The sequence below is a fragment of the Glycine max genome, chromosome 11 (genome assembly GCF_000004515.6).
Source record: "Glycine max cultivar Williams 82 chromosome 11, Glycine_max_v4.0, whole genome shotgun sequence".
Lineage (NCBI taxonomy): Eukaryota > Viridiplantae > Streptophyta > Magnoliopsida > Fabales > Fabaceae > Glycine > Glycine max.
Window position 1 is genome coordinate 23,053,903 of NC_038247.2, and position 59,771 is coordinate 23,113,673.

Below are 59,771 nucleotides of genomic sequence, written 5' to 3' on the forward strand. Positions count from 1 at the left end.
CAAATGGTGAAACATTAAGCGAGCACTCACTGACATTTGAGTTTTAGAATTCAAATTCATGCGCTTAGCAGGAAAACTCGCTCAATCCAAGTGGCAGTCATCATCCAATATGAAAGTGACACGTGGCAACCAACATTGCTTTGTAACGATCAACGTCCAATTGTGGCCTGGGGACCAACATTGCATGATTTTACAAAATAGGAGGACCTAATTCATGAATTAAATTACTAGGGGACCAAATCCAAAACTGGAGAAAAACTGGGGGACCAGAAATGCAATTTTGTCTTTTATTTTCCTTCAAACCATTATTATTTTAGTAAAGTTATTTCTCCTTATTTATTTAATTATAAAAACCCCATCATTTTTCTAAAACTCTATTTATTTTTAACTAAAAAACCTTTTTTAATTTATTTTATGAAAAATGGGATGTTACAAATGAAGCTCATGTTTGTCTCAAATATAAGACATGCATGATGTCCTTCGACATTATATCCACTTAAATTCTCATATGCTAGAAAGTCATTAATGATACAAAACACCATTGAGCATAACCTGAAGGTCTGTTGGAGATTCCCATCCTACACATCAAGTCTTCAATCAACGAAGTGAGATACACATCAATATCATTCCTTGGCTGCCTTGGACCCGCTATGATCATACACAAGATAATGTATTTTCGCTTGATGCACAACCAAGGAGGGAGGTTGTAAATCATCAACAAAAATGGCCATGAATTGTGGTTTGTGCTTAAGTTACAAAAAGGATTCATTCCATCCGAAGCAAGACCAAGCCTTAGGTTTCTTGGCTCGTCCCCAAAATATGGATACAAATGATCAGTTGTATTCCATTGCGGAGAATTAGCTGAATGTCAGAGCAATCCATCATTTTTTCTGCCATCTACATGCCATGTAATGTTTTTTGCATCATGTCCATTAGCAAACAATTGTTGGATCGAGTGGCCTCAGAATAATTAAGAAGGGGGGGTTGAAATAATTATTCCTAAACCTTTACTAATTAAAAAATTACTCTTTTAAGGCTTTTACTAAATTGTTAAGAGAATGAGGAGTAGAAGAGAAACTTAACAGAAAGTAAAAGCGAAAATTAAATGCACAACGGAAAGAAAAAGAGTACGGAAGAAGGAAACAAACACACAAAAGTTTTTATACTGGTTCGGCAACAACCCGTGCCTACATCCAGTCTCCAAGCGATCTACGGTCCTTGAGATTTCTTTCAACCTTGTAAAAATCCTTTTACAAGCAAAGATCCACAAGGGATGTACCCTCCCTTGATCTCTTTGAACCTAGTGGATGTACCCTCCACTAGAACTGATCCACAAGAGATGTACCCTCTCTTGTTCTCAGTCAAATCCAAGTAGATGTACCCTCTACTTGTACCACAAAGGATGTGCCCTCCAATGTGTTGAGACAAAGATCTCAGGCTGTTAAACCTTTGATACTTTGTGAATGGGGATACAAAACAATTCTCAGGCGGTTAGTCCTTTGAACACTTTTGTATTAGGGAATGGGAAGAATCAAAAGAATTCTCAGACTGTGTCATTTTGAATTCTTTGACAAGGGAGAAGGGAGACACAAAAGAATTCAGGTGATTAGTCCTTTGTTCTTTTGGAAAAGGGAGAAGAGAGACACAAAAAGAATTCATGCGGTTAGTCCTTGGCGAATTCTTTTTGGCAAAGGGAGAAGAGAATGAAAAAATGAATAGCACAAGTTTTCAAGGATTGGAAAACCAAAAAACTTCAAAAAGCTTTTGGTACAAAGAAGAAGAAGAAGATCAAAGAGATTCAAGGCTTGTAAAGGATTGTAATGAAATGATTGGAAAAGTATTCAAGATTTTTGAAATGTAAAACAAAGCCTTGCTTTTATAGACTCTCCATGTCTGGTCAAGAAGACCATTCAGAAGAGTTATAACTTTTAGAAAAACTTAAAACCTATTTGAAAAAGTCAAAACCTTTTTGAAGAGTTACATCTTTTGATTTTTCAGAAACAGTCACTGGTAATCGATTACCAAATAAGTGTAATCGATTACACAAAGCTTTTGAGTGAAAGGATGTGACTCTTCACATTTAAATTTGAGTTTCAACGTTCAAGGGCACTGGTAATCGATTACCAAAACATTGTAATCAATTACAGCCTTTTGAAAATAATTGGAACGTTGTAAATTCAGTTTGAAAACTTTTTCAAACTCTTTTTTCTACTGGTAATTGATTACAACAATATGGTAATCGATTACCAAAGAGTAAAAACTCTTTGGTAAAGGTTTTGTCAAAAAACCATGTGCTATTCAAAGTTTTGAAAAAACTTTTTAATACTTATCTTGATTGAGTCTTTTCTTCATTCTTGAATCTTGAGTCTTGAATCTTGATCTTGATTCTTGAGATCTTGAATCTTGATTCTTGATTCTAGGCTTTCTTCTTGAGTCTTGAATTCTTCTTGATTCTTGAACTCTTGACTTGTTCTTGATTCTCTTGAGATGTTCTTTGATTCACTTGAGTTGTTCTTTTGTTCTTTGAGCTTTTTGTTCATCACCTTTGTCATCATCTTTTGATGTCATCATTGTTATCATCAAAAAACCTTTGAATCACATTCACCATGAAACCTTGCTTCTACAATCTCCTCCTTTTTGATGATGACAACTTCTGAAATCAAGAAACACACACACACTTTTTCCTAGTCGATTACTCTCATAAATTCTCCCCCTTTGTTTTTGAATTTATGCTTATCTTAAAAATAAGTTGATTACTCATGTGAATTCTTGATTTAATCCCACTTCTCTCCCCTTTTGCCATCAACAAAAAGCCAAAGTGCGTATCAAATAAATTTAATTTAAACATCCATACAATGTTCATAATAAATATTAACCAAATCATGAAGCAAGAAGCAAGAAGCAAGAACCATGAAACCATGAAGCAAACAACCATGCATAGATTAATTATAAACTCCACATAGTCAAATAACATACTTAATATTTGTTCAAACATACCATGCAAGATAGGGAAATAGTGAATTGTTCAAATACCATAGTAGTATAGAGATTTATTTTGATAAATCACTGACATCTATTAGTCCTGATTCTCTTCTAATGTTATAGAAAGTATCTTTACTTAGTGGTTTTGTAAAGATGTCTGCAAGTTGATTTTTAGTATCTACATACTCTAAAACAACATCACCTTTTAGAACATGATCTCTAATAAAATGATGCCTAATTTCTATATGCTTGGTTCTAGAATGAAGAACTGGATTCTTAGATATGTTTATGGCACTTGTGTTGTCACATTTTATGGGAATGTGATCTATTACTATTCCATAGTCAGATAGTTGTTGCTTCATCCACAAAATTTGTGCGCAAAAACTACCATAAAAAATATATTCTGCTTCTGTTGTGGATAATGCTACACTATTTTGTTTCTTGCTATTCCAAGAAACGAGTGCAGATCCTATGAATTGACATGTACCACTAGTGCTCTTCCTATCTGTTTTTGATCCAACAAAATCTGAATATGAGTATCCTACTAGGTTGCATAAAGAATTCTTAGGATACCATAATCCTAAACTAACTGTTCCTAATAAATATCTTATAATTCTTTTTACTGCCATTAAATGTGAAAACTTTGGATCTGATTGAAATCTTGCACACATGCATACACTAAACATAATGTCTGGCCTACTTGCAGATAAGTAAAGTAGAGATCCAATCATACCTCTATATTGCTTTGGATTAACAGGTTGACCAGATTCATCTTTGTCAAGATAACAACTTGTATTCATAGGGGTAGCCAAGTGTTTTGAGTTTTCCATTCCAAATCTCTTAATGAGTTCTTTGCAATATTTTGCTTGATTGACGAAGATCCCATCATTTGTTTGTTTGATTTGTAGTCCAAGAAAGTAATTTAACTCACCCATCATGGACATCTCAAACTCACTTTGCATATCAATAGAAAACTCCTTGCACAAAGATTCATTAGTAGATCCAAAAATTAATCATCAACATAAATTTGTACTAACAAGATATCATTATCCTTCTTTTTTATGAATAAGGTAGTATCTACTTTCCCTTTAGTAAAATTCTTTTCTAATAGGAATTTACTTAATCTTTCATACCTAGCCCTAGGTGCTTGTTTTAGGCCATAAAGTGTCTTCTTTAATCTATAGACATGGTCTAGTTTTTGTGAATCTTCAAACCCAGGAGGTTGTTCCACATATACCTCCTCCTGAATTAGACCATTTAAGAAAGCACTTTTGACATCCATTTGATATAGTTTAAAATTCATAATAGATGCATATGCTAATAACATCCTAATTGCTTCTAATCTAGCTACAGGTGCAAAAGTTTGTTCATAGTCTATACCTTCTTCTTGGTTATATCCATTTGCTACAAGTCTAGCTTTATTCCTAATTACTATAAGATGGAAGCTTGCTTGTGGAGCTTCTATGGAGGCTGGATCTTTGAACTTCAATGAGGTCCTTTAATGGTGATTTTCCACCATGGAGATGCAGCGGAAGACAAAGGAGAAGAGGTGAGAGGAGGCGTCATCCACTAAGGAATAAGCCATGGAAGAAGGAGCTTCACCACCAAGATGAGCCTTGGATAAGAAGCTTGGAGAGGATGCTTCAATGGAGGAAAAGAAAGAGGGAGAGAAAGAGAGAGGGGGGAGCACGAAATTGAAGGAAGAAAAAGGGAGAGAAGTTGAACTTTAAGTTGCGTCTCACAAGACTCTCATTCATCAAAGTTATAACAAGTGTTACACATGCTTCTATTTATAGACTAGGTAGCTTCCTTGAGAAACTTTCTTGAGAAAACTTCCTTGAGAAGCTTCTTTGAGAAAACTTCCTTGAGAAGCTAGAGCTTAGCTACACACACCCCTCTCATAACTAAGCTTACCTCCTTGAGAAGCTTCCTTAAGAAGATTCCTAAAGAAGATAGAGCTTAGCTACACATACCTCTCTAATAGCTAAGCTCACCTCCTTGAGATGAGAAGCTAGAGCTTAGCTACACACCCCCTATAATAGCCAAGCTCACCCCCATGACAAAAAACATGAAAATACAAAAAAAACGTCCTTACTACAAAGACTACTCAAAATGCCCCGAAATACAAGGCTAAAACCCTATACTACTAGAATGGCCAAAATACAAGGCTCAAACGAAGGAAAAACCTATTCTAATATTTACAAAGATAAGCGGGCTCATACTTAGCCCATGGGCTCGAAATCTACCCTAAGGCTCATGAGAACCCTAGGGCCTTCCCATGGATCTCTAGCTCAATCTACTTGGAGTCTTCTACCCAATGCCTTTGCGGGATAGGATTGCATCATTCCCTCCACCTTAGAAAGGATTTGACCTCAAATCCCGAGGTTCTTCATACTCTGGGCTCCTTCCCTCAACACCTGTAAAAAGAACAAAAACATATGTATTAGTGGTGTTTGGTATGTTGAAGTAAGGTAAGGTCTGAAAACCCATTTCCTGGGCATCTTCCCATGAAGGAACATGGTTTCTCACCAACTCAATGAGTGGTGCTACAAGTATAGAAAAATATGGGACAAACATTTCGTAAAAGTTTGTTAAGTCATGGAAGCCCCAAATTTTTCTTATACTTGGTGGAGTGGGCCACTCAGGAATGACCTTTATTCTCTTAGGGTTCATGGGAACCCTTTGATCACTATTTGAGAAATTAAGAAAAGTAACGCAATAAAACATACCTTTTTCTATATTTTCATATTGATTATTCCTACCAAAAAGTATGACAAACCTAAGGTGTCCCTTATGAGTACCTAAGTTTGTATTGAAACTAAAAATAAGAACAAACCTACCTAATGGGTCCCTATGTACACACACCATGAAGATGTTAGGTGTACGAGTGATTTTACAAAAGAGGGTTGCGCCACTCAAAACATTCATCATACCACCTATTTTAGGGACTTGGTGCCTAATAATACCTATTTTGGGCACCAACAAAGCACAAGTATTTAAGCTCTTGCGAACCAAACCCTCATCCAACAACTTCTTTACTTGAGGAATAAACTCAAGCCTAAGAGGTGTGGCAATGCTAGCAAGTGCCTTTTTACAAAAGAGAAAATGTGGAGGTTGTCTAAGAGGGAAAGTTTCTTTAATGTTTGTCTTTATTATAAAATGAGTTTCCTTCTTAGCTAAACTATTGGAGGAGACACTTACCTCCTTACACTTCTCTTTAACCACTAAGGGTTGTCCTTCTTCTTGGGGGTAGATTTCTTCACTAGATTCTTCCCCTTTTGCTTTTTCACTTTCACTAGAGGAAGGTGAAGTAGTAGCCTCATCTTGGCTACTATAAATGTCTTGGCCCCTCATAATCATGGTTTTTGTGGTGGGGCATTGAGAAGTAATGTGTCCTCTTCCAAGACATTTAAAGCACTTTATAGAGCTAGTTTTCTCTTGCATACTAGCCTTAGGGGCTTGCTTTTCGATTGTCTTCCCTTTATCATCTTTGGGCTTAGAAGGTGTCACCCCTAAGATGCCTTGACCTTGGTCTTTCTTTGGATAAGAGTGAGAGCCATAAGATTTTGAAGTAGACTTCTTTTTAAGTTGTTGCTCTACCCTTATTTCCCAATCTAAGTTAGCCTCTACATTGTCCTTCCCATGGAAGTATGAGAGTTTAATGTTAGCCTCTTGAGGCTTTCTTTCCTTTTCTCTTCTATGGGAGTGAGGTCTAAGATGTGACCTATGCCTTCCTTCGTAATAGTCACGAAGTTCTTCACTTAGGCTTTTGCAAGAGTTATGACTACTATAGGAGGCATGTTTTTCTCTTTTCATTTCTTTCATTATTTTTCTTCTTTCTTCCTCTCTTATTTTCTTTCTTACATCTTGACTTATTTCTTCCAATCTTTTTTTTCCTTTTTCTTTTCTCTCTTGTTTTTCTTTCCATAACTTGAGGGAACTCAACTCATCTAAGATTCTAGATAAAGGGTCTTTATGACTAGTACCCTCGCCATTAACACTAGATGAATGATGACTCATGTTGGTTCCTAAGTTGTGGTTCTTTCTTGTTGGAGGTTTGAAAACAAAAGGTAAAAGAAACTATGGTTGAAACTAGCCAAAATAAGCACTAAAAGAGGTGTGAAAGATAAGGTAAAAACTAATTGGTAAAATGCAAGCTATCTAGGCGGTTTGACAAAGGAAGGTAAAAGAAATAAGCTACTAAAGTAAGCAAGAAATGTAAACTAGGCGAATCCTAAGAGTGTTTGGATGACCACATTTAAGGTTCCCAACAAAACACTCACAATCCTAAGGGAAAATTGCCTAAAATTATTACACACAAAGGGAAGTAGGGTGACCTATTGGAGGCTCCCAACTTACTTCCAATGAAAGGCCTTTTTGTTACAAAATTTGAAAGCAATGAAAGTAAAGTAAATTGTCAATTACAAAATTGCAAAAAGGTCCTCAATTTTTGTGGTTTTTCTCTCTTTGGTGTTTCACTCAATTTGTAGTACTTCTTAGTCCAATAGCTCTTAAGGTGGTTGGCCCCTTGCTTCTTGACTCAAATTCTTCAAGGGATGGCACCAATCCTCCTTTCCAATTCCCTATATGGCAACTCACAAACAAGGAAACAAAGAGACAAGCAATAACCAAAGACCAAAAAATGAAATGAAAGTTAAACCAATGGAATTTTAACAAGACATTTTTTAAAGGATTATTCAACAATTAAAGCAATGAAAAGGACATAGAAGAAAGTTAGGACTCAAAGAGAAACTTAGAATGGCTCTAGAGTAGAGTAAAAAAACTATAAAAAAAAAAAGACTCAACAAACCTCTAGCTTTGGCACTTTTTTTCACAGTAATTTTCAATTGAAATTTTGGAACTAAGATTGGTATAACATAGGCACCAATTATAGAATAAATTTTGAGCCAAAACAATAAGCACACTTCCTTTCACCTTTTTTTTTCAGCATACTGATTTTCCTGCCAACTTGTGTGATTTGTAGTATTTTTTAATTTTATCCAAATCACTTGGTCCTTTTTTATAACTTTTTTCCAGATGTCTAGAAAATTCAGTAAAAATTTCAACTCAAAATTAGAAGTAACCAATTCTCAGTAATTTTTACAAGTTTGTATGTCCAAACTGCCAGCACCAGCGATTTTTTTTAAGCATGGTATATTGATTGCCTTGGGCTTACTTTCAACCTTCCTATGTATGTTGAACTCACTAGGATTGTTTACCACAGTTTTAGGAGTTCAATATTCACTTAGGATCAACATTTCAGCCAGCAATTCAATCACCAAAACTCAAATTCACAATAGACACAATCATAAGGAAACCTAAAAGTTCAAGAAAAGGTTCACAATCAAAGACTCTCTAAGAATTTTGCATGAACATGTTAAGGACTAATTAACATGAAAGATTTGACTCAAATCAAATAATAGGCCAAAAGACTTTCATACACTCATGAACAAATGAGTTAGACAAAGAAACAAGAAAATAAAATTCAGCACAACATAAGAAATCTTATGTGACAAGTTTCATGACTAGACAAGACTTCTATGACAAAACTACAATAGGTGAACAAGTCACTCTAGATTTTTGAGGTTTTCTTCTACTTTAATATTTTTGTAGGAATTTTATGGTTTAGGTTTCAGCCACAAAAAATAACAAGACAAAGCTCAAAGGAACCTAAACTCAACACAATTCATGCTTCAAGAACAAGAACAAAAAATTTGAACCATAGAAAATCAAATCTAGCTTCTATAGCAAGTTTAATCGGTGGAAACTCTAAAGAATCATGTTAACAAAATTTAGCTCAAGACATGTGAGGAGATACATGGAGAAAAAAATGAAGAAACAACAATGGAAGAGAAGGTAAAGCAAAAAATTAAGGGAGGTTTAAGGAGCACCTACTTAAAGCTCTTGTGCTCTGATTACCACTTGATGGAAGCTTGCTTGTGGAGCTTCTATGGAGGCTGGATCTTTGAGCTTCAATGAGGTCCTTTAATGGTGATTTTCCACCATGGAGATGCAGCGGAAGACAAAGGAGAAGAGGTGAGAGGAGGCGCCATCCACTAAGGAATAAGCCATGGAAGAAGGAGCTTCACCACCAAGATGAGCCTTGGATAAGAAGCTTGGAGAGGATGCTTCAATGGAGGAAAAGAAAGAGGGAGAGAAAGAGAGAGGGGGGAGCACGAAATTGAAGGAAGAAAAAGGGAGAGAAGTTGAACTTTGAGTTGCGTCTCACAAGACTCTCATTTATCAAAGTTACAACAAGTGTTACACATGTTTCTATTTATAGACTAGGTAGCTTCCTTGAGAAGCTTTCTTGAGAAAACTTCCTTGAGAAGCTTCTTTGAGAAAACTTCCTTGAGAAGCTAGAGCTTAGCTACACACACCCCTCTCATAACTAAGCTCACCTCCTTGAGAAGCTTCCTTAAGAAGATTCCTAAAGAAGCTAGAGCTTAGCTACACATACCTCTCTAATAGCTAAGCTCACCTCCTTGAGATGAGAAGCTAGAGCTTAGCTACACACCCCCTATAATATCCAAGCTCACCCCCATGACAAAAAACATGAAAATACAAAAAAAACATCCTTACTACAAAGACTACTCAAAATGCCCCAAAATACAAGGTTAAAACCCTATACTACTAGAATGGCCAAAATACAAGGCTCAAACGAAGGAAAAACCTATTCTAATATTTACAAAGATAAGCGGGCTCATACTTAGCCCATTGGCTCGAAATCTACCCTAAGGCTCATGAGAACCCTAGGGCCTTCCCTTGGATCTCTAGCCCAATCTAGTTGGAGTCTTCTACCCAATGCCTTTGCGGGATAGGATTGCATCACTATACCATTTTCATCCAATTTATTTCTAAATACCCATTTAGTTCCTATGATTGGATAATCTGAAGGTTTTTCTACTAATTCCCATACATCATTTCTTTCAAATTGATTTAATTCTTCTTGCGTAGCTACTATCCAATGGTGATCTATAATAGCTTCTTTAAAGTTTTTAGGTTCTATTAATGAAACAAATGCCATGTTATTGCATAAATCTTTAAGAGAGTGTCTAGTTGTTATCCTTTTTGAGATATCACCGATGATATTATCAAGAGGATGATTTCTTGAAGTTTTCAATTCTTTAGGAAGATTATCATTTTCTTGTGCCGTGTCATCTTGGTCATCCTTGTCTTCATCATCTCTCTTTCTTTTTAGATTTCTTTCTTCATTTTGAGTATCTTCCAAAGTATCTACAATATCACCAACAAACTCCTTTCTTGGCGAGGTAATGTTAGTTTCATCAAAAGTAACATGTATTGATTCCTCAATTTTCATAGTTCTTTTGTTGTATATTCTAAATGCTTTACTATGTAAAGAATACCCAAGGAAGATACCTTCATCTGTCTTGGCATCAAACTTTCCTAGACTTTCTTTACCATTGTTTAGAACAAAACATTTACATCCAAAAACATGTAAATGTGCAATATTTGGTTTTCTATTGTTAAAAAGTTCATATGGGGTTTTCTTAAGAATGGGTCTGATTAAGGCTCTGTTCATAATATAACATGCGGTGTTAACAGCTTCTGCCCAAAAGTATTTTGGAAGAGGTGTGTCATTTAAAAGAGTTCTAGCAATTTCTTTTAGGGCTCTATTTTTCCTTTCTACTACTCCATTTTGTTGGGGTGTCCTAGGTGCAGAAAAATTGTGTTCTATACCATACTCATCACAAAACATTTCAAAATCATTGTTTTCAAATTCTCCTCCATGATCACTTCTGATGGAGATGATTTTGAGATTCTTTTTGTTTTGAATAACTTTGGCAAGTCTTCTAAATGCATGAAATGCATCATTCTTATGAGTAAGAAATAAAGTCCAAGTATATCTAGAATAATCATCAACAATTATTAATGCATAGTAACTTCCACCAAAACTCATGACCCTAGATGGTCCAAACAAATCCATGTGTAATAATTGCAATGGTTGAGTGGTAGAAACAATATTTTTAGATTTAAAGGATACTTTTGTTTGTTTACCTTTTTGGCATGCATCACATAACTTATCTTTTTCAAATTTTAATCTAGGCAATTCAATAACTAGATCTTTTGAAATTAACCTATTTAGATGATCCATGTTAATATGAGCAATTCTCTTATGCCATAACCATGGATCACAGTCTTTACTTAAGAAACATCTACCATTTATAGATTTTTGTTGTAGATCAATCATGTAGACATTATTTTCTCTAAAACCTATAGGTTCAATATCTTTGTCATGCTCATGCTTAATAACACATTTTTCAGAATGAAAAGATACTTTATATCCTTTATCACATAATTGACTAACACTTAATAAACTATGCTTCAAACCTTCTACAAGCAACACATTTTCAATAGGAGTAGAAGAACTTGTACCTATTTTACCGACTCCAATAATTTTGTCCTTGTTGTTGTCGCCGTATGTAACATGTCCACTTTTCTTGGGGGAAATAGTTGTGAATTTGGATACATCATCGGTCATGTGCTTGGAACATCCACTGTCTATGTACCATTTCTTCCTTATAGAATCTTCTTTGTTATTCTCATCAGATTTTGTCATGAGACACATGTTGACTTGCTCTCCATCATCATGTTTGAGTAACCTGTCCTTGAAAATGCTTTTGAAAGACAAAGAATCTAAAGAGGCCATTTTACAAGAAACCTTCTCTGATATCACTTGTTGGATCGAGTGGCCTCAGAATAATTAAGAATGGAGGGTTAAATTAATTATTCCTAAACCTTTACTAATTAAAAAATTACTCTTTTAAGGCATTTACTAAATTGTTAAGAGAATGAGGAGTGGAAGAGAAACTTAACAGAAAGTAAAAGCGAAAATTAAATGCACAGCGGAAAGTAAAAGATTAGGGAAGAAGGAAACAAACACACAAGAGTTTTTATACTGGTTCGGCAACAACCCGTGCCTACATCCAGTCCCCAAGCGACCTGCGGTCCTTGAGATTTCTTTCAACCTTGTAAAAATCCTTTTACAAGCAAAGATCCCAAGGGATGTACCCTCCCTTGTTCTCTTTGAACCTAGTGGATGTACCCTCCACTAGAACTGATCCACAAGAGATGTACCCTTTCTTGTTCTCAGTCAAACCCAAGTAGATGTACCCTCTACTTGTACCACAAAGGATGTACCCTCCAATGTGTTTAGACAAAGATCTTAGGCTATTAAACCTTTGATACTTTGTGAATGGGGATACAAAAGAATTCTCAGGCGGTTAGTCCTTTGAACACTTTTGTATTAGGGAATGGGAAGAATCAAAAGAATTCTCAGACTGTTTCGTGTTGAATTCTTTCACAAGGGAGAAGGGAGACACAAAAGAATTCAGGTGGTTAGTCCTTTGTTCTTTTGGAAAAGGGAGAAGAGAGATACAAAAAGAATTCAGGCGGTTAGTCCTTGGCGAATTCTTTTTGGCAAAGAGAGAAGAGAATGAAAAAATGAATAGCACAAGTTTTCAAGGTTTGGAAAACCAGAAAACTTCAGAAAGCTTTTGGTACAAAGAAGAAGAAGAAGTTCAAAGAGATTCAAGGCTTGTAAAGGAATGTAATGAAATGATTGGAAAAGTATTCAAGATTTTTGAAATGTAAAACAAAGTCTTGCTTTTATAGACTCTCCATGTCTGGTCAAGAAGACCATTCAGAAGAGTTATAACTTTTAGAAAAACTTAAAACCTATTTGAAAAAGTCAAAACCTTTTTGAAGAGTTACATCTTTTGATTTTTCAGAAACAGTCACTGGTAATCAATTACCAAATAAGTGTAATCGATTACACAAAGCTTTTGAGTGAAAGGATGTGACTCTTCACATTTAAATTTGAGTTTCAACGTTCAAGGGCACTGGTAATCGATTACAGCCTTTTGAAAATAATTGGAACATTGTAAATTCAATTTGAAAACTTTTTGAAACTCTTTTTGCTACTGGTAATCGATTACAACAATATGGTAATCGATTACCAGAGAGTAAAAACTCTTTGGTAAAGGTTTTGTCAAAAAACCATGTGCTATTCAAAGTTTTGAAAAAACTTTTTAATACTTATTTTGATTGAGTCTTTTCTTCATTCTTGAATCTTGATTCTTGATTCTAGGCTTTCTTCTTGAGTCTTGAATTCTTCTTGATTCTTGAACTCTTGACTTGTTCTTGATTCTCTTGAGATGTTCTTTGATTCACTTGAGTTGTTCTTTTGATCTTTGAGCTTTTTGTTCATCACCTTTGTCATCATCATTGTTATCATCAAAACACCTTTGAATCACATTCACCATGAAGCCTTGCTTCTACAACAATCACTTAAACCTTGGTATTATTGGAAGATATCAACACACCTTTGCTGTACGACTATTGTTTTTGCGTGCATCATCACTGAATTCGTCATCCTTGACTTTGTACCGTGATACCTCACATGTAGGGCACTTATGCATTTCTGCAAACTGATTTTTGTACAATATGCAATCATTAGGGCATGCATGAATTTTCTGGTACTCCATTCCCACAGGACATAAAATCTTCTTCGCCTCGTAGTGATTTTTCGGCAAGGTGTTTTCTTCAGGAAGCATCTTCTTCAATAACATAAGCAATTCAATGAAGCTTTTGTCACTCCACCCAAATCTTGCCTTCAAGTTGACCAAAGCTAACACTATTCACAACCTTGTAAAACTTGTGCACCCCGAATACAATGACTTCTTTGAATCACTTTCTATTTTCTCATACAAAGGTGCATGTGCTTGCTGAAAATAGTCTTGTCTAAGATCGCAAATCATGTCTTTTATACGATCTCTGATGTCTTCATCAACCAACTCAGTGCGAGAAACTGTTGGCATGTTTGGCAATTGCCCATGCCATATCCATTTTGAGTAATTCAGAATGATCCCGTGACATATAAGATATGATCTTATTTCATTCACTGTCCGTCGTCTCCCATTCACACATTTAGCACATGGATAGAAAATTTTTCCCCCCAAACTTTGTGCATTACGTTCAGTAAATTGTAGGAATTGTTCAACCCCATTCTCATATTCGTCACTAATGCGTGATGCTTTCATCCAACTTTGATCCATGTTTCCTCTTTGCTGTCAAACTTCATTAAGTTATTCGTCATGCATGCTAAACTCACTTTTTTCATGAAAGGTGTGGCCGTATCCCATTCAGGAAGACATTTTTATAGTAGATTCATATGTAAAGGTTTACTTTCTTTTCTTATATTTGATGAAATTTCGGCAGCATTTCGCATTGATCTCCTACACAAGATGAAAGCGGTGTGACATGTTCCACATCCACCGCAGTCAAGTATGCACCCAAAGAACAAAGTGAAATGCACTATACCGAAATTTCTTCAAATCATAGAAAAGTGAATTTACCTATACATATGAATCAACTATAAAAATAAGTCTTCCCAAACTATCCAAACAGATAATTCAAGATTCAATACATCAATTAATCCAAACTGCCTGTATTAATCAATGTATTGAATCTCAAATAGGAAACTAAGGTTCACTCACAATGTATGTAACTACTAATATAAAATAATACTCATATATCAACAAGCATGTAATAAGCACAGCAGTGTCACAAATAAATACATATCTTGGAAGATAATGGCTAACAACCATAATGAGCGCGGTGATGCAATGCTATGGTATAGAAAAATGTCGACTTGATTACACTGGTAGTAAAATAAGACTTAACTGGTTATGAAGATCATATATAATCTGTAAGGTGAATGGGGGAAATAATCAGAACATGTAGTAAAACAATACACAGTCAGGCACAATGTAAGCTATCAAGGTCTTATCAAATGAACCCATAGCATCACTATTAGAAAATACACTTTCAACATCGGTTATTTAGAACATTCTACATCGGTTCTAAAATCGATGTTGAAAGTGCCGAAGTTGAATGTATCAATGTTAACATCGGTTTTGTAAATACGATGTTAACATATATATGACAACATCGGTTCTCTAAATACCCGATGTTAAACACAATGAACAACACCAAAAAAAGTGTACGCATGATGAACGTTGACATTGGTTTTGCTGTAAAACCGATGTTAATATGTTATATTAACATCAGTTTCCTAGAAAAACCGATGTTAATGTAATATATTAACATCGGTTTCCTACGATAACCGATGTTAATATATTCCACTAACATCAGTTTTTCTAGAAAACCGATGTCAACGTTGATGATGCATACACTTATTTGGTGTAGTTCTTTGTGTATAACATCAGTTATGTGTAGATAACCGATGTTAATATACAAATTTTCACATCGGTTATTTATAAATAACCGATGTTAATATACAGGAGTTGACATCGGTTATCTACAGCTGACCGATGTTAAAATACAAACGCTGACATCGGTTATACACAAATAACCGATGTTAATATACAAACATTAACATCGGTTTTCTATTAGAACCGATGTTAAGGTTCATGTCGACATCGGTTTTTGTAAAAAACCGGTGTTGTTTATCATATTAACATCGGTTTTTGTTAATAACCGATGTTGTTTTCAAGTATTTTTTTTATATATACTTTCTATTTTTACAGTAAACCCAAAATTGTACCTGTCAAATGCAAATTCAAGCCCAATTCACAGCAAATAAACATTTTATTCTGCTTTCAAGCAGTTTTAATGATAATAAACATCAAATAATTGATTTATCATAAATGAATTCAATGTTCATATTACATAGAAAATGTAAAAAATGTTAAACCAAAGTAAACTAAAGCTAAAGATAATGTCCCTAAATCCTAGGCCTGATCTCTAACTCGGAGATAAAACTGTGCCCACTGGATCCGCAATGCCTTTAATCTCTCTGGCTCCAATGGTCTAGGATCGTTAAAATACTGCACAATGAAATAAATCATAATAAGTTAATAATGTAATACAAATTATAAATAAATTGATTTTGTTTGAAATAAACTTACCGCTTCCCAATTATTCCTAAAGGTTCCTAAAATGATGGTGGACATCTAGTGCATCACATAGTAGCCGCACTTAGTACTTCCTTTTTGTCTATGACACTAAATACATAATGAAATTTGGATATTAATTAAACAACTAGTGTACAGACACATAAAGAAATATATATAAGTGGAAGTTTTATGTAAATGACGTACCTTGACGACAATTCACCTAGCAGAAGCCTTTGATTTAGGCTGTGGAGCATCATCAAGACCTTTTAAAGCACTGTTCCAGATGAGTAACAATTAAAAACTGGTGTTGTACGTTGAGGTATTACAATGCAAATGTATTGAAAATAACACTAACCTATTAATAATCCCCTTAAGGTAGTTGTCTGGATTGTTATGCAATGAACAAAACCAGACAACTAGGTGTTCCTTGGGCAGGATGACTACCATCTGCCAGTGTCTGCTGCAGTGGAACCTAAAATGGGTTAGTACATTAGTAAACATTAATTAAATTTAGTTATTTTGTGACTTACCTATTTAGGTAGGCCCCAAGATAGACATCGCGTTGTGAACTCTGCATCCAACTCTTTATGTAACTTTCAGACTTAAACTGCGATTGCCCAGACCTCTGAATGAACTGTGGCTTGAGGAATCCATAGATATCAGAATTCCCCACTCGCATACATGTTTCAGTGAGATGCCTGTTTATGTTCAGTCAAAGTTAAATATTTATGAATTGAAAGCAATAACTTAGGTAATTAAAAGTAATATAAAATGACTTACAGAATCCACAACTGTAACACTGATATGCTGAGACATTGACCACCGTGTGCGATTTCGGAGAGGTCTTCGTGCTTTATGTAGAGGGGGAAATTTGGATTAAAGACCCCGAACACGGTGGCATCCCATCTAACCTGATAAGGCCTCAAGAAAAGCTCTGGGATGGTCAATGTCATCAAATAAAGCGAATCATCGACCTCCGGATCGGGCTTCGGAGGTGGTTTTGCCGAAGACACAACTACCTGTTCATGAAACAAAGTTAAATAGCCTAATTTGAGGCACGCTTAATGAATTAATTTAAAAAGAAGAAACATATACTAAGGACTATAAGTACCTGGTCTGATAAAGACTTGACCAGTGTGTCGGCCAAGCAAGGAAGGTGTGAAGTGCCTGCCCCACTAAGGAACTGGAGAATCTGCATCTGTAACCTCATCCACACTCACCTTTACTTGGCCAGGCAACAAAGGAGTGTTATGAACAATAGTGGATCCCTCATAAACTCTCCCCATGGCAACCAGGCAGGTAGGATCTGCTTCTATGTACAAGTCGCACCTGTCAGAGTCACCCTTCTCAGGATCGTTTCCTGAGGGATCAACAAAACTCCCCTTTATGCTCACTCAAGGACTGGAGGGACCAACCAGAGGCTCAGGAGGCACTGCAAGTCCCTAAGATTGCATCTGCGACTGAAGCTAGGACTGCATGTGGTTGAAGGATGCCTTGACCTGCCTCGTCACTTTCTCTGTGATGGACTACTCCAGCTAGTCCCTGATCTGCTGAGTCAGCTGGTGTAATTTGTCAGGAGGCAGGGAGGAAGCGCTGCGGGACGTCCGTGGAGCCGATCCAAAGTATTGCTTGATGGTGACTCCGGCTCCAGCAGCACGGACACATCCAGGGTGCTCTGGACGTCCAATAGCAACGGTGAGAACATCCTGACTTCCATGGGGGATGAAGGATCCCTATGTGGCCTGCTCCTCAAAGGAATCCTACACAGAAAACACACAGTGGTACATGGCATTCACAAAATATTGAAATAAAATTATAATGGTTAGTTGAAAATGACTTACAATCTTCTCAGCGATTTCCTTTGCGGCCTCAGTCATCATCTCCCTTGTTTTCTTCGTGCGGGCCATCTTCCACTTCACGTGGCGTCTGACTAGGGATGGAGGGTCGATGACGCCATCAACGCTTCCTGACTGTGCAGCTTCCTCCAGCTTCTTCTTCGTCTTCTCAGCCAGGAGCTTCTGCTCCAAATAATCATAACCCCCACGAGACAAAACGTGGGGGGTAGTATTCTGCTTCTGGATGGCCTGTGCCTTCTTGCGCACATCCTGAAAAAATTAAACAATAATGTTTGAAATTGGTAGAATGAAGTATAACAACATCATTTTTTTTGAAAAACAACTTAAATGGCAAGGAACATACCTCCCAAGAAGGGTCTCTGCGAGTCTGGCAAAACTGGACCCACTTTTTCTTGCTGATGCCATATTTCTCACAGACAGTGTCCTCGACATCGTCCTGATCGGCTGCAAGGGCCCATTTCCTCGTGTGGTCTGATTTAAACTGCCTCCATCTCTCCCCCACGGTCTGCAGTAACTTCCTTTTCGTCCTACTGTCAGAAGCCTCTGGGATATCAAATTCCGCCTGACAACATCAAATAAAGTTTATTTGTTACAATAATGTATTTTTTGGCTATTAATTAAACAAAATCAAATAAGAAAAGAAAAATACCTTAATATCCTCCCAAATCAGGTCCTTCTGAGCAGTAGGGACCTCCTTCCAGTTCTCGTAGGTGACGTCCACCTTATCTCGCGCCACAATCCATGATCTTTTATACAATAACATACAACAACTTACAAAATAGGATTAATCAAAAGAGGATCAGTCATAAGTTTTTTTTTTGGAAGGCAAAAGTATAATATTATTAATAAAACATAACAGTACCAGAGGTACTTAGGAGATAAGATACAAGACACCCAAGGTGCGACGTTCCAAAAACATAAAACCCAACAAAACCCCACCACAGAAGGAGACAAGACAAATTAACCAAAGGACTCCGAAAGATTGGTAGTTGTGTTTTTTAATTGTGATTTGGGGAAACCATGTTATAAAAATTCTATTACATGTAATCAACAGTCAATGTATGCTTGATGGAATATAAATACTATATCTTCAGAAATACACATGTACATGGCATCCTTAGAACATCGTCAGCTTCTTCTTCTCCGACAACGTTAGGAGTGATTTGAGCAGTCAAAGGACTAACATAGGTGGCCATGTATGAATCATCATCTTCTACATTAACACCAATTGTTTTGCCCTGTAGAACCACACACCACCTTTCATCACAAGGGTCTTGCATGTAAAATACTTGTCTAGCTTGTTCTGCCATGATGAAAGGGTCATTGTGGTAACCAAGTTTCTTTAGGTCTACCAACGTAAATCCTATATCATCGGTGCACACACCGGTGTTGCTGTCAACCCATTTACATTTGAAAACACATACCGTAAATTTCACATAGTTAAGCTCCCAAATTTCATCAATGAACCCAAAGTAAGGGATGGAAGCTACACAGGGATTGGCGTCATTGACACTTGCAAAGTGTTGAGATTTAGCCCTTAGGGTGACCCCGCTGTTCTGCTTTGTACTTTTGTCATCTTGTGCTTTTGTGTAAAATGAATACTTGTTTATGTCGTATCCTTGCCAGGCTATAACATTTCTTTTAGGCCCATCTGCTAGCTTTCTTAATGTTTCTGAAGCATTCTCATCTGCAAAGATTGTATCTTTAAACCAATCACAGAAAGTCTTGTTATGCTTTTTCAACACCCAATTCTTTGACATTTTCGGATTATTCTGTTTGACTAAAGCTTCATGCTTAACTATGTATGGCAAAACTTCATTACTGTTGTTCAAGACATACAAGTGAGCTTGTAACAAATCTTCTACACTTGGAGTGATCACATGTAGTCCTCTTGAACCCTTACCACCCACTCTGTCATCATGCTGAGACTCAGGAAGCCCAACAGGTTTAGCCTTCTCTAAGTATTCTGAACAAAATTCAATGGCTTCTTCTGCAATGTACCTCTCAACAATAGATGCTTCTGGACGATATAGATTCTTTGTATACCCTTTTAAGATCTTCATGTATCGCTCAACCGGGTACATCCACCGTAGATAAACAGGACCACAACATTTGATTTCTCTGACCAGATGCACAATCAAGTGAATCATGATGTCAAAGAAAGCAGGGGGAAAATACATCTCCAACTGGCACAATATAATTGCAGCCTCATTTTCCAACTCATCAAACTTGACTGGATCAATGACTTTGCTACACATAGCATGGAAGAAAAAGCACAGGCGAGTTATCGCTAACCTGACTTTGTTTGGCAAGATGTCTTATATAGCCACAGCTAACAATTGTTGCATGAACACGTGACAATCGTGAGACTTTAACCCTACAAGCTTAAGCTCCTTCAACTGCACAAGGCTCTTAATATTTGAAGAGTATCCTTGTGGAACCTTCACCCGACGAAGACACTGACAAAAACTTATCTTCTCCTTCTTGGACAAAGTATGGCAGGCTGGGGGCAAGTAAATTTTCTTCCCATCAGACCTTGGATGCAACTGTGATCGTATACCCATATCAGCTAGATCTTGACGAGTATTCAAGCCATCCTTCATCTTGCCTTGAATGTTAAGGAGCGTCCCAATCACACTGTCACAAACATTTCTCCACATGCATGACATCAATACAATGTCTAACGTCAAGATCACACCAGTACGGAAGATCAAAGAAAATTGACCTCTTCTTCCATATGCAACTCTGACTTTTATCCTTCTTTTGGGTCTTCCCAAATATAGTATTCAGGTGTTGAACCCGCTGATATACCTGCTCACCAGTCAACGGTATCGATGCAATATCATGCTCTTGTCTTCCATTAAAAGCTTTTTTCAGTCGTTTGTAAGGGTGATTGGGTGTTAGAAAGCGGCGATGCCTACTGTAGACTGTTTTTCTCCCATGATTAAGTTGTATGTAACTTGTGTTTTCTTCACAGATGGGGCATGCATGATGACCCTTAACACTGCAACCGCTGAGATTCCCATATGCTGGAAAGTCATTAATGGTACAAAAAAGCATTGCACACATTTCAAAGGTCTCCTTGCGAAACGCATCAAACACTACAACCCCCTCGTCCCACAACTTTCTCAGATCTTCAACCAACGGACTTAGATAAACATCAATGTCATTTCCTGGTTGTCTTGGGCCCGATATCATCATAGACAATATCATGTATTTTTGCTTCATGCACAACCAAGGAGGCAAATTGTAAATTACTAGCAGAACTGGCCATGAACTGTGTTGAGTGCTTAAGGTGCCATATGGATTCATTCCATCATTGGCTAGTCCAAGTCTAAGATTTCTTGGCTCATTCCCGAAATCCGGATACAAACCATCAATCTTCTTCCACTGCGAGCAATCAGCCGGATGACGGACCATTCCATCAGAAATCCTTCCATTTGCATGCCATGTAAGGTTTTTGCGTCATCCTCATTAGAAAAAAGACGCTTAAACCTTGGAATGATTGGAAGATACCACAAAAGCTTCGTTGGGGGGCCCTTGTTGGAGTTGTCATCAGAACTACTTTCTTCTTCATCCTTCACTTTGTACCGTGAAGTCCCACAGATAAGGCATTTGGACATTTCTTGGAATTCATGCCTGTACAATATGCAATCATTGGGGCAAGCATGAATCTTCTGATACTCCATACCCATCGAACACAATATCTTTTTCGCCTTATAGTAACTTTTAGGCAATGTGTTGTCCTCTGGAAGCAGATTGTGCACTACCTCAAGCAGTGAGGTGAAACTTTTGTCACTCCACCCATACCTGGCCTTGACATCAACCAGACTTAACACAGCAGACAACAGGGTTAAGGAATTCTTGCACCCTGCATACAAAGGCTTCTTAGAATCACTCTGCAATCCTTCATACATAGGGGCGTGTGCTTGCTGGAAAGACCTTGTCCAAGGTCACGAATCATGTCCTCTAACCGATCTCCCATTTCTACATCAAACGGTTCAGATTGGGACCCACTCTGCATGTCTGTGACTTCACCATGCCATATCCACATCGTGTAATTCTTCTTAATCCCATCACACAATAGATGGTCTCGTATGTCATCGAGTAATTGTCGTCTTCCATTCAAACAGTTGATGCAAGGACAAAAATATTTTCCTTCTTCATTCGGTCGACCTCTTTCTGAAGCAAATTGCAAGAACTGTTCGACGCCATCCTCATATTCTGGGCTCATGCGACTTTCATTCATCCAACTTCGATCCATCTAAGCAATTCCATGCATGAAAATCTCACTTTTTTATTTATAGGTGTGGCCCTATCCTATTTAGGAAAACTGTCTTTTATGTTAGCTTCAAACATCAGGGTTACCATTATTTACAAAAATTTGACTAAATTTCGGCAGCATTTCGCATTGGTCTCCAAGTACACGACATGACATCGGTGAAATGAATTTCCCGATAATCAAGTATGCACTCGGAGAACAACTTGAAATGCATTGAACCGAAATTTAATCAAATTAATGAAAATAATAATAACCTTCACGAATGAATCTAACATAAAAATACCAGTCTCCCCAAACTGTCCAAACGGACAATTCAAGACTAAATACAATGACTAATGCAAACTGTCCGCAAGAGTCATTGCATTCAGTCTCAAACGGGAATCTAAGGTTCACTCACCATGAACAAAAATTGTTTATATAGCAAATTACACTGATCACATACAACAACATACAAAAGGTAAAATTCAATTACAGACAAATATAGACATCAACAGTTGTTTATGTAACTAATTTCAAATGTTGGGTTTCAAGGGTGCTTATGCTTTATTATTGTAGTTGGGTATATGTGTGTGAGTGTGTATCATGAGGGTCTGTGGGTATGAAATCCTCACCTTATGACTGCCCTTGAGCTTCCTCTGAGTGATTGGGAGGACAAATGGATTGATGTGTACTTCGACATAAGTTCAAAGTTGCTAGGCATTTGCAATGCATTTAGCTCTGAGCTCTGACAAAGTTTGTCTCTGTTGACAATGGTACTTATGATGTCATCAATGCATATCTCCACCGAGCTTCTACATCTTTCAACGAGCTCAACCACCTCCACAAGGAGCTTGGATCATGTGACTCTCATAACAAGCACAAAATGCACAGAACAGAGAATGGTAATGACAGTGGGAAGGTAGTCGGAAATTCTGTTCAAAGTGTTGATATTAACAAGGAGCTGAGCCTTCGACATGTGAAATTTGATCAGTTCAAAAGGCAACAAAGTGGTAGTGGGAATGCTGATGGTGAAAATTTTAGTCAACAAGAAGAAGAAGAAAATGTGGATGGGGGTGAAATGCATAAGAAGAAGAAAAAGAAGAAGCAGGAAGTTGAGTCCTTGCACGACATACATAGCACCGTTAAATTTGGAGTGAGGGAAGCTGATGGAAAGCATGTTAGTTTTAGGAACCCTACAATTGAGAAATGTAGTTCTATGTTTGATAATCTTGTGGGCTCACTAGATCTTCATAAGGTTAATAATTCTGCCAAAGGAAAGGTTTTGATGGGCTCTATATTTTAGAAGGTTGCTGATGGAAAGCATGTTAGTTCTTGGTTGGGGTTTGGCCGACAGCAAGAAACCTTTTTTGTGGATCATTAGGCCTGACCTTGTCATTGGAAGTTCAGTGATTTTGTCATCTGAGTTTGTGAATGAAACTAAAGATAGAAGCCTAATAGGAAGTTGGTGTCCACAGGAGCAAGTGCTGAACCATCCTTGGTGGATTCTTCACTCACCGTGGATGGAACTCAACCACTGAAAGTGTTTGTGCTGGAGTACCAATGTTGTGTTGGCCATTTTTTGCAGATCAGCCAACAAACTACAGATATATCTGCAATGAATGGGAAATTGGGATTGAAATTGATACCAATGTGAAGAGAGAAGAGGTGGAGAAGCTGGTGAATGACTTGATGGCGGGAGAGAAAGGAAAGAAAATGAGACAAAAGATCATGGAGTTGAAGATGAAGGCAGAGGAAGGAAAATTGTATCAGACTATTATCAGCTAGTAGCTACCACATTATGTAAGTGTAAGTAAAAATTTCTACATTTGATAGATATGAACATGTTGAGTATCAAGCTATTTCCTAACAATTGTTGACTATTGATTAACCATTGACATCAAATGTTGCTTTTGGTAGGAATCGTTGACATTTTAACAACACATCATGGTGCTGCAGTGATCTGCTATTTCTTTAAGTTCTAATGTAACTTTTTTCTCTTTGTGTGTCATGGTTTTAACAGGAAGATATAGCCGTGATATTTAGCAAGGCTGACAAGAAAAATTCTGGAAAATTAGATCTTAAAGAATTTAAAGAAGTTTTTGGCGACATTATTGAGAGGTATCCACAAGTGGGCATTTATTTAAAGAAGAACCAAATGAAAGACATGGCCAGCTTGCTAAAGAAATCTCAAGAAAGCAATATTATAGTGGAGATTGAATACTTTAAAGAAGCCCTTTCCAAAGTAGACTCTCAGATGAAAAATCTTCCTATAACAGCTCAGGTACATGTATAACATATACCACTTAAGGGCACTGGTTAAGAAATTGAAAGATGGAAATTTATTGAAAATTATAGGAAAATGCATTTTTGTGCATTCGAATAAAATACTTTTCCCTTTTACTTCTTTATCCAGTGCTCTTACTTATAAGTTGAAACTTTTCCTACTTATAAACTAGGGTTATGTTATGTATGCTTTGGTCCTTTCAACTTTGAATCATTATAGGTAGCTTCACAACAAGGAGTCTATCTTGCAAACTATTTCAACCGCATGGAGGAGTGTGAGAAGTATCTAGAAGGCCCTCTCAGGTTCAGGGGAGTTGGACACCATCGATTCCGTCCCTTCAGGTATATGAGAAGTAATTGGTTGTGTCTGTGTGTGTGTGTGTGTGTGGCTGTCTGTGTGTGTGTGTATGTGGGTGTGGGTGTGTTTCTTTGTGTGGTTGTGTGTGTTTCTCTGTGTGTGTGTCATTGTGTGTGTGTGTGGTTATGTGTGTCTATGTCAGTGTATGTGTGTGGGTGTGTGGGTGGGTGGCTGTGTGTGTGTGTTTGTGTGTCTGTGGCTGTGTGTGTGTGTGTGTGTGTTTCTGTGTCTGTGGCTGTGTGTTTGTGTGTGTGTGTGTGTTTCTGTGTCTGTGGCTGTGTGTTTGTGTGTGTGTGTTTGTGTGTCTGTGGTTGTGTGTGTGTGTTTGTGTGTCTGGCTTTGTGTGTGTGTGTGTGTGTGGGTTTGTGGGTGTGTGTGTGTGGTTGTGTGTGTGTATGTAGGTGTGTGTGTGTGTGTGCCTGTGTGTGTGTGTGTGTCAACAACACAAGCTGGATTTCAAAGATAGCTTTAGGGGAGGACTATTGACAGATAGTCATTTGATCTTAGATAAGTTAGTCAAACAAATACAGCAATTTATCTACCAAACAAATACAGCAGTATATGTGTATATAAATGCTAGGACAAATGTCAAAACAATAGTCTATCATATTACATATAAAGATAGTAGACCGTACGTACGTACCTGGAGTTGCTATAATCAAAGAGCTTCCACAGCAACGCCAATTAGCAGTAGTAAATGATAAGCCTAAAAAAAACCATACAGAAATTAGCCACAGTGTATTTAAAGCCTTTTAAAGCCTATTATCTACATTTCAATTAAAATACAACATCCATAATCAACTTAAACCAGCAGAAAAAGAAAATTTCACTGCAACAATAAACAAATTCTGGCCAATAAAACCCAAATCTGTAAACAAAAAAACTTGAATATGAACAAAACAATCTGGCCCGCATTCTGTAAGATATTTTCCCTCATTCTTCCCTGCAAATCATTCTAGGGTTAAAAAGAAATCAATAATAAAAAGAGAGGTTAAAACAAAACAAATTCAATCTAGGGTTTCCAAATCATTCTTCCCTCCAAACCAAACACCCGCATTCTTTCCTCCCAAGAAAGCAGGTTCACCCTTTCTCCGTTCGTCAACCGCATTTCTTCAACTTCAAGGTCATTCTTCCTCTTCCTTTTTTTTTCTTCTTCAAGCTGAAACCAAAGGGATCAAATTTCTGTCGTGTTTATTCCTTGCAATTTTATTTTTTTTTCCTTTTCCATCACTCAGTCATTGTAGATTTGTTTTCTTTTTCATTTATTGTTATTAAAATAGCTTAATGACATCACGTGATTGTTGTTTTTATATTTTTTTATTAGGTTTATGTCTCATTGGATGATTGATCCAAGGGAGAAGGTGGTTGACATTGGGCCAGCCAGCAGAATTACTTAATGAACCTCCAAGTTACTTGGGCCATACCCCCTCCAATAATAAAAAATCAATGGGATGTAATTGGCAGGTATACTCCCGTGGAAGTTGGTCCCATAGGAGACATGAAAGGCGTGGAAGTTTGGAAGGAAGCCATATGCAACCAAATACCATACAGCAGAGCAGCAACATAAATAATTCCAGATGTGAAACAAGAGATACCAACACAAACTTAGAACAGGAGGCAAACGAAGATTCTATTCAGACCCAGGAAGCTTTTAAAATGTGGAAAATGATCTAGCAATTGGGGGTGACCATGGGAAACAAAGAAGATGTCCAACATAGGGAAATTCTACAAAAATTAAGCAGTATGGAAACCAAAGACAGATTGGAAGCTGAGAGGTTGGGAGCTAATGTTATGGACCTATGAATATAGCCTCATATAATGTTAGAGGTTTGGGGAGGGGAGTAAAATGGGCTGCCATAAGGAGATTAATCAACAAAGAAAATATTCAAATGATATGTTTGCAGGAGACTAAGAAAGACAGCATTGATAAGACATTATGTCAGGCTATATGGGGTAGTGATGAAGTTATGTGGGAGATGCAACCTGGAAACAATTCAGCTGGTGGCGTTTTATGCATGTGGACTGAATCAGCTTTCAAGATACAAAATAAGGTCATTGGAAATGGATTCATTTTCTTGGAAGGAGTATGCATCAGAGAGGCCCTGAAAATATGCATTGTGACAATATATTCTCCTTGTCATATACATAACAAGAGAATATTGTGGGATTCAGTGAGACAGCTGAAACAAGCATCCCAAGTAAGATTATGGTGTGTGCTTGGGGACTTGCATAAGGAACCCAAATGAAAGAATTGGAAAAACTGGCAGGCTACTGGGAGACAATAGTATGCAGGAATTCAATGAATGGATCGAAGATATGGAGTTATTGGAGGTTCCTGTTGTGGGCAAACAATACACTTGGTTTAGGCCAAATGGTGAATCTAAAAGCAGATTAGACAGGGCTTTAATATCCCTTGAATGGAGGGACACTTGGGCAGAAAGTGTGCAATTTACCTTATCAAGAAATTTTTCAGATCATTGTCCTATTCTACTTAAAGCTAACAATGTGGATTGGGGTCCTAAACCTTTTAGGATATTAAATTGCTGCTAACAGATAAGTCTTTCAAAGAAGTAGTCAATCAATGCTGGAATTCTGTCCAAGTTTCAGGATGGGGACCATATGTATTAAAAGAAAAAATCAAAAGGCTGAAGTGCAGATTAAAGATATGGAACAAGGAAGAATATGGGGATAGCTTTAAAAAAGTCCAGCAATTGGAAGTGGAGCTTAATAAATTAGAGGAGGACACATTGCATAGACAGATGACTGATTTGGAAATTTCAAGAAGAAAGAAGCTGCAAGAAGATTTGAGGCTGGCTGCCCAGGCCCATGAAGCATTGCTAAGGCAGAAATCTAGATCAAGATGGTTAAAGGAAGGAGACTGCAACACTACATTTTTCCATATCTGGGTGAATGCAAATAGAAATAGAAATTGCATCAAAGGACTTCTCATTGAAGGTGTATGGACAGATGAACCTAATAAGGTGACGAAAGAAATCAGAACCTTCTTCTCCAACAGATTTCAAGAAGCAGATTTTCAAAGACCTAAAATTGATGGCATCATTTTCAAATGAGTTCATACCTCAAAAAGGAATTAGACAGGGGGATCCGGTAGCACCCTTCCTGTTTAATATGGTTGTGGAAGCTTTATCTGGACTGCTGAGAAAGGCAATAGCTGAAAACATGTACAAAGGTTATCCAGTGGGATCAAAAAAGATTGACATAAGTATTTTACAATACGCGGATGACACTATATTTTTTGGAGAAGCAACTATGGAAAATGTGAGAGCATTAAAGGCTACTTTAAGGGCGTTTGAGTTAATCTCAGGCCTAAAGATTATATATGCTAAGAGTTGCTTTGGAGCATTCGAGGTTTCAAATTAGTGGAGGAGTGATGCTGCTAAGTATTTAAACTGCACCCTGTTATCTATTCCTTTTACATATCTTGGCATACCTATAGGGGCTAATCCGAGGCGAACACAAATGTGGAACAACATTATCCACAAATATGAGAGGAAATTGGCAAAATGGAAACAAAGATACATCTCATGGGGAGGGAGAGTGACAATAATTAAGGGTGCACTAACATCAATTCCAATTTATTTCTTGTCTTTTTTCAGGATTCCAAAAACAGTGGTGGAAAGGCTCAAAAGGATACAACGTAGATTTTTTTGGGGTGGAGGACTAGAGTAGAATAGAATTGCATGGATTAAATGGGATCAAGTATTTATCCAACTTTAATGAGGCCAGCAAGATTCCTTGGGTGAAGTGGGATACAGTTTGCCTCTCTAAGAACAAAGGGGGCCTAGGGATCAAAGATTTATCCAACTTTAATGAGGCTTTACTTGGAAAATGGGGGTGGGAGCTGGCTAATAATCAGAACCAACCTTGGGCTAGAATTTTACTCTCCAAATATGGTGGGTGGAAGGAGTTGATCTCTGGTGGAAAGAGTAAATTCTCTTCTCAATGGTGGCAAGACTTAAAGGCTATCTTCCAGCAACAGCATAACAATTGTTTTGTTGATAACCTCAAGTGGAGGGTGGGATATGGCACCAAAATCAGTTTCTGGAAGGACAAATGGCTGGGGGATAATTATAATCTTCAAGCAAAATATCCTACTTTATTTTTAATAAGCAATCAACAGACCTCTTCAATCAATTCCATGGAGGAGAGATGGGAATGAAAGCTAACATGGAGAAGGAATTTTTTTGACCATGAAATTGACATGGTAGCTGACTTTCTAGCTGAGATCGAGTCAGGCCACATCCATCAATCCAGCAGAGATTTACTTTGCTGGAAGCCTGATCCTAATGGTCTATATTACACAAAGTCTGCATACAAAGTGTTGCAGGAGGCTCATGATAATGCTAATGAAGACAGGGCCCTTAAGATCATGTGGAGCCTGAAAATTCCCCCAAGAGCTAGTGCTTTTTCTTGGAGATTATTCAAGAACAGGCTCCCTACTAGGGATAATCTCAGAAGGAGGCAAGTGACATTGCCTTCATATAGTTGTCCTTTATGTGACCTTGAAGAAGAATCTATCACTCATCTTATGTTCAACTATTCCAAGACTAGGAGTCTTTGGTGGGAGCCTATGAGATGGGTTAATAGAGTGGGTCCTTTCCCCATAGACCCAAAGAATCACTTTCTGCAATTCTCTCAGTGGAATAGGCCAAGTTGTATAGTCAAGAGATGGGAATTTCTCTGGATAGCTCTGTCCTTGTCCATTTGGCATCACAGAAATGGCATGGTTTTCAATAATCAGCCTTTCAATCCAGAAAAGGTCATGGATGAGGCCTTATTCCACACCTGGTCCTGGCTTAAGTGTGTGGAAAAGGGCTTTTAATTGCATTTTTATTTCTGGTCATCTAACCTGAAGGATGCATTTTCTTAGAGGGGATGGGTTTGCTTTGTATTATGTCCTGTCTACTGATTCTTCCAAGTTGGGTTTAGGCTTTTTATGCCTTGTATTCATAATTGTATTTTCAGTACACCTAGTACTGAATTTCATATATAATATATTGATTTTTGCTGTGCAAAAAATAATAATGGATCAAGTATGTATGCCAAAGGAAAAAGGTGGGCTGGGGATTAGAGATATTGATACCTTTAATCTTGCCTTACTAGGCAAATGGGAATGGAATTTGATGCAAGAGAAGGGAGAAATTTGGTCCAGAGTGTTGGAGTCAAAATATGGGGGATGGAGGAGCCTATATGAAGTAGGAAGGGTACGACATCAATCTATATGGTGGAAAGATTTAAAACAAACTGTTAATTCTGCACAGCATGGAGACATAGTTCACAGCAAAATGAGATGGAAAATTGTAGGAGGAGATAAGGTCAGGCTTTGGGAAGATAAATGGAATCAGCAACAGCAACCTTTAGCAGAGAGGTATCCTAGACTATACCAAATATCTACACAGCAAAACCAAACCATTAGACAGATGGGACAACACCTGCAATCAGGTTGGGAGTGGCAGCTTCGGTGGAGAAGACCGCTATTTGAAAATGAAATCGAGTCAGCAATCAATTTCCTAAAGGATATCGAAGGTATACACATTCAGCAGCAAGGATCAGATGAATGGGAATGGTTAGGTGATCAAACAAGGAATTATTCCACACGCAACGCCTACAATCTGGTTTTGGAAGCTTCTACAGGTGGTCAGCAAGAGGAATGGTGTAAGGAATTATGGAAGATTAAAATTCCTAGCAAAATAACAGTTTTTGCTTGGCGGCTAATAAAGGACAGACTACCAACAAGGATGAATCTGCATAGGAGACAAGTGCAACTGCAGGATCTATGTTGTCCTTTTTGCAGAGAAGCTGAAGAGGAGGCATCTCATTTGTTCTTCCATTGCGTCTTCATCCAACCAATTTGGTGGGAATCGATGTCTTTGTTGAATTTACAAAGTGCCTTTCCTCTTGGGCCTAAACAAAATTTTCTACAGCATATTTTCATCCAAGCAGAAGGTTTAAGGATTAAGAGATGGAGATACTGGTGGATGGCGGTAACTTGGGCCATTTGGAAATTCATAAACAGAATTCTGTTTTCAAATGCAGAATTTGATGCTAACAGATTGTTTAATGAAGTTGTTTTCTTGACCTGGACTTGGCTTAGACATTTTGAGAAACATTTCTCAACTCATCTAAAACCAATGGGCAAGCAATATTAGTCAGGGTTAAAGATAAGGCTAAAGACATGGAACCAAGAGCAGTTAGGAGATACATTCAAAAAGGTCACAAAGCTGGAATCAGATTTAAATAAACTGGAGGAGAACTCAATGCATAGACAGTTAAATGAGCAAGAAAAATTGGAGAGGAAGCAGTTACAGGAATCTCTTTGGGTTGCTGCCCAAGCCCATAAATCCTTACTTAGGCAGAAATCCAGATGAAGATGGTTAAAAGAAGGCGATTGTAACACACGTTTTTTCCACCTATTGATGAATGCTAACCGAAATAGAAATTCTATCAAGGGGGTATTCATTATTGGTTCATGGACTGACGACCCATACAAGGTGAAGGAAGAGGTGAAATCCTTTATCTTCCATAGGTTCCAAGAACCAATTGGTCAGTGACCCAAGATTGATGGAATCAGGTTTCAAACTATTAATCAACAGCAGAATAACAAGCTTGTGGCACCTTTCATGGACGAAGAAATTCAGAAGGCAATTTTTAAAGCTGCAGCGAAGTTTTTTATGAAGGAAGGCAATTCACAAAAGGATTGCATGGATTAAATGGAAATCGGTATGCTTACCAAAAGAAAAGGGTGGCTTGGGCATCAAGGATATTGAAACATTCAATCTCGCACTACTTGGAAAATGGAAGTGGCAATTAATGCAAGAAAATGGTGAGCTGTGGACCAGAGTTCTGAAATCGAAATATGGTGGATGGAGGAACATTGAAGAAACAGGAAACTCAGCAAAGCAATCTGTTTCGTGGAGGGATGTAAAACACACTTTTAATCAATCACAACAGGGAATGGTTATTCAAAATAACATGAGGTGGAAGGTGGGAGATGAAGAGAAAATTAGATTCTGGAAAGACAAGTGGATTAATCAACAGGAATCACTAGCAGAAAGGTACCCCAGGTTGTTTATCATATCCTCACAGCAGAATCACACCATTAGGTTTTAGGTTTTAAGATGACATATAGAGTTTTAGGTTTATCAAAGAATTTCCCATAACAAATCCAACACTATATCCCCACAATGCAAATAGTACAAGAGCAAGCAATCAATATACTTTAGCATCTCACACCCATACTCCATTTCAAGCATTATATTTTTTTCATATTTAGACATAACTTGGCTTAGGTTCTAGGCCAATATTGGACTTTATTTTAAACCAGCTTATTGGACTTTAAGAATACATCCCGCAACATCAAATGACTCAAATCCATTACTACAGAATACAAATACCCAAAGGAACTACAACACAACATATTTTAATTTTTAGCAACAACCATATTCTCATCTTGATAAGAAGCACAAATACAAATGCATATACTGACAGATTGTCAATTGTCGTCAGTGGTGGAGATATTCCTAATCAGCACTGATCAATTAACAGCACACAGAACACAAGCAACAATGAACCTTGACAGCGACTAAAGAAGACGAACAAATCACCTGAGCAGTAAAGTAGACATGATATATACAAAGTTAAGCAATTGCTTTCGAAACATGACAACAGAGACATACCTTCGATGGCTTCCCTAGGAGTCTTAAATCCAACCACAACAGACTTCCAAAATCGCTTCCCACCCTTTCCGGGACTCTTTCCTTTCCTAGTTTTCTTCGACCTGCGAAAGTGAGAAAATGTTAAAACGAGGAACGCCTAATGTTAAAACGAAAGGACGCACCTCAATCGAAAAGTGGCAGACACGAACTCCACAAAGACCAACTCCACAATGTGGTTGCAGTCACGAAAGTGCAGCCCAGTTTGCGACAAAGACCAACTTAGGGCAGAAGGAGAAAGAAGAAGAACGCCCTGGGAGTCTTAAGGCGAACCACAATGCACTTCCAAAATCGATTCCCACCCTTTTCCGGGACTCTTTCCTTTCATAGATTTCTTCGACCTGCGAAAGCGAGCAAATGTTAAAACGAGGAACGCCTAATGTTAAAACGAAAGGACATACCTCAATCGATAAGTGGTAGAGACGAACTCCACAAACACGAACTCCACAATGTAGTTGCAGTCATGGAAGCGCAGGCCAGTTTGCGACAAAGACAAACTCAGGCAGAAGGAGAAAGAAGAAGAATGATAGGGTTCGAGCGCGCGGGTTGTGCAATTTCAGATTTTTAATATATAATGACAACAACATCGGTTTTTTAAAAATAACCGGTGTTAACATCAACTAGGTAACATCGGTTTTCTTAAAACCGATGTTAACATCAACTCGATAACATCGGTTTTTCCCAAACCAATTTTAACAACGAGATACCAACATCAGTTTTTCCAAAACCGATGTTAACTACTCCATAGTAACATCGGTTATTTAAATAACCGATGTTAATATCGAGTAGTTAACATCGGTTTTTCCGAAACCGATGTTAACTATGTCTAATTATTTACAAAAATGCCACCGCGCTTTTGTTAACATCGGTTTTGTGAATAACCGATATTAACCGTGCGATGTTAAATCTAAAAATTGTAGTAGTGCATACTGATAAAGATAATGGTTTATTTAGCTACAATACAAAAAAATATGATATATGCACAAAATGGAAAATGAAGCATTTGTAATTACAATAGAAACAAACATCCAACTTCTTCCAAGAAACAATAACTATGGGTTCACATATAATTAAAGGAATTGGACAAAATAGATGAAGGAGGAACATGGGTCTTCAAAAGATCCATAGTTGATGTTGCTATGTCAAAATGTTGAAATTTTGTTACGAAAAAGGGTCTTATATTTGTCTATGCACCCTTTTACTTCTAGTACATGGAATTTAATTGATTTGTTAGTTTTATGTTTGTTCCATTTTTATATGTGGATTGTAGAACAAAAACATCAAATTGGTTGATGCATTATGACAACCTGTGTGGTTCAGACTTTGTAAAAGGAATTTACAAAGATAGTGGAAATCTCAAGTGGGTTGCTTGAGTACTGGACGTAGGCACGGGAAGTGGCCGAACCAGTATAAAATTGTGTTTGCATTTTCTCTTCCCTTATCTTATTTATTTTGTTGCAATCAATTGTGTCTTGCATGTTTAAAGAACATTGTTAAATTGATTGTTGTTGCTTCTTTTGCATTCTAAGCCTATCCCTCTTAAGATTATTGAGGCCACAAGGTCCAACACTATACATAGAACTTTTTCTAATACCATTCACAAATTATAACTAAGGATATGGAAAAACGACTCAAACTACTTGCTCCACAACTAGTATAGCAGAAGCTAAATATAATACTAAGTAATAGTAGTAGCAAGCAGAGCAGAACAACCAGAATTCATAACTTCATCAAGAAAAGTAGATACACTAAACTCCTTGTTTTCCGAAAAAACAAATCATAAAGACAATAAAACAGTTTAGTAAAAGAATTTATAAAAAAGAAAGGTTGTTGCAACATACGATAGTATTCCAACCCAAAAGAAAATGGGAGTGTTTCTTTCAACTTACTGCTTCAAAGATTTTGATTTTTTACAATTACAACGCTTGCAAGACTCCTCTTCCCCAGCTAGTTCCAACTTGCGCTTGGAAACGGGATTTGTACTTATAACTTAGAATATCTAGGGTTTAAACAAACACAAATTGGCAATGTCGATAAAATTAACCATGTTGCCAACACTAGGCACATATAAATGAAAACTATAATAAATGACCGACCATGAACAAAAACAAATTGTATTCAAGGACCATGAAGTTGCTACTTACTACACGACAATGTTTTCCAGCAATAGAGGAAAGCACTGTCACAATGGGATGAGAGTGAGACAGACCAGAGTGAAGAAGCACATGAAACAACACAACGGAGGTTGCGGCAGACTACGGAGGTCACAACAGAGTCAACGGTAGAGTAGTGAAGGTCACACGGCAGATCGAGTAAAGGGTATGATAATGAGGGTGCGAGAGAATTATGTGAAATAAAACTTATGTAAAATTCAAAGATAGTTTTTACAAAAACTGCCTTCGTAACATTCAAATTGAAGGCGGTTTTTCAAAAACTGCCTTCTTAACCTTGAAATCAAAGACGGTTTTATAAAGATTGTCGTTAACACCTACATTCAAATACGGTTTTGATAAAACCGTCTTAAAAATGTTGGAATTAATTTCAAAAATGCCACCGCCTAGTTTTCTACATCACTTTTTTGACAACCAACGTAGATGCAACGATGTTAAATCATTATTTTTTAGTAGTGTCTCTTATCTCTAATTAGAGAAAACCAAATCCTTTTCTCAAACCTGGTTAAATTCACAACTCCCTCCCTTTCTAAGATCTAGAAAAGGAAACCGCCGATCTCATATTTGTACACGCAGTGGGTGTTGAGAGGAAGAGGAGCGGTTGTCAATGACGGCATGCCAACAAAAAGATCCAAATCACAAAAATATAGAAACCAAATCTGGTAGTGGTTGGTTTCAAATAAGGGTGGAAGTAGGCTAGGCCGCCCATCGAGGACCTATGTCCCAGCCCATTTATGGTCTGGCTTGACCCAGTTTATTTAGTAAATAGGTCAAGCTCAAGCTTTTTAAAAGGTCTATTAAGTTAAATAGGCCAAACCACAAACCTTAAGAAAAACCTATTAAACCTGACAGGCTGACCCATTTAAAAATAATGTTATAATAAAAATATTATTATTATTATGATATATAATATTATAACTATTATGTTTAAATTACAAAATTATTTTAGTTGTTTGACGATTTGAATCATTTTAGTTAATGTAGTATAAATGGGTAGCAGCAATACAAACTTTTTGCCTTTTTTAAGACTTAAAAGATTTTGGTAGCATGTCACATGTAATATTTGTAGGCAAATTTTTCCCATATCTTGTGGATTAAAATTGTATATTATTTTTTAATGACAAACTTTAGTTTTGTTTAATAATTTTTATGCTTTTTAATATGAAACAGACCTCCAAATGGGTTGATAGGCCTAGCAAACTTTTATAAAGGTTGGGCTCAGGCCTAAAAATAAGCTCATAGCAGGTAACATGCCTAGGCTTGTGCTATAAAAATATGAAACAAGTCAGGCAAAACTTAGGTAGGGCTCGACCTGGCCTAACTCATTTCCTCCCATAGTTTCAAAGAAGCAGAGGTAGAGGGCGACAATGTTGATAAGAAGAAGAATGGTTGCTGGCGTTGCACCGTCGCCGATGAAAAACCCACATAACAAGTTGCAACAAATGAAAACCAGATCTATCTAAAACTCGAATCTGACATAACAAAGGGTGACGATGGCTTGTAATGGTTCAGTTCGACAAGGGATGGCGATGGCTTTGATCTCTTCTAAATAAAAGGGTACAATTGAAAAAGTAAAAAATAAATAAACAAAGAAAAGAAAAATGTAGAAAAAAATGATAGTTTAAATAAATTAATCTAACAAATAAAAAAAAAAACTTTTTCACGAAGCCAAAGTTTGGCTTGTGCACGCTAGCCACCATCTTGAACCGGACCAATGTACTTGTTGGTTTATATGTTTGTTTGTTTTAAATTTTAAGCTTGTTTATTTTATGTTTAACCTTAAAATCATTGAACTTGCACGAAATTCAAATTGGTTGATATCAAACAAAAGCTCGACAATGTCAATGACCCATATGGAGACATATTACTAGTGTGTTAAGACAAACACAAGAATTAATTCTATCCCACAAAATCAAATAGTGATATCATATAAAATTAGAAGTAATTATTTATTGTTTTACTTCTACCATGAAAAACTAATTAATTATTTCTTATAAAAGACAACTTTTTAGTCTCTTATTTTATAAAAGTTTTCACTTTTAGTCCCTCAAAAATGTTTTGATCAAAATTTTTTGTTTTTTTTTAATCCTTGTTGTCATACCCTAATTTCGTCCGGGGACCTTTGCTCGATGACGTGCGACCATTCTTTGGTCCTCGTGAGGTGCTTGGCACCCATCATTAGGCAATTTGTGAAATTCCAGGACATGCCGAAAAACCAAAAAAATGTTGATGCACAATCCGTAAGTTTCCGTGACACATCGGAAATCAAATGGAAGCATCGTTGCATAATTAAGTGAGGTTCCGTAACATTCCGTAAGTCAAAGAGGGGATGATTATGTAATCCGCAAGGTTCCGTAACATTACGGAAAGAAAACAAGTATCGTTACGAAATTCGTAAGTTTCCGTAACTTTACGAAAAAAGAATCACCAAAAAACAGCAGAGGGGGGTGTACTTAGTAAAAATGGGGGTGCAAATAGCACCCAGGCCCACTTGGGCCCTCTGGAATATTCCTCCAGAAGGCGGTTGCTTCTGGAGGAAGCAACCCTGCTCGCCTGGGCGAGCTGAGCTCGCCTGGGCGAGCTGGGCGGCAACCACCTCCCCTATTTTGCTATAAATAGGGGAGGAGATGAAGAAGGAAGGGGTCCAGCCCCTTTGGCACTTCTCTCTCCTTCGAATTTGCTTGGAAAAATTGTTTCCGTGAAGAAAATCTAAGCCGAGGCGCTTCCGAAACGTTTCCGTAACGTTTTCCGTGAGGAATCTCGCAAAGGTTTCAACCGTTCTTCGACGTTCTTCATTCGTTCTTCATCGTTCTTCGATCTTCAACGGGTAAGTACCTCGAACCAAGCTTTTCGATTCATTCTATGCACCCATAAAGGTCCACATTGTGTTTAGTGCATTTTTTCTCGTTTTGTTTACTTTTTATACCCCCTGTTGACGTGCTTAAGCCATTTTACTTAAGTCGTTTCTCGCTTAACTTAAAAATAAAATAAATTTCCACCGAACGTTTGAATTGTATTATCCATTAACTTTGGTTAAAATCAATTCCGACCGTTCGGTCGTGCCGTAACCACATTGGAAATCAAAAAGAGGTAAAAAATAATATAATAATCAAAAAGACATCTTTTAGTAAAATAAAGCGGAAAATCAATTGGACATTTTCTCTTTGGGATTTCTCATTCTTAATCGAATTGATTAATAACTAAAGTGAAACTAAAGGCTAAAATCAATCCACCTAGTCAAGCTCGTCCACAAAAATAGGCTTTTGAAGTTCGTCATTTCATTTTCTCACTAAGTAAAATGGATCATTTTTAAGGTCCAACGCCTTAAAATGATCACCTCTTAAAATAAAAAAGAATCACTTGATAAGCAAGAACTACGTAGGTCTGATTTCCTCATCGCAATTGAGGATACGTAGGAGCAAAAGCCCCGCTTTTGTCGACCACCCCAAGAGATCGTTAATGGTCCAAATGCCTTAACGTTTCTCTCCTTTCAAAAACAAGAGATCGTTGATGGTCCAACGCCTTAACGTTTCTCCCCTTTCAAAATCAAAAGACCGTTTAATGGTCCAACACCTTAAATGACCTTTTGTTCAATAAAAACATATTTTGCAAAAAAAGACAAAAACAACTTAACCAAACACTTTGTTCCAAAAGAACTACGTAGGTCTGATTTTCTCATCCCAAATTGAGGAATACGTAGGAGCAAAGGGAAACACCCTTGTCGACCACAAAAAAGAAAAAATATAAAAAGGGTATAAAGGATACAAGAACATAAAAGGAACATAAAAATCAAAGTCATGTTTGCACATTCGATTAAAGGCTGCCGTCCCTTGGGACGGGCGTGTGGGGTGCTAATACCTTCCCCGTGCGTAAATACAACTCCCGAACCTTTCACTAAAATGTTCGTAGATCGCGTCTTTTCCGGTTTTTCCGACGTTTTCCTCAAATAAACGTTGGTGGCGACTCCGCGCATATTCCTTTCGTGGAACACGCATCCCGCGAGTCACGCGTCGCCCTCCCGCCGAAGGGTAGGTTGCGACAGTTGGCGACTCCGCTGGGGACTGTTTTTAGAGAGTTAGGCCATTTAATTTTGTGCAATGTTTTACCGTGACTTACCCCTTTGTTGGCTTCCTTTCATTATGTTCTTGTGTATATAAACTCTTTGTTGCTTTTAGTGCGTTTTAAATGTATACATGAAGTAAATATTTATTCATTTGATACACACAAACACCAACACTATTTGCACACACTGTGAGTGAAAAAGGGCCCTATACCCGGGTTCATGGGAGCATAAGGAGTGGAGGTGAATCTGTGATCATCCTAGGTCTCCGACTTGCTTGATTACAGTGAACCCTCATCTAGAGCTTTTCTCTTTGAAAACCTATTGTTGCTAGTAGTCCCTACTGCTACAATATGTTCTTCAAAGGGGATGATACCTCTAGAAACCATCAAGAGAGATATAACTACCTTGGGGATTATTGCTAAAAGCCTAGTTAGTTCTCTCCCTTATAGGTCCCTTAAATAGGGGCACGAAGCAAACACGCTGCGTGCCATTTTTCACACTGCCATGCATAAGTATCATATACCCGTTTGCTTATGTTCAGTGAATATTATCATACTATGTACATCCCCGTATTGTACCTTTCGCATGTGCATCATGTGTGGGTTCCATCTTAATCCCCTATCTTGGGCAAACCAACAGAGGGTCCGTGTCACCTTCTTGAATACATACGTTGGGCACTTTGCTACCCCAAGACGTTGTATCTAAGAAGGAGACAATTTCCCGAGCTCCCGTATTCATAAATTGCATCTGTGTCATATGCATTCCTTCATGCATTCATCCATTCCACCCATGATAGATGTGGGAGTTTTGTTTCGCACTAGATTTTATTTCACTTTAGTAAAACATGGGATCAAGTCAAAAGCCTTCGCTTAAAAAGAGGTTCTATCAAGTCAAAATCAAGAGCTTAGAGGTCACCAGTTTACGAAAGTTGGGGCAATTAATGGGTCAACTTCAACGGCAAGCCTTCTGCAAAGCCTATGGTAAGATTTGGGACCTAGCTAGGGTAGAAGTCTCCATGGAACCGATTGCATCCCTTTCCCAGTATTATGACCAGCCCCTAAGGTGCTTCACATTTGAGGACTTCCAGCTAGTGCCGACTGTGAAAGAGTTTGAAGAAATCCTGGGATGCCCACTGGGAGGAAGGAAGCCATATCTTTTCTCTGGGTTCTATCCCTCCACGACAAGAGTTGCCAAGGTGGTGAAAATCTCAGCACAAGAGTTGGACCGTGTAAGGCAAAACAGGAATGGGGTAGTCGGAGTACCAAGGAAGTGTTTGGAGGAAAGGGCAAAGGCCTTGGCAAATCAAGGCGAATGGGCTTTCTTTTATTGACATCTTGGCGCTTTTGATCTTTGGAGTTGTCCTCTTTCCGAATATGGAAGGGTTAGTGGACCTAGCAGCGATTGACGCTTTCCTCGCCTTTCATCATGGCAAGGAAAGCCTGGTCGTCGCCATTTTGGCCATGTATGACACGTTCGACCGGGGATGTGAAAAGAGCGGCGCAAGAATTGTTTGTTGTGCACCAACTCTTGGCTAGCATGGAGGGGCGTCTGTTAAATGGTTCCCTCGCTAGAAGGAAGGAAGAATCAGGATTCTATCTTCATGCGAAGGATGTCCCATGAGAGGAGTGCCATCAGACGAAAGCATCACGCCTTTCATCGCACGAGGTTTCAGCGACCACAACGCGAGGGTACTCCAAGGAGTTCGCAAGGCATGGGATGCGGCGTGAAGAAAGGACAGAGAGCTTAGGGGAAGCAGTAATGGGATCATCGGCGGCTATCATAAGTGGCTGAGAGTCCGAACACAAGGACTGGATTGGCTCCCAAATCTAAAGACTGTGAGAGACGATGAGGTTAAAGCTTCGGAAGAAAGTGATGAGGTACAAGCCCTAAAGGCAGAGCTTGAAGGAGCCTGGGTAGTCGAAGAGAAGTTCAAGTCCATAGCCATCAAAGTCTGAAAAGAGTATGATGAACTAAGGGATGTCAATATGGCCACCGATGAAGCCTTGGAATGAGAAACCAAGAAGGCCCGAAAGGAAGAACACGACCAGAGCAAAGTTTTGAGGGGCTTTATAGGGCAGCAATAGTAAGCTCAAGCTCCGAAGAGAGGAAAGGAATCATCACGGGTCAAAGGCATGATCTTGAAGGACGAGCTAAAGGCTTACCTTAGGTCGAAAAGAAATTTGTCCCAACAGTTAAGCGAGACTGAAGGGAATATGTGGGCCATCATCGATAAATGCAAAGAGAAGCTAAATCTAGCGGCGACTCACGAGCAAAGGCTAGAGGATGAGTACGCCAAGATATCAGCAGAAAGGGAAGCAAGGGAAAGGGTAATTGATTCATTGCACCAAGAGGCAACAATGTGGACGGACCGATTTGCTCTTACTTTGAACAGGAGTCAAGAACTTCCCCCATTCCTAGCCAAGGCCAAAGCAGTGGCGGACACCTACTCCGCCCCCGAGGAGATCCACGGACTTCTCAGCTATTGTCAGCATATGATAGACTTAATGGACCATATGATTAGAAACCGCTAGGAAGTTTGTATTGTCGCTCAGATCTTGACTAGTTATAACTTTTTGAAAAAATGAGTTTATCCCACGTTTTTACTCCAAAAATCAGTGCGAATCAAGTCACTCCCACATTTTATCTCTAGCATGCATTGTATGTTGGTCTCGTCCTTTGTCACGGGAAGCCGGAAGGTCCATATCACCTTCTTAATTGTACACATGGGGCACTGCGCCCCCAAATGCGCAAGTAAGAAGAGATAATTTTTCGGGCTCTCGTGTCCGTAAAATGCATTCATATCATGCATCGCATAAGCATCTCTTCATAACATCATAATGAACATATCGTTCCTGCATTTGTCCGTTATCATATTCCAGCCTCACATTTTGCATGAGTCATGGCATCATCATGCATATGCGTTCAACAAACTTTTTGGTCTGCAAAATTGCATACCATTTGTTTTCATGTTTGCTCATCCTTGCGTTTTCCTCTACAAAACAAAAACAAAAAAGGGGGAAGCGTGAAACTTCACACTACATTCTTAGTTTCATGTGTTAGGCACCACGAGCCAACCATGTTGGGATCATAAACCCGTTTCACTTTAAAAAATAATTGAACATGGTACCTGATGCATGGTTAACTAGGAAATGGTGTTTCTTCGGGCATCTCAATTTCATAATTACATTTTCCATGCACGGCTTAAAGTATGCCCGAGTCATTCATCCCTATGAAGTGTTGTTGAAGTATTGGCGATCAAAATTGCCATTCCCTGGGTTATGGGGTTGAGCCAAGCTCATGCTTTTTCGAAAAAAGTTCATCAAATCAAGTTGAAGAATGGAAGTAACTATCTTGCAAAAATTGGGGCAAAAGATGAATCGAGTCACATCACTGCTTCGTCTACTGCCAAACATATTTAGGATTGTTGATGTCCTTGTTACTTCCAGTTTCACCTTGACAAAGATGTCATAGACCATGTGGAAAATCTAAATTGATTCAACCCCATATCCTGCACAATACTTCAACTGTACATCATTCGCATACATCCATGCTTTTCATTGGTTGCATTGCTCATTGCATTCTTTCCTTGAAAAAGAAAATAAAAATAAATAAATAAATAAAATAAAATAAAAATGATCTTAATCATTGTTATCAAAAAGAAAAGGACACGCTTTACGGCGCCCTTACCGAACTCGTGCTAGAGCTAGAGTAATGGGTGAAGCAGAGGAGGTGCAAGAGAAGATGAAGGCCGACATGGAGGCCATGAAAGAGAAAATGGCCACAATGATGGAGGCCATGATGAGCGTGAAGAAGATAATGGAAGCCAATGCGGTTGCAATTGCCGCTACCAGCGTTGTTGCTAAGGTGAACCTGATGTCCCCATCCGGCATCAACCAAATGAATCATCCAACCTCAGATATGGTAGGCAAAGATTTGGGAAGTACGGGCAGCCCCCATAATGTACAAATTCAAAACGAGCACGCCTTCCCGCCATATGGCTTGCCTCCCAACTATACACCACCCAACGTGGCGTACACTCTCAATGAAAATCTCAATAACTCCACTCCGATACTCATTGAGAGCCAACAACCCCAAACTGATCAGGCATATATCTCTCAAACCATGGGGGAGACACAAGAAATTCCCCACCACAATCTAGCTGACTTCGAGCCTTGGCTCGGATATGCCACTGAAGGGCAAGCAGTTGGTGGTATACCCTTTGAAAACACTTTGGAGGGCCCTCAGTTTCGCCCACAACCACAACCATTGCATTTTGCGGTGGGAAGAGCCCCTCCTGCTATGGCCGAAAAGGGAAAGGCGGATCATCTAAAGGAAAGGCTCAGGGCCATTGAAGGAGGTGAAGATTATGTCTTTGCTAACCTAGAAAAGTTGTTCCTAATACCCAAACATGGTCATTCCCAAGTTCAAGGTGCTGGACTTTGACAAGTACAAGGGGACTACTTGTCTCAAGAACCATCTAAAGATGTATTGTCAGAAGATGGGGGAATACGCAAAAGATGAGGAATTGCTGATACATTCCTTCCAAGAAAGTCTTACTGGGGTAGCTGTTACCTGGTACACTAACTTGGAACCTTCCCGAGTCCATTCTTGGAAGGACCTAATGGTTGCCTTTGTTAGGCAGTATCAGTACAATTTTGATATGGTTCCGGATAGGATGCAACTACAGAACATGTGCAAAAAGGGGGACGGATCATTAAAAGAACACGCCCAAAAGGTGGAGGGATCTGGCGGCCCAGGTGGTACCCCCAATAATGGAAAGGGAGACGATAATCGTGATGGTAGACACATTATCGGTACTCTACTATGAAAAGATGGTGGGCTGCGCACCCTCAAGCTCTGCAGATTTGGTCTTCGCCAGTGAAAGGATCAATGTGGGTCCGAAAAGAGGCAGATTTGATCATCCTACTAGGACGACTGAGAAAACTGGGGCAAATAAAGAGGGTGAGGATGAGGGAGAAACCCATGCTGTGACTGCCATTCCTGTACGGCCAAATTTCCCACCAACCCAACAATATCTTTACTCAGCCAATAACAAACTTTCTCCTTACCCACCACCCAGTTATCCACAAAGGCCATCCCTAAATCTACCACAAAGTCTGTCTACCGCACTTCCAATGACGAACACCACCTTTAGCACAAACCAAAAACACCAACCAAGAAGTGAATTTTGCAGCGAGAAAGCCTGTAGAATTCACCCCAATTCCAGTGTCCTATGCTGACTTGCTCCCATATCTACTTGATAATTCAATGGTAGCCATAACCCTAGCCAAGGTTCATCAACCTCCATTTCTCCGAGAATACAACTCGAACGCAACGTGTGCTTGTCACGGAGAAGCCCCGGGGCGTTCCATTGAGCATGGTAGGGCTCTGAAGCGTAAGGTGCAAGGTCTAATTGATGCGGGCTGGCTGAAATTTGAGGAGAATTGCGTGTAAATCCTAACATTGACAAGAGATGCCACACATGGGGCAATTTTGAAAGCTGTTGTTAGGTGTCCCTAATGACTCATCAGGGTTTCCAAGTTTATGCCATTATTGTAAACCACAGCTACAATGTTAAATGAAATGGATAAAGTTGATATCTTTGTCCCTCATCCTCTCACAAACGCATGTTTGCTTATTCAACTTTCATCGGAATGTGGGTGCAAGCCATTGGTTTGTTTGCTCAAGCGACCTGCGCTCCTGAGTGTTGACTTCCAACACTGTTCAATCAGAGATTACTCATCTTGCACGTTGGTGGGGGTGCCGTAAAACAACGAGCAAATTTCAAAACAAATAAGTTTCAAAATAAAAAATAAAAAGGCATTTGATTGACTGTGTTTTCAAGTAAAAATATAGATGTTCATGTGACCTCAAGTAAAAATATAGATGTTCATGTGACCTCATTTTGTCTTTTTAGAGAGAAGTGAGTTATCAAGAATAGGATGTTGGACAAATGGCCTCAGTTACCTTAAGAAAAAGGGGGGTTGAATTAAGATGCAAATATTATTCCCCAATTAAACTTTCACTCTCTCTTTTCGGATTAACAATGCACATAGGGACAACCCTTCCCTTGTGTTCAGGAATCCTCTACAACAAGAGACCCACGGTCTCTTAATCCCTTTTCAGAAATAAGAAGAAGAGAAGAAGAGGTCTCTCGTAAAAGAGGTAGATTGTAAAATGAAGATCAATCAAAAATTCCTTATTGAATAAGCAAGTGGTTGACCAAGGAATCTTTTTGAGAGGATAAGACATTTCAGTTCAGAAAAACTCTTGATCTTTCGAGAGGATAAAACTGTTTGGGCAATAAAAACTCTCTTTAAAACATTTGAATGGCCGTTCATAAAACATTTGAATAGATATGTCTCTTGGAAATTATTTTCTGAAAATCCCCTCTGGTAATCAATTACAAGACTTATGTAATCAATTACAGGTTTTAAAAATTTGAATTAAAACATTTTCAAACTGCTGGTAATCGATTACCAGAGAGCAAATCTCAATTTGAAAGGATAGAATTCCTTGGTCAAACCTTTTGCTTCTTCAATTTGGAAACTTCTTCCTAAGATTCTAGAGATCAACTTGATCATATATCTTGATTTTCTTGGATTCTTGTCTTGAATAAAACTTAGAAGCACTTGATCCTTTAGCATCATCAAGACATCAAAACATCTTGCTTCTACATAGGAGTCATTTGACTTAATCCATCAACTGAAAGATCCTTCAACTATTTCTCGTCCTTAGAAAATTCTTTTTGCAAGAATCAACTGCTTCTTTCATTCTTCCTCACTACGAGGTCGTGAAAACAAGACAACACTTGGTACCTCTAAGCCCTACACTGGGGCAACGAAAGGCACCATGCAAAAACCTCAAGCGAACCTAGGGGCAGATTAGAAGTTCTCACCCAATAGGTTCCCTCCTACAAGGTCATGACGAAAGACAACGATTGGTACCTCAAAGCCTTACACTGGGGCAATGAGGGGCACCGTTCATGAGCCTCAAGTGAACATAGGGGCCGATCAAAAGTTCTCACCCATCGAGGTTTTTAACAAAAAAAAGGGGGACAAGCCCTGGAATTTCAATAGATTGATTAATTATCAAACGACTTCATTCCCGTCACTCCAAAACGGTCAAGTGACTAAATCAAAAAGAACATACACTCTGACCTGTCGATGTTTTTAAACAAGAAAAGGGAAGGGGGGACAACCCTAGGTTTTCATGGATTGATCAAACATCAAACGACTCCATTGCCGTCACTCCAAAAGGGTCAAGTGACTAAATCAAACAGAACACACACTCTAAGGGAGTTCCCGGAGAGATTTGCAAAAAGATAGGATGAGGTTGCATGAATTATCAACTCTTTCAAAAGGACAGTCAATCTGTGTTTTCCAAAAAAAAATTTAAATCAAAATCAAAATCACAAAATAGGGAAAGAATGTCATGAACATTGTACAACTTTCCATTACATTGCATTGTTTCATATGAAGTCTGCATTTACCAAAATTTCACGACAAAGGTTGCATGCATCTGCATCCCCAAAAATTATGTTAACTGCATAGATTTCCTACATCTAATGTCCAAATCTTGTGGATTTGGGATGACCGGCCCTCTCGATGAGTCGATCTCTTGCTTTCTCATAAGGGTGGACCCTTGGGTACTTGTACCTATCACCTTTAGAGGACTACACGTCCTCGCCTTGAGAGGACTACATGTCCTCGCCATCAGAGGACTTCATGTCCTCACCATCAGAGGGCTGCACGCCCTTACCACCAGAGGACTACATGTCCTCGCCTTGAGAGGGCTACACGCCCTCACCTTGGGTACTAGTTACCCTCATCGTCAGAGGACTACACGTCCTCGCCTTGAGAGGGCTACACGCCCTCACCTCGGGTACTAGTTACCCTCACTGTTGAGAGGACTACACGTCCTCGCCTTGAGAGGGCTACACGCCCTCACCTTGGGTACTAGTTACCCTCACCGTTAGAGGACTACACGTCCTCGCCTCGAGAGGACTACACGTCCTCACCATCAGAGGGCTGCACGCCCTCACCTCCAGAGGACTACATGTCCCCGCCTTGAGAGGGCTACACGCCCTCACCTTGGGTACTAGTTACCTTCACCTTCAGAGGACTACACGTCCTCGCCTTCAAAGGGTCATGTACCTTCAACTTCAGAGGACTACACGTCCTCGCCGTCAAAGGGTCATGTGCCTTCACCTTTGTAGGGCATGCCCTCACCTTCAGAGGATTGCACGTCCTTGCCATCATAGGACTACACTCCCTCGCCTTCGAAAGGCGACACGTCCTGAACTTCAGAGGGCTACACGCCCTCGCCTTTAGAGGACTACGCGTCCTCACCTTCAGTGGGCTCCATATCCACACCTTAAGATAATTTAAGGTCCTCTGTCCTTAAATGCTTAACCGAGACTTGCACTCCCGGTTAAGGGACCAGTAGTTTCCTTTTAAACGGTTCCTGGGCCACCCCCTGATATTGGAGGAGGGCCAACTGTGCGAGCACAACCAGAGAGAGAGGCTATCACACAGCTACTATGCATACCGGGGCAAGATTTCACCCGTGCCGCTGCAAAGAGACGAGTGCGGATCATGCGCACCAACATGACCACTCTTACCCAGATATAGATGACATTGCTACTTAGCAACATTCTGCCCAGCGACCGCAATGCCAATCTCCCCCTGCAAAAGTATCAGTTGGTCTGTGTCGTCCCGACATGGGTAAGTATGCATATAGTTCAACTGATTTCTGATACCATCTATTGTTTGCAGGGATCGCACCCAAGAGACACCCAGTGGACCCGGAAAAGTCCAACAGGGCCTTGGGGTTTCCAGCTCTGGTTACGGGCCTCTGTCAGTCCTACAGGGTGCTCGTACCCCCCCAACAAGGTCACATCATCATAGGTAAGTATGCACATCGCTCAACTGATTTCTGATTTCATCTATTGTTTGCAGGGATCGCGCCTGCAAGACACCCAGTGGACCCGAAGAAGTCCAACAGGGTCTTGGAGTTGTCAAGCTCTAATTACGGGTCTGTCAATTCTACGGAGTACCTGTCACCTCCAGCAAGGGCATCAGGCCCTCTACTAATCGAGCTTTCATCAAGAAGTACTGTGTCTCCAGGCCGGCGCAGGGTGAAACACCATAGCAGCCTGGGGATGGCCGGCAGCGGGCAATGGACACACCGCCACCACCTCTAGAGTTCACCTCTGCTCATCCACAAAAAGGTTTGAGTATTGCCTACACCACATGGCCGACCAATAGGCGACCAAATCCAAAGCCAAAGGTAAGCAAAGTACTAGGTCCGTGACCTACAAGCCATCATGCGTCCAGCTAAAGACGTTAAAGAAGCGCTACTAGGAGGCAACCTAGTACCTTTTGAATCTGTGCTTGTTATTTGATCACTTTTCATAGTAAGACACACCTAGTTGCTCATGATCCTAGGAATTTAAATAAAACGAGCACAAGTTCGGAAGGTAGTCATACCTCACAAAATATATATATGTATGGTAGAAAGATACCTTAGATATGCATGTATGTAAACAAAAAAACACTTCACAAAATATATATATGTATGTTTAGGTAGAAAAATACCTTAGATATGCATGTATGTAAACAAAAATACTTCACAAAATATATATATGTATGTTTAGGTAGAGAGATACCTTAGATGTGCGTGTATGTAGCAAAAAAATACCTCACAAAACATATATATGTATGTTTAGGTGGCAAGATACCTTGGATATGCATGTATATAGCAAAAATACCTCACAAAAATATGCACATGTTTAGGTAGCAAAATACCTCATGAAAAAAAAAAGAAAAAAAAAAAAAAAAAAAAAACAAACAAGAAAAGGAAATAAACAAATGATAATGATAAAAAAAAAAAAAGAAGGAAAAAAAAAAAAAAAAAATAAGTTATCTAGCTAAAAAACCAACATGCTTTTGAAAGAGATCACTTCCAACTTTTCTTTGAAAAAATTCATTGATCATGACCGATTTTTGAAGAGAAAAAAAAAAAAAAAACGTGTCTACACCTGAAGGGTGAATGCTGTGAAGATTTTCCCGGACGCCCGAAATGGACTCGAATGAATGCACAAATCGATAAAAGAACATATTTTGGAAACATTGGGTTGATTTAAAATAGAGGAAATGAATCCTGAGCCCTAGCATCACATGACCATAAAAATTTGACATTTGAGTGTCCGCATAGATGCATGCATGACCAGTTTTGCATAAAGTTTCCAAATCATCATTTTTGCATTTGTGTCATGGAAATAATGTGGGGCATCCCTTTTATCCTTGAGCCAAACCAAACCCCGACATGTATCATGTCTAGCCATTCTACAAACCTTGAGCCAAAATCCTGACTCACCATAATCCTTACCCTCGGAAGCAAAAAGAAAGAGAAAGGAAATTCCCAATCAAAGAGTGGGAGAAAGCAAAAAGAAAAGAAAGGAAATTCCCAATCAAAGAGTGGGAGAAAGCAAAAAGAAAAGAAAGGAAATTCCCAATCAAAGAGTGGGAGAAAGCAAAAAGAAAAGAAAGAAGTTCCCAATCAAAGAATGGGAGAAAGAAAAAAAAGGGGGAGAAAAGAAGGAAAGAAAGCTCCTGATCAAGGATCGAAAGAAAACAGAAGAAATATGCAGAGAGGTCTTTGGACCGGACAATATCTGAACAATACAGAATTGTCACCAAATGAACAAAAGAGGAAGGAAAGGAAACCACGACCTAAAATGGTCTTCTCCCTTTAATTACCAACCAAAATCCCGTGCGCTAGCGACCCTTTTTTCTCGCCCCGCACTAAAAAAAAAACAGAAAAAGGAAAAGCCAGGAAAATCAAAAGCCAAAAACACACAAAAGCCGAAAGAAGAAACCACCAAAAGAACCCATTCCCAAGGGAAGCCCTATTGATCCATGATCACGCATGTAATTTTTGATTTGATAGGAAATAATTTGCAAAGTCAAGTCATGACATATCTATGGTCCGGAATTAGGATGAAACACTTACCTGTGCGAGATTGATACACTTTGAGTGATTTTCTTCTATTTTATCGAACCCAGTGTTTCCTCTAAATGTTCATTTAGAAACGAAATGCTAACATCCAAAATCTCATTTATGGTTCTGGGGGATTTCATCAGCAGACTCTCCTTCCCCGGTAAACGCATTGTTTTCCACTCAAAAAAAGCGTATGCTGCTCTAATCAGTTGGAATATTTATCTCTTTACTAAAGCATGTTTGCATTTTAAGCGAAGAAAACACCGAGACTTTTTCAAGTCTCACAAGTTATCCAGAACTACGTAGGTCTGAGTTCCTCATTGGAGGATACGTAGGAGCAAGAGCCTCGCTTTTGTCGACCACACCGCCTTTTGTTGCCATGACTCAAGAGCTGGTAGCCCGCGGAGACACCTTACGGTTATCCGCACCTCGTCATTCAGTGACCCCAAGTGTGATTGACGAGCAGAGGCCAATGTGGTCATCTGCGCCCTTTCCGGAGATGTCAGCATTTTCCGATGGAGACTTTTCAAGTCTCACAAGTTATCCAGAACTACGTAGGTCTGAGTTCCTCATTGGAGGATACGTAGGAGCAAGAGCTTTGCTTTTGTCGGCCGCCCCATAATCTTTGTCATACTGACCCTGAGGTCATGTGACGCGCACCCTTTTGTCATCCAGAGGCGGCGGGCCCGATGACAAGCAGAGACCAAGTTTGGTCATTCTGCACCCATGATACGCGGAGATACCTTATGGTTATTCGCACCCTTTTGTCATCCAGAGGCGGCGGGCCCGATGACAAGCAGAGACCAAGTTTGGTCATTCTGCACCCATGATACGCGGAGATACCTTATGGTTATTCGCACCCTTTTGTCATCCAGAGGCGGCGGGCCCGATGACAAGCAGAGACCAAGTTTGGTCATTCTGCACCCATGATACGCGGAGATACCTTACGGTTATCCGCACCCTTTTGTCATCCAGAGGCGGCGGGCCCGATGACAAGCAGAGACCAAGTTTGGTCATTCTGCACCCATGATACGCGGAGATACCTTACGGTTATCCGCACCCCTTTGCCATTCAGACACAGTCGTGTCCGATGGCACGCAGAGACCAAGTTTGGTCATTCTGCACCCATGATACGCGGAGATACCTTATGGTTATTCGCACCCCTTTTGTCATCCAGAGGCGGCGGGCCCGATGACAAGCAGAGACCAAGTTTGGTCATTCTGCACCCATGATACGCGGAGATACCTTACGGTTATCCGCACCCCTTTGCCATTCAGACACAGTCGTGTCCGATGGCACGCAGAGACCAAGTTTGGTCATTCTGCACCCATGATACGCGGAGATACCTTATGGTTATTCGCACCCCTTTTGTCATCCAGAGGCGGCGGGCCCGATGACAAGCAGAGACCAAGTTTGGTCATTCTGCACCCATGATACGCGGAGATACCTTACGGTTATCCGCACCCCTTGCCATTCAGACACAGTCGTGTCCGATGGCACGCAGAGACCAAGTTTGGTCATTCTGCACCCATGATACGCGGAGATACCTTACGGTTATCCGCACCCCTTTGCCATTCAGACACAGTCGTGTCCGATGGCACGCAGAGACCAAGTTTGGTCATTCTGCACCCATGATACGCGGAGATACCTTATGGTTATTCGCACCCTTTTGTCATCCAGAGGCGGCGGGCCCGATGACAAGCAGAGACCAAGTTTGGTCATTCTGCACCCATGATACGCGGAGATACCTTATGGTTATTCGCACCCATTCTTTTGCTATCTGTAAGACAGAACGCTTGATAGCATGCAGGGGCTGACACAGTCTTCTGCACCTTTTGTTCCTCCGGGAACAACAAAGTCATTTACATGCGGAAATTTCATGGTCGCCCGCGACTCTCGTCAACAGAGAGGAGCGAAATTAGTGTCATACACTGATTTTCGGGGACCTTTGCTTGATGACATGTGACCATTCTTTGGTCCTTGTGAGGTGCTTGGCACCCATCATTAGGCAATTTGTGAAATCCTAGGAACGACAAGTCACGGTCACCCGCGACTCTCGTCAACCGAGAGGAGCGAAATTAGTGTCATACACTGATTTTCGGGGACCTTTGCTTGATGACATGCGACCATTCTTTGGTCCTTGTGAGGTGCTTGGCACCCATCATTAGGCAATTTGTGAAATTCTGGGAACAACAAGTCATTTGCATGTGGAGATTTTATGGTCACCCGCGACTCTCGTCGAATCGAGAGGGACGAAATTAGTGTCTTATCTTTACTTTTCTTTTATCTCCAATAAAAGACAAGTAAAGAGGGGCAACTGTCATACCCTAATTTCGTCCGGGGACCTTTGCTCGATGACGTGCGACCATTCTTTGGTCCTCGTGAGGTGCTTGGCACCCATCATTAGGCAATTTGTGAAATTCCAGGACATGCCGAAAAACCAAAAAAATGTTGATGCACAATCCGTAAGTTTCCGTGACACATCGGAAATCAAATGGAAGCATCGTTGCATAATTAAGTGAGGTTCCGTAACATTCCGTAAGTCAAAGAGGGGATGATTATGTAATCCGCAAGGTTCCGTAACATTACGGAAAGAAAACAAGTATCGTTACGAAATTCGTAAGTTTCCGTAACTTTACGAAAAAAGAATCACCAAAAAACAGCAGAGGGGGGTGTACTTAGTAAAAATGGGGGTGCAAATAGCACCCAGGCCCACTTGGGCCCTCTGGAATATTCCTCCAGAAGGCGGTTGCTTCTGGAGGAAGCAACCCTGCTCGCCTGGGCGAGCTGAGCTCGCCTGGGCGAGCTGGGCGGCAACCACCTCCCCTATTTTGCTATAAATAGGGGAGGAGATGAAGAAGGAAGGGGTCCAGCCCCTTTGGCACTTCTCTCTCTTTCGAATTTGCTTGGAAAAATTGTTTCCGTGAAGAAAATCTAAGCCGAGGCGCTTCTGAAACGTTTCCGTAACGTTTTCCGTGAGGAATCTCGCAAAGGTTTCAACCGTTCTTCGACGTTCTTCATTCGTTCTTCATCGTTCTTCGATCTTCAACGGGTAAGTACCTCGAACCAAGCTTTTCGATTCATTCTATGCACCCATAAAGGTCCACATTGTGTTTAGTGCATTTTTTCTCGTTTTGTTTACTTTTTATACCCCCTGTTGACGTGCTTAAGCCATTTTACTTAAGTCGTTTCTCGCTTAACTTAAAAATAAAATAAATTTCCACCGAACGTTTGAATTGTATTATCCATTAACTTTGGTTAAAATCAATTCCGACCGTTCGGTCGTGCCGTAACCACATTGGAAATCAAAAAGAGGTGAAAAATAATATAATAATCAAAAAGACATCTTTTAGTAAAATAAAGCGGAAAATCAATTGGACATTTTCTCTTTGGGATTTCTCATTCTTAATCGAATTGATTAATAACTAAAGTGAAACTAAAGGCTAAAATCAATCCACCTAGTCAAGCTCGTCCACAAAAATAGGCTTTTGAAGTTCGTCATTTCATTTTCTCACTAAGTAAAATGGATCATTTTTAAGGTCCAACGCCTTAAAATGATCACCTCTTAAAATAAAAAAGAATCACTTGATAAGCAAGAACTACGTAGGTCTGATTTCCTCATCGCAATTGAGGATACGTAGGAGCAAAAGCCCCGCTTTTGTCGACCACCCCAAGAGATCGTTAATGGTCCAAATGCCTTAACGTTTCTCTCCTTTCGAAAACAAGAGATCGTTGATGGTCCAACGCCTTAACGTTTCTCCCCTTTCAAAATCAAAAGACCGTTTAATGGTCCAACACCTTAAATGACCTTTTGTTCAATAAAAACATATTTTGCAAAAAAAGACAAAAACAACTTAACCAAACACTTTGTTCCAAAAGAACTACGTAGGTCTGATTTTCTCATCCCAAATTGAGGAATACGTAGGAGCAAAGGGAAACACCCTTGTCGACCACAAAAAAGAAAAAATATAAAAAGGGTATAAAGGATACAAGAACATAAAAGGAACATAAAAATCAAAGTCATGTTTGCACATTCGATTAAAGGCTGCCGTCCCTTGGGACGGGCGTGTGGGGTGCTAATACCTTCCCCGTGCGTAAATACAACTCCCGAACCTTTCACTAAAATGTTCGTAGATCGCGTCTTTTCCGGTTTTTCCGACGTTTTCCTCAAATAAACGTTGGTGGCGACTCCGCGCGTATTCCTTTCGTGGAACACGCATCCCGCGAGTCACGCGTCGCCCTCCCGCCGAAGGGTAGGTTGCGACACTTGTCATTAACTTGGACCGTTAAGCAATGATGTGGCATGCACCAGTTATGTGATGTGGCCTTCTACTACTAATGTGGTAGCCATGTGACAAATTTTCTTAAAACTTTTTTTGACAATTTTTAGAACACTAATCCCGATTTTCATTTTTAGTCCCTAGATTGACCAACCTCGGTCCCTCAACAAAAATTCGAGTCCCTCTTATTAACTTAGACCATTAAACTTGATCATTAATAAATTATTAGTTTTGCATAAATAATATGTGAGGCTAACTTAGATTTATTAGAATTGTGCCACATTTTGAATCAAGGTTGGCCAAATAGAATGTGAGGCCTAAAATAAAAATTGAGAGAAACTTTTTTTACTTTAAAGAAAATAGTTATATGTGAAGCTTTTTAGTGAACATGGATGACCTTTTTTACTTAAAAAAATTAATAACAAATATTCGTAGGCCTAAAAGTTAACCTTTACTTGTTTTATCCATAGTTGAGTCCTATGTTGAATTCAAACACTTTAGTTGAAGCTATGGTAATGCATTATATTGTGCACATTACACATGCTTTTACAAAATATAAAGATTACTTATGTTGGTTATCTTGGCAAGAAATGTTTTTGTGTGGGTGAATTTCTTTCTCGAGTCCCACATAACATTGCACATGCTGCTTTGCAGCACTAAACTTGCAAGTTTCTCAAGATTGTTGCTACAACAAGTCATTAGGTCTCACGTACACAATTTTTTTCTATGGGCTCTATTATCTCATATATATATTTGAAAGGATATAGGTAAGAGTTTTGTGTGTGTGTGTGTGTGTATATATATATATCCAATGTTGATACTTGAATAATTTTAGTTATAATTATTTAATAAATTATTAGTTAAAATAATTTTGTGGAAAACTCTTCTTATACACTTCTTTGTTATAATTAACTTCTCTGCTCCTAGCTGACGTTCGACGAAAAATGCCACTGGTTGATAATGGCCGAAAAAATTCTAGCTAATGTCAGCAAAAAAAACATCATCGACTAATATCGGCCAAAAATAGATGATGCATAAAATATGTCTGCTCAAGACAAGAGTACCTTACACAGTAGTATCGTGGACTCTAAAAGTCTGGATATCGTACCCTAGAGACTAGTTATGTATCCAAATAATTCAATTTGGATAAAACTAAACAATTTGGATTTTATTAGAAGTTGAAGGACTTGTGTCCAATTATTTTGTCAAAAAATAGTAATCTAGAGTAGGGGTGCAAAATGAATCCATTTATCCACTATTCATCCAATCTATCCATTACAAAAAAATAAAACAAATGGATGGATTCAAATTCATCCATTTAATTTTAGGGATGGTTAATGTCCCAGCCACTAATTTTCAAAATCCAATTGATCATCTAAAAAATACTTAATGGATCAAAAGTAATCCTAATTAATAACAAAAGAATTTGTGGGCGATTAACATCAATAAGGATTTTTTTTATCATCGTTGGCTGGAACTATTTTTTGGCAGACATCGACCCAAGTTTTTTGGTCAATATCAACCGAGACTATTTTTCAGCTAACATCGACTAAGCTATTTTTTGACCAATGTCGTTCAGAGTTTTTTTGGCCAACGTCAGCTAATGATATTTTTCAGTCGATGTCGGCTAGGACTTTTTTGGCTGAATTTAGTCGAGGTTACTTTTTGGCTAATGACATCAAGATTTTTTTTTGGTTAACATTGACCGATGATGTTTTTCAGCTGACGTCGACCAATGCTATTTTTCAAACGATTTTGACTAGTTTTCCGGCCAACTTTGGTTGGGGCTATTTTTTGGTGATTTCTACAAGAATTTTTTCAGCCAAAGTTGGATTATGACGTGTTTCTTGGGGTTATTTTGGGTTATTGTCAGCTAGGGTTTTTATCTTGGTTGATGGCTACCAAGACCACTTTTTGGCTAGTGTCGATTAGGGTTTTTGATCGACATCAGTCATGACTATTTTTTTGCTAACACCAACTAGGTTTTTTGTCAATATCGGCCATGAATATTCTTTATTGACATCAGTTAGGGTTTTTTAGTTGATGTCAGTTGAGGGTTTTTTTAGCTAATGTCAACTAGGGTTTTTCCGATCAACATTTGTTTAGGCTATTTTTTTTTTGCCGATGACGACCAAAAATATGACCAAATGACATCGTCCAAAGAAACCCTAGCCAACATCAGCCAAAATATTGTTCCCAAATGACAATCGATTGAAATAAGCCTAGTCAACATTAGTAAAAAAATAGCCTCAATCGATGTTATCTGAAAAACCTTAGCTGATGTTAACCAAAAAATAGTCATGGTCAATGTTCGCCAAAAATCATCATTGGCTGACATCGGCCAAAAGACCCTAGCCAAAGTTGGCCAAAAAATAGCCTCAACTGACGTCGACTGAAGAAACCATAGTTGACACCAGCAAAATAGTAGTCTAAGCCAACGTTAGAAAAAAAAACTAGCCAATATCAGCCAAAAAAATAGTCATGGTCGATGTCAGGAAATAAACATCATCAGTTTACGTTGGCCAAAAAATAGTCTCAATGGACGTTGATAAAAATAATAGTAGCCAACGCCAGCTAAAAAACATGGTCGATGTTAGCAAAAAGAAGTTTTGGTTGATGTCGGAAAAATAACCTGGCCATCATTGGCCAAGAAATACTCTTGGCTCACGTTGATCAAAAAATTGTGTTGATGTCAACCAAAAAACATCACCAACTGACATTGACCAAAAAAATCATTGGCCGATGTCAGCCAAAAAGTAGTTTCGGTCGAGGTTAGCCGAAAACAACCTTAGTCGACTTTTGTTGGAGCAATTATTATTTTAGAAAGTATCATGAATTTCTTAAAATATATTATATTTTTATGGATGGATTGGATGGATATCCATCCATGAAAAAAGTATTAATGGATGGATCAAATGGATTCTTTTATCAAATTGATTGGATTTGATCAAATCCTTTAAATAATTTTTCATGGATCAAAATGAATTCATGGATTATTTTGATCCAATCTATTAGGATACACATATTAGGATTGAACTGATTCATCCATTTGCAACCCTTACTCTGGAGCAATCAGAGATGGTGCAATGAATTTATTAGATAAGAGGGCCTAAGGTCATGATAAAATCTTGCAATTGAATTGCCTTAATTCTACGTTGATTGAATTCTCAATCTTTATCAATTATTGACTTTTCCGAAGGTTGTTAAAAGGTTTTGGTCAAACACTTTCAACAGTCTTTCTCTCAACTTAGTTCTAATTTGGTCAATTAAGAAATAAACTATGAGAAAGCATAAGCACATAGAGAATGATAATAAAAAATCTCTAAAATGTGTTTGGTCAATCATCATTTTAAAGGATTCAATTGTTCTATAATTTCATTATTCGTGTGAAGTTGATCACAAACGCACAAATAACTAAAATATAGATTAATCAATTCTAATGAGAAATTAAGCACGATAGAACAACATAATTGTTTAATAAAGACAATTTCAATTATGTAAAATTGAAATTCATCTTCAGATTACATCATAGCCCTAGAAAGAGGGGTTTAGCTAGTCATAGGCATAAACAACAAAGTGCTCTCCATAATCATTCCCAAGTGCTCTCCAATCCAAGAGAGTTCTCATGTTATACCTTTCTCACCGCTGCGTATTTCGTGAACCACTAAAAAAAGGCTAATTAGTAGAGGTTTTTTTCACAAAGGTTATTAGAAACCTCCCTAAATTAATAAAAAAGTAACATTGCACTATTTTTTAGCGGAGGTTTTATAACCTCCTCCAATAAAAAACATTACTCTCCAGTCCCTCTGTTTATTTCCCTCCCTGCCCCTTCTAATTCTAAATATTCTAGAAACTAAAATTCCTCCAAAATTCTTTTGTTGCTCCAATCTAATCCTTTTGCAACACTCCCAGTCTTTGAATCCTTTCATTTGTAGCACTCTAAAGTCTCAAACCTTGTTTGTAATGCTCTCAACCCCTCAGCATTTTGTTTCATTGCCTCTCGCACTGTTGCTTCTATGGTTATCTATCACTGTCAATTCGAGCTCATCAACAATCTGGTACATTTTTTCCCTTTTCATTGCCTATCATAACCCTCTCACTTTGATTTCTACCCCTTCTAGGAGTTGAACCTCCTCGTCCCATGGTGGAGCATTGTTCTAGTGATTGTCTGCAGTGGCAGCGAAGGCTATCTATGCGTAGCGAGATTATGACGTTGTGGATCCTATGTTTGGGGCTGGTTTTGAGTGTGAAATAAGATGTGGGTAAGTGAGTGAGTGAGTGTGATAGCACAACAAAGATAGCACCAGAAAAGGAAGAATGAACTACAATAGCAAAATCAGGGGTGTGAATGGCAAAAGCAAAAAGAACAATCACCAGGCCCTCGTACCTCAAAGATTTCATCTAAAAAGCACAAAAGCATAGCTGAGTTGGCAGGGATGAATTGCTGAATGATGTTTTCTGCAACTAGGAGACATTCTTAGCCAAATTCTTTTATTGTAATATTCTCTATGGATTAGGACAAATTTTGTTAGCAGTAGCTCTATATATATCTATGTAAATAATCAGCAAAGGAATAAGAAATTTACTATTCTTTTGTGCTCTCTTTTTTGGATCTTCCTCTTCCTTTTGCTTCTGGAGGTACTGGCCCTCGAAGCCAGCCAACTGCACCCCTATCAATTGGTGCTCTCATTGCCTCAATGTCTGAATCCTCGAAGAACATGGGGTCCTCAGATCGCCTTGAGGAAGCCCTTATTCGCCTCACCAACCAAAACATGTACCTAGGTGAGTCTGTGAACTCTGTGACTCTGAAAATCGATGAACTGATTCAACGCCTTGGTCCTGCCCTGTCAACCCCATCACCTACTCCACCGCCTTTGCCTCCACCTTTCCCTATACGTGCAGTCACACACAAGATGAGGTTAGACGTACCAAGGTTTGATGGCACAGAGCCTCTCGGTTGGATCTTTAAGATCAACCAATTTTTTGAGTACCACGGTACTCCAGAGCAGGACAAACTTGCCATTGCTTCCTTCTACATGGAAGCTGCGCCCTCGCATGGTTCTAGTGGATAAACACCAATGGCCAGTTCACTTCATGGCCGATGTTCCTCCAAGCTCTGCGCACTCGTTTCACTCTGTCTCAATACGATGACCCTATCGGAGCACTTTGCAAGCTCACTCAGAAAGGCACCGTGGCCCAGTACCTTTCCAAGTTTGAGGACCTCGCCAACCGCATTATAGGTATTCCCTCCCTTTTCCTTCTCAGTTGCTTCGTATCTAGTCTCACACCAAAGATACGTAGGGAGGTGCAAGCCTATCAACCAGTGACCTTGGTACAGGCCGCCAGTTTGGCCTTCTTGCAGGAAGAAAAGATTCTTGACAATCACCATCCTCCTCGCCCTCGCCCTTCGATTCCACCCACACAGCCCCCTATACGATACCCACCATGGCCCCTCCACCTCTTCCACCACTCTTACCCCAACCCCCCCCCCCCCCCCCCGATTTGAGATACTCTATGACAACTTTAGCAACAATGGTTTTATTGGTCTTGGTTCCGTTCTTATTGAACAATTGAAAGACATTTATGGAGGTGATAGCTTATTAAACAAAATTATTTGCTCTAATACAAGACTAAATGTGTTTTTCAAATGAATGTTAGACTAAGTTATAAATATAGGAAAAAAACCTTTTCCCAAGTTCAGCAAGTTTTTATTAAATGAGAAACTATCGTTATCATGTTTTGAAAGGGCACCTCGCCCACCCATTTTTTAACAACCGATTTGGCACTTTACTGCCGGAGCTAAAACCCAACAATGAAATAGGCATTTGCTAATTAGTGT

General features: G+C 39.0%; 1 protein-coding gene across 1 annotated transcript; it reads left to right on the forward strand.

Annotated features, from left to right (window-relative positions):
- Positions 1–28,903: 28,903 nt before the first annotated feature.
- Positions 28,904–29,524, forward strand: LOC100787933 (uncharacterized). The gene has a single exon (XM_006591637.1). The coding sequence runs from the start codon at positions 28,904–28,906 to the stop codon at positions 29,522–29,524; it is 621 nt and encodes a 206-aa protein (XP_006591700.1).
- The last annotated feature ends 30,247 nt before the right edge of the window (positions 29,525–59,771 follow it).

Coding starts and splice junctions, on each gene's coding strand:
- LOC100787933 (XM_006591637.1), top strand. CDS start 28,904: ATGGTAGCTGACTTTCTAGCTGAGATCGAGTCAGGCCACATCCATCAA.